The 72089-nt window shown below is 37.0% G+C and overlaps 2 protein-coding genes across 2 annotated transcripts; both read right to left on the bottom strand.

Moving 5' to 3' along the window:
• Positions 1 to 7194: 7194 nt before the first annotated feature.
• LOC149839406 (uncharacterized) lies at positions 7195 to 7686 on the bottom strand. The gene has a single exon (XM_090004856.1). The coding sequence runs from the start codon at positions 7684 to 7686 to the stop codon at positions 7195 to 7197; it is 492 nt and encodes a 163-aa protein (XP_089860982.1).
• Positions 7687 to 29289: 21603 nt separating this feature from the next.
• Positions 29290 to 54682, bottom strand: LOC149839407 (protein RETICULATA-RELATED 6, chloroplastic-like). Its single transcript, XM_090002529.1, has 8 exons — positions 54059 to 54682; positions 53129 to 53256; positions 51371 to 51500; positions 49501 to 50022; positions 34683 to 34790; positions 33794 to 34342; positions 33435 to 33551; positions 29290 to 29644 (listed from the first exon to the last, which is right to left on the bottom strand). Exons 1-8 carry the CDS (start codon positions 54629 to 54631, stop codon positions 29477 to 29479), a joined length of 2295 nt encoding a protein of 764 aa, XP_089858655.1. The 5' UTR covers positions 54632 to 54682; the 3' UTR covers positions 29290 to 29476.
• Between the last annotated feature and the right edge of the window lie 17407 nt (positions 54683 to 72089).

Genomic DNA, 72089 nt, shown 5'->3' on the forward strand with positions numbered 1-72089 from the left:
GTTTGGTTGTTGCTGGTAAACGAAGTAGAAGACAAACACACCTTCCAGTGCTTGTGCGACTATTTATGACCTAAAAGATGTACTGCTCAACCAACATGATCAATGAATACTGTACGACAACTCAAACATTTATGGGTATCCGTTGGAAAATACACATTGAGTAGCCTTTTATTTATAATATATGGATACAACTTTTCACAAGATAACAATAATGATTTCAAAAGCCAAGTGGAGATTTGCTGGAGAAGAAGTTGACTGGAGGTGTATGGTGATTTGTGGTTATCGTTGAATAGCGATATGTGGCATCGCAGCACAGTGATTGACAGTCCTACGTTGCGATGCCACACATCGCAGCACACTTGAACAATCCTTCGCATCACGCTAAGATTGACAGTCCAACAATAATCAACAATGTTCTACGCTGCGATGCCACATATCGCTATTCAACGATAACCACAAATCGCCATACAATGATGTCATCATTCGCCTTCCTGCAGAAGCAAAAACCCGCTATCTATCGATTTGAACAAATTCAACCACGAACCGCAAGTCGTCAATGACAAACGACTATAAACTCTCAAAAAATCCGGCATTGTGGAGATCAGGTCATGCAAAGAGGCATGACAACTAAGTTAATAGCCCACACGAGATTCCTGTGTCCCAAACCTATCTGTCGACTGCATCATAGCCTGTCATGAAAGAGAAAATATTAGACACTGAATTAAGTTTCACAAGAAATGCATACCTCCTCGCAACATCGATTACATACCAAAAGCCTTGTTAAACTGTAGCGATCGTTGCCGGAAATCTGGTCGGGAGGAATGTAGGTTTGAACGTTTGCCGGTACTTCTGCAGGGTATTGCTGCATGATGGACATTACACGAGTTAGCTATTTGACAAGTTTCACGCAATGGGAAGCAATATAATGTTTACATACCTGTTCATTCGAAGGGCTTTGTTGTTTTTTATTACAGGTTGGTTGTTTCTTAGTCCTTTTCTTGCCAACCAATTCTAGTGCACCCTTTGCCCTCCGACGACTGCGATCAGAGGCAGGTTTTCTTTTGATACCCTGCGCTTCATGAATATGTCCATCATAATCAACAACGTTCACTACTGACTTGTTGAAGATAATGTTTACGCTTCGGCGCAACTTCTCGGGAGTGTCAAGCGAGACATGATTTTGACCTACGTTGTTCGATCCCATTATCTTCGGCTGGTATTCATTCACTGCAACAGACTTAATGTGAATTAACTCCACGTTTTCAAGTAACTCTGTTGCAGCTTTTCTCACACATGCATAGCCTTCTTCGCTTCTCGATGCCAAATCAGCAACATGCATGAATGACCTACACAGTTGTTGGTAACGGGAGGCTATGTGGCACTTCTCGTCAACACCAGATTTACTCGCATTGTTCATAACAAGCATTTCAATCTTCGCGCGTCTCGTCCATCTTCGCATTATGTAAGACTCAGGTATTTCTTGTATCTTCTCTTGATTGAGTGCCTTTAATGCATGACAGCATAGGATACCTTTGAATTCATACATTTTGCACGAACATTCTACCCTTCCGTTGTCGACATTGTACGTGGCATGCGCTTCTTGCCTTTCCTGATGCTTTTCGCCCTGACAAAAAATATGGTATTTGTGCATATTCTCGGTTTGCACCAGTTCTTCTATTTTGCAATTCATGACATGCAACACCTCTTTCTTGATCCAATCAAATACAGTTAGTGTATACAGAGCTGCAGGTCGCATCAATATTTTCATGCCAAAAGTTAGAGGTCGTGTATTGAAGCATTTCTCGTCTTGTTCAAGCTCATTCTGTCTTAGACCGTCTACAAATAATTCATATTGTTCCATGAAATGAAACATTGTTAAACATGAATACAGGGTTTTCTTCAGCGTGGCATGCATAGATTCGGCTCTTTGTGTGCTTATCATACCTGCACAAAAGTATTGTCTTCCATATGCCAATGCCCACTTCTCTTTTTCTGCATATAAATTTTATAACCATAGACAGTCAGCAAGGTCGTATGTCTTAATCATTTTGTCCCAATCTGACTTAAAGGTGACCTCGTCTACGCTATGAAGTACACACCTTGTAAAATGTTTGTCAAACCCTGTATTCTGATTAAATATGTGTCCTATGTTCTTTGCTGCATTTTGAAAGATATGTCACAAACACAGGCGATGATGTGCATCTGGCCACACATGAAGCACTGCAGCCGCAATTGCGTGATCACCATCTGTAAGTACAGTTTCAGGATGCTTTCCGTTCATTGCCTGTGTAAATACTCTGAACAACCACTCAAAGGTTTTCCTGGTCTGGTCATACACAAAAGCACCGCCTAATATACAACTCTGTGTGTGATGGTTCACTCCCACAAACTGCGCAAATGACCACTGTTCAGTGTTAATCTTTACTGTAGTATCAAACACAAGCACATCATTGAAGCATTCATAATCTAATCTAGACCATGAATCTGACCAAAACATATTCACGGCATATCCATCTGCGTCCACTTGCATTGCACTAAAGAAACCATGTTCATTGTTTGATTTATTCTGTAAGTAACGAACCAAACAACATATTTCTCCGTTCTTCATGTTATCTGTCCTCTTCTTGCTCAAGTGGTTTCTAAGATCCAAAGGTGTGAATGACACATTTTCGCGACCACCATCTATGCGGGTAAACAAATTGTATGTCTTCCTTGGTGCAATGCCGGCGCTATCGGCTATTTCAGCCATTGCAGCATGAGCTACAGTTACTTTACGATGTGACCTTAGCATAGGAGTCATAAATGATGCAGATAAATCATGATTATGATCACTGATTAAAGTACCCACGACAAATTTCTCATTCGGATGTCTTCTCAAAACCAATCTCGCCTGACATCCACATCTTGATTCTGGCGTGCTCCTAGTTGGATTTCCCATTGATTTCTTCCAACCTTGCTTGGAACAGACATATGTCTTTCTAACCAAGACACCTTGTGCATTTTTTGACCAAGAAAACCTTCTCACACTGAAGCCAACTTTTAAGGCATAATCATTGTAAAATTTATATGCATCTTCTTCGTTATTAAAATGCATTCCTTCTACAGGAACATAGTCAAGTGCAATTCCATGTACATTCCCAGTTCCTACGGTTTTATTAAGTGTACTGACATCAAAATCAGGATCATTATTGAATTGCATTTCTTCTCCTGGAACATTGAAGTCAGGTGTACTTCCGTGTACATTCCCGGTGCATACACTTTTATTATGTGCGTTGTCATGGTAGTCTACCTCATCATTGAATTGCATTTCTTCCACTGGAACATTCAAGTCAATAGTGGGTCTAATGCCTGCACCCTTCTTTTCATGTGCATCGTTAGTGCAGATGTTCAATTCTTCAGTTGGGTCATAAGTATAGATATTCAATTCTCCGGATCTTTCTATTGATTGAGCTACATCGTCTTTATTACAACCTGATGATAAGCTCAATAATGTTTTAAGCAATATATCAATTTGTGTTTGCAGCAACATGGCAAACAAGTCGATATTATCTCACAAAAACGAGAGTTTGTTACTAATACAGCGGTTTGAGATACAATGCATATGATGAGTGAATGTAGGATACCTGATGGGGTAGAGGCCCTTCCTAACATCTGCAAACAAGCATTCCTGTCAACAGGTCCCAGCGTCTTACAAATATCAATAAGTTTTCAACCTTCGTAAGAACAAGATCTACCTGCAATAACCAAACAAAGCCTTAATGACACACAAGACGACATGCCTTCTTCATCGATAGCATGATGCTGGGAAGCTACTCACGCCGCCTTGATGGAACTGGTTGGAATGTTTGTGCATCATTGCTTTCTTCCTTAATGCCTAACAACAACGACAAATAAAAGAAGACAGTGGAATGTTTTGTAAGCAATATATCAATTTCCGTTAGCAAGCGGCATAGGTTTACTACGATTTAATCAGGATGCATATAAGAACGGATACCACTAGGGTTACGCAAGTCAAAGCAACGATTTAATGAATGAAAGTATCAAAGCAAGTGCGGTTTGATGTTTGCTTATGCTGAGCATCGACGTGTCGCTTACCATGCCAATAAAATAAACATGTCGTACATGTGTGTTGACGATAACGCTCTCATAATATCCACGAGACTCTAAAGCGAGTTCAATAAAAGTCGCTGAGAGAGCAACGATATGCATGCGAAAATCGCCCCGCCATGCGTGTCAAGATGTGTTTCTGCACCCAAACGTTTTCAAAGTTTGTGTACAAATATCTTACAAATACATATTACAAAACATATAATATCTTACAAAACGATATATATAGCGATTTGTCATATATTGAAAATCGATACGGCAGTTCAGTATTTATAACTTATAACTCGACGATACAAAAACATACTATCTAAAAGGTCGATAAATATATCGCACAATAAATTACAAATCGATAAGGAAGAACTTGAACATAATAGCAAACAAATCGATATTAACTAACAAAAATGTATCTCACAAAAACGAGAGTCTGTTACTAATACAGCGGTTTGAGATACAATGCATATGATGAGTGACTGTAGGATACCTGATGGGGTAGAGGCCCTTCCTAGCATCTGCAAACAAGCGTTCTTGTCAACAGGTCCCAGCGTCTTACAAATATCGATAAGTTTCCAACCTTCGTAATAACAAGATCTACCTGCAATAACCAAACAATGCCTTAATGGCACACAAGACGACATGCCTTCTTCATCGATAGCATGATGAGATGAAAAGCTACTCACGGTGCCTTAATGGCACTGGTTGGAATGTTTGTGAATCATTGCTTTCTTCCATGATGCCTAACGACAGCAGAAATGAAGAGAAGACACTGGAATGTTTTGTAACACAAGGCAGGCACGAGAAGGTGACAGTGTGTTGTACAACAGGATAAAAAACAAGGCGAAAAGCTCGACTGGAGACGAAGGCAAAGTTTGCGTTGATAATGGGAGCAACTGTTATAGCAGATGGCGCAGGCGAACGTCTCCACTTTAAATGGTTAACATCAAACTTTCTGGATGGAGGACTTTTTTGTCCTTTTCCCCACCCGTCGTTTCACAACTTTTGAATGGAGGATATTTTTGTCATTTTCTCGAACCGTCATTTCAGGGCAAGAAAAGCAAGTAATGGTGATTAAGTCTTTGCAACAGCACCAGAGTCCGATGCAAAGTTATGTCAACATACACGGGAATACGAGCCCCATGTTCATGAATACGTGGCGCTCATTCGATCCCCCGAACACGGACTCATGTTTCATACGTAATCTTGGCCCATTAAGAGTAGCTTTCAAGACCTTGTGGGAAAACTTGTATGCGTTAGCATCTGCACGTTCTCACATGACAGCCATCATTAATGCTAATATTATGGCTCACATGATAGCCATCCATGTGAAATAAAGCATGTTATTTTAGGCACTAGATTAGAGAGGCCCCGCTTGCCTAGAAATGCTATAGTAGTGCTTCTGTAAAGTTCACGGGTAATAGAGAAAATCAGTAGATTTTGAAGGTTGATGACAATTTTCCTAGGGTAGGATTCTTGAGATATGTCCTACCAAAAAATGTATGCTGCTGTGATTCCTGATCTACTGCATTTTGATTCTGGTCTGGATCGATACTCTTCATGATCTATGCCACAGGGACACGTCATTTTTGCAGTGTGTCTCCGGTGAGACGACCGGACATTGACACGTGCGGTCATTATTTTATATTTTTTTATAGATTTTCATATTATTTCAATATAACATTTTTATATTAAAATATTTACAAATACTTTTTTACTGACTAAAAATTTAAAATTCCATGTCCCATGTCCGAGTTTCCAAAAAAATTTAGTTCTGAATCAAATATTGAACCCATGTCATGGGTACTTGTGTCCACGTATTTTTGTGGCATTGCTCTTTTAATGAGACGCCATCTCTCTCTCTCTCTCTCTCTCTCTCTCTCTCTCTCTCTCAGGAAAGGTTCGAAATGTTATTATCAACGATTCAGTATGTGAATCGGTTTCTCAAAAAACCCTCTGAGTCGAAATCGAATAGAATCGTTTGGTGAATCAATACTTTTTCACCATAGGATGACATGTCATTAAAAAATAAAAATATTTAAAAACTCTAACCCTCTTAAAAATATTAAATAAATATTAAAAATTACTAGTTGAATCGACGTTTCGAATCTCCTTTAGGCTGATTCGATCTGAATCGGCCCATTCAAGCCAATTCAGGTCGATTCTCTCAACTTCGGTTATGACTAGTAATGTGGAGGGCAGATCAGGTGCAATGTGATTGCACACTTTTGGTGTGCTGCTGCACCTCACCCACCATCTGCAGGTGTAGCAGCACACTATTACAATCACATTGCACCTGATCCTCCCCCTAGTAATGTGCTCCACAGTGTAAATAGCAACGAAAGAGATGCAAGAGCACAGGCTTCTATATTGCACCTGATCCTCCCTCAGTAATGTGCTCCACAGTGTACATAGCAACGTAAGAGATGCAAGAGCACAGACTTCTATCTTTGAGATGGACGGCCCTCAACTTATGGCCACAGGGCCCAGTGCCTACGTGAAAGTTGGATAAATAGTGAGCTGCCTTGTTCCGACGAAAAACTCTGGTCTCTTCTTGATCACAAACTCTGGCCTAATTATTGACTATTCTTTTCTGGTTTTTGGGTTTTGATTTGGCCCTACCAATAATTGGCTTTGACTGCTTTTGTTGCTTTGTGAGGTTATCAATCACATCCTTTGGTCAATGATTTGCTCTTTAAACCTCTTTACTGCGCATCCAATCCCACAGCTCATTCCTTTTACCAATCAGTACTTTTCTAATGTGGAACTCTGTAAGTTGGTGAAAAAAAAAACTTAATCCTCTCTCTCTCTCTCTCTCTCTCTCTCTCTCTCTCTCTCTCTCTCTCTCTCTCTCTCTCTCTCTCCAATCTGTGCAAAGAACAATATAACCATCTACCAATCATACATACAAAGAAAAGAAGCTGAGAATTCGTTTGTTTCTTTCTGCAATTTTGCAGATGAAATTTAAAAAAAAAAAGTGGTTTATGTACAATCGAATGAAATTGTAAAAGAAAAGGACTGCCATTAAAAAAATTCCAAAAAGAAAAAAGACTGCTTTGTTCAAATCTATAGAGGGAGGAGAGAAGCGAGAGACGTTTAACATAACAAGTCTTCCGATATGCTTTCAAGATAAGGACGCCAGATTCCGACTCTCCCTCTTCTTCTGCTCCGTCTCAACGAACACTTCCTCTCTGTCAGGATCTCTGTGAGGTACCGATCCTGAGAAGATGACTTGAAATTATCTATGGTAGACTTAATATCCGACGATGGTTCATCGTGAAACTCTGTCTTCTTTCTCGTTCCTTTGGCGCACGATTTCTGATCAGAGGCAGAAGAAGAAGAAGAGATGGGGATTAGGAAATAGATGTGGCCGCGCTTCAGTTGAGCGTCGGGAGGCAAGATGATGATGCAGATGCCATCGGGGCAGTGCTTTCTGAGGACGTGTTTGGGGTTGGCCTTCATGACCTCCCCCGCCGAGATTGAACCGCTGACCTCCTCCACGTGCCCGTTGGAATGAACGATCCGGATCACGTCGAGGGCGCCACATGGAAGGATGCAGGAGATGCAGCACCTCAAACTGTTGCCCATCTTTCTCTGTTGTGTCTCTGTAGTCCCCTCCTCTCTCTGTATCTTCTATAATTGCTCTGCTTAGCTCCTTTCTCTTCCTCTCGGGCTGGTTATATTGAGGGGAGGAGGAGGAGGAAGGGGAGAGAAGAAGTAAAGGATGATTGTGGGGGGAGGGGGGGTTGGGTGTCTCCATTTGGAAAGGGAGACAGTCTGTACAGCCATCGGAAAACGACACAGTCTGCATTAACAAATGGCATTGGGTGATTGGTAAGCACCTGAGCTGGACTAAGCAGACAAAACGCATCTGATTTGTCCTTTTACCCTTTCTACCGTTTCCAGTGCCTTTTCTAACCTGTTCCCCATTGAAGTCTCCCTACCATTTAACAAGCCTTTTTCTCTCCGTACTTAAAGTTTTACTGCATGAGGTTTCGTCACATGTGCGTGTGTGTGTGTGTGTGTGTGAGAGAGAGAGAGAGAGAGAGAGCATGGGCTGCATAGTTGCTGCAGTTTGTCAATTTAGCCATCCAAGTCCGAATCCCAACCTGAATCCATTTATCCAGTAACCGATTAGTCATATCTGGTATTGGTCACATCTATCCCAAATCCGAACTGCTTACATCCCTACAACTCATATATATAAGAACGTGAAGCATTGAAACCACCCACCAAATTTACTTTGGACTAGGAGCGCAAATGGATAGGAGATGGCTGGATCTATGATCCAAATTGATGCAGTTATGAATCCGAAATCTGATCCAAGTCAAACAAACAAGAAGAGGACAAGGAACAGGAAGAAGGACAAATGGTTATGTGATTGGGATCTAGGATCTGATTAGATCCATATATAGTAATTATTTAGGATTTGGATTTTATTTTTTTAGTTTGCTTTCATATTTGGATTTTATCCAAGATCCATCGTAGAACTAGGGTTTTATTTCATGATATAAATACTTGCTATGAAATTTTTTAAGCAGGTTAATTTGATTGAGAATTGTTATTTTGATTTTATGCATTAGTTTTTTAGCTGGGGTTAGGCAGACCCCTACCAGTTATACAAACTATACCATTGGGTTTTGAACCTGCAACCTCCCAACACAAGGTGACGTGCACTAGCTGCTCCTACCAGACAAGCGGATCCCCCTGTTGGTAATGTTTCTATGCTTAGTGAATTTGCTAATTTTCACTATTCTTATTTTTTGGTATCGTAGATCTTAGGTGTAGCATAACTGAGTTGTTCCTCTGCCAATCGGGAAACCTATTTTCATCACAAATCCAGAACATTTTGAGAGATATAGACCTTAAAATAAAATTGAAATGCGCCTTCTCAAACTGTTCATTCTTATACGATCAGATGAGTTTCAAGTTTAGAGGCGTTCGTTTAGTTCTACATTTCACTTGTAAAGTAGATCCTTTCAACCTAGATGATCGGATCCAGTAATTACCACACAGGGTTTTGAATACGGCTTCAAATGTGTGTGGGATTCAGGTGAGGACTTACCAGGCTTTTCCATCTCCACTAGATACTACCACTCTGGATAGCGTTGTACGTGTCAAAGTAGACTACTCTAATAATGGGGAGACAGAATAAAATAAGATGGGTACATGTTGAAGGAGAAAACAGGAAGGGTAATGCCTTAATGAAAGCAGAAGCAAGGGGTGTTTACATGAGAAAGGTGCCTATGTTTATTCTCTGTTGCTTGAGGAAACAAAAAGATGGTTATATATATTTTTGTAGGTGGTGCACGCTAGGTGGAAGCTTCATCGCACGGTGGTTTGGGGGACACGTACCGACGATTCCTCAGAGAGGGATAATGGCGACGACGTGGGGATGCTGTCCTATAGGAAGGAGGGAGGAGGATGCACCAGCCACGAGGCAAGCTCACTCGTACCTCATAATTAGTATTGATAATATGAGTTGATCGTACCACCCCGTTCTTTCAGCATGAGAGGTGATTATTTTATCAGATGATGTGGGTTATGGGTCAGCAATCACGCCTAGCCCAACTGTCTTTGTTCACTAAAGAATGTGTTTCATTGGGATCTATGACTTTGTTAATTGCTCCTTATGATTTATTATCATTTATGTACCTCACTACGTGTCCCCGTTCTCTCTCTCTCTCTCTCTCATCGTACCTCTTAAGTACTGAAGTTGGGTAGGTTTGATTCCAGCTCCTTAGACGGCCCCAACCCCTAGATTAGGGTGAGCTGTCATAGGAGAGACCACCGTTATGAAAGGAAGGTGGGGCTTTGCAAAATGGTTGGTGTGTTTAATGAGGGCCAGCAATGGATCGGATCCTAATCAATCAATATACGGGTTTAGTACAGGAAGAATCATGTTTTTTATTTTGGAAAAAGACAATATTTGATTGTATGAAAGTATGTACGGAGACGTTAACTTAATTGGAGGGCGAGCAGCTCACCGTTATGCTTGTCTCAACGACTGAGAGGCTTATAGTGCAGCTTGGAAATTGAGTTTGGGGAGGTCCCCAACTTAATTTTTAATTATGCTTGATTTCCAAGGTACTAATCTATTAAACTTTTTATATTTATCGGCACTTTATATGGGGGAAATTTTGATGTATATCCAATGTCAGTGCTCGTTATATATTGTCGTGGAATCGCTCCACCAACTGGCATCATTTTTGGAATCATTAGAATGATTACAATGTTTAGCATGATAATATAACTTTAAATTAACTTTGTTAAAAATTCTCGTCTGGAAATGATTGTACTAGAACAGTTAGCTTATTAGGCAAAACTTGGACGGAAATATTATATATATATACATATATATATACATATATACATATATATATATATATATATATATATATATATATCCTCTCTACTGTGATATTTTCAAAGGCCAATATTATACCGAAAAAACAGACTGTTTCAAAATATCATCCTTTTTTTAAAAATAGCATGCTTTATCATGATAATAATCCAAAACAAAATCATTTTTTGTGTAGTTTTTATATATTTTTTTTATATTTTATTTATATATTAACATTTTCTTAATATTTTTCCAATAAAGGCTAGATTTTTAAAATATCATAAGATTTTTCTTAAATTTTTCTCTAGAATGAGAACCGTGACTATGATCAGAGCTACCTAAGACTAGTTTTAAAACCCATACTAATCAAGTGCTAACAAAAATATTTATCAAATTATATTACCATCAAAAAAGCATGCATGATCCGGGTGACAATTCCTAGTAAATCGACCATATCGAACATATCTATGGGATTAGAATTGCAAAAACACTGAAAAACTTGAAAAATGTATTTAACATGTTTCATTATATATATATATATATATATATATATATATATATATATATATATATATATATATATAGATAGATAGATAGATATATAGAGAGAGAGGGTACTAATTGAAAGTACAAAACTATTTAGTTGTGAATCATAGGTGCAAGTTGTATCGGCACAATTTGGCCATCATAGATGTGTTCAGCATGGTTTGTTAGATAATTAAAGATCAAGTCAGATTTTTTATTTTTTGATGTCAAATTATGATTTTTAAGTCATGAAATCCCACCGGGATGTACACCCAGCTTCGACCTTGCGGTATGGGATGCCACCTGTGGGTTTGGAACTTGTGACATCCCGTCAACTTGGTGACATTTTTACAACTCACCCCTACCAGATAAACGGAGCCCTTGTAGGCGAAGGACTTGCTTAGATGTCACAATCACATGATTCAAAACTCATTTCTTACTAAACAACATTGTTGATCACATTCATAAGGTTTGATTTACAAAAAGTATACATATATATGAAAATAAGGTGAATTTTACTCAAATATAGTTATCTACATTCGTTAGTACCAAATCTCTCTCTCTCTCTCTCTCTCTCTCTCTCTCTCTCTCTCTCTCTCTCTCTCTCTCTCTCTCTCAATCTCTCCGCGCGCACACACACACACATATAAGGTGTAAGTGTAACACCGTATTACATGTCAAGAAAATGTTAGTTAATTGTGAAGCATAATGCAAATTAGTGATCCCTCGATAGAATAAAATATTTCCGTTTAGTAGACCAAGGACACATCTCCCCCATTAGTGTAATGGAGGCCGTTATAGGTCCTTGATAGGGTTGCCTGCTATGCTCCGATTTTCAAGTCTAATTGTCAGTAAATTTTTAGAACTTAGGAACCGTTTGGATGACACCCAACACCCAGTTTATAACTGGTTTTAGGTGTAAACTGAGTTTTGTGCCCAAACTCCAAGTTTTGGTGTGATTGGCTGACACACCAAAACCTGGCTAAGCCACCCCACCCCTCAGGTTTGCAACTTGGTTTATCGGGAGCCCCTCCTCGAACACCCTCAACTATCATTCTCTCTCTCTCCGTGCCAAACCCCCCCCCCCCCCCCCCCCCCTCTTCCTACACACCTTGTGAATCCAACCACTTTCTGCTCATCGGCCAGAATGTGGCGGAACTGGTACTGCCTGGCGAGGACAGTACCAGCCGGCCACTTTTCAGCCAGTGATCGGCCGTAAAACACTTTTTTTTTTCATATTTTCAGTTAAGTATTGCATTATGGGGTAACATGTATATCGCCTAGAAACCCCAAAAATAAAAGAATCTTAGTTATGAAACCATGGTCATTTCTCATCATACATAGGGCTCTAGACAAAAACCAGAAGCCTTGGTTTATCCACTTCTTGTGGGCCATGTTGCCTCATTAAAAGTTGGTGTTCATTGTCCACCTTTCATTGTTTCCCAAGGTCCATGTCCCAGACGAAGGGCTTGTCCAAAAGACACGAGGGTCAGGCCCATGTGATTGCCCTATATATATATATATATATATATATATATATATATATATATATATATATATATATATATATATATATATATATATATATATATATATATATATACCCATCTGCTACATTGTGAATAATTGATCTTTTTTTGGCATTGGCCACAAACTGAATGAATTGCAAGATATTTCATGAAAGGTTGCTTGTTTGATAGCCCATCATGAACAGCTAATCTTAAGACACGACATATAACTGGTTTGGCATTAAACAAGATGTCACCGTCTAAAGCTAAACAAAATATCTGAATTCATATCTGAATCTTTGAAAAGATCATATAACTGACCTTTAACTGTCGATAGTAGAAATCCTTTTTGGTGTCTTGGATTTGAATCCCCTCCCCTTCTTCTTATGCTTGTGGGAGCTGGTCTTGTAAGGGTGCGTGTGAGGTGAGCTAGCCGGGATCAAACTAGCTAGGTTGATTGCATTCACACTAGTCATGCATGACAAAAATGCAAAGCCAACCATTTCTAGCTCAGTCTTACTAAACTGAAGATTTAGGCTTGGGTTGTCATGTCAAGATCTTGCTGGACTTGACCCAGTTAGTCCGGCTTGGATCCAGGATTGGCTCATCATGGGTTCACTAAATCGAATACTAGGAAGGTCTACCCCTGGTGGCTTCATACACTTGAGTTTCTTAACAAGGTAACGTGCCATGCATCCCTTGGCCTAAGTTAATTTCTCTTATAAGCTAAAATCATCTAAAAGAAAGTGACCACGAAGTTAAATGGAGGGTTCAGATGCCCTAGCTATCTGATCTTCCCGGTGATAGAAGAATCATTAAGAGACACGTGTCCTCCCAACTAAAGACAACCTAGCTTTTTATTTTTGAAATGTGCCACAATAGGATTGTTATGTTACTAGTTCCATCATATAGGGAAGCACATGCAGTGTTCGGGGCAGAACACTTTATAAGTGTTTTGCCCCAGACACAGAACCATGCCTCATCATATAGCCGGAGCATCTCTTATGTTCTCTTAAAAGCAAGCAAGCCCAATCTGAATCACAATAGCTAATTATTTGTAATTCACTACTTGAAGATAATAAAATACCTTGTCTGAGAGTGACTTTGAGGTATCGTGGAAGTCGTAGAGCTGCTTCCAACTGAGGCTTATGAGGTCTGCTCATAAATTGGCTCAGAATCTGTACAACATAGACTATATCTGGTATGGTAAGATATACGAGTCTTCCAATTAAGCGCCGGTACTGTCCAGGATCATGAAGTTTATCTCTATCTTCATTGGTAAGTTTTAAATTCTACTCCATGGGAAAATCGGCTGGTTTGACTCCAAGATAACCCATATCCTTTATGATATCTAAGGCATACTTTCGCTGTGAAAGAAATATCCCTTTCTTGGATCTAGCAACTTTAATGCCAAGAAAGTATTTGAGATGCCCCAAATCTTTATGACAGGATTTGTAGTTGATGTGATCTTTCAATTACTGTATTTGGTGAAGATTATCCCTGACAATGATAATGTCATCTACATAAATAAGAACAAAAATTTGTTCTTGTTTTGTTATTTTGAAAAATAAGAAATAATTTGCCTTAGATTGTACAATTCTCATGTCTTTTAGGGCAGATGATAATTTGAAAAACCATTTTCGTGATAATTGTTTAAGTCCATAGATAGACTATTCAATTGACTTACACAATTTTTCCCCTGTCGAGTGAATCCGGGAGGCAGCCACATATAATCCTCTTCTTGCATATCCCCATGTAGGAATGCATTATTGACATCGATTTGAAGCAAATGGCAATTCTTGATAGCTGCAATGGTAAGCAAGTAACAAACGGTAACTAGCTTGGCAACAAGAGCAAATATTTCATTGTAGTCCATGCCTTCAAGTTAGGTAAATTTGTGGGTGACCAAACATGCTTTATATCTTTTGATGGTTTCGTTAGATCTGAATTTTGTTTTGTAGATCCACTTGCAATTGATAGGGTGCTTTCTTGGAGGTAGGCTAGTCAACGTCCAGGTATTGTTTGCTTCAAGGGTTGTGACTTCGGCAGCCATAATGTCCTGCCAATGTTGGTGATTTATAGCTTGGGCAAAGGTTCTAGGGTCTTGGTGTTATGTTATGGCTGCCACAAAAGTTTTGTTAGAAGTACAAAAATGGTCATAATTAAGATATTGAGAAACATGATAGTTGGTACCTGAAAGATTCTTGCTTGCAAAGTCTGATTGAAGAACGAGAGCATTAGTATAGCATTTATGATCTTTGAGATGTCTAGGTGGAGATTGATGCCTTGTAGAGCGCCAGATTGGAGCATCAGTTTGGTTGTGGGTCATGGGATTTGAGTTTTGGGTATTAGTTGGAGCTAGATGTTGTCCGTCATTTGTTGGCTGAGAATGTGGGTTTGGGTTTGGGTTTCTAGTTTGGTCATGAGAATGGGGCTCACCAACATCAGAAATAGGCAAAGGCAACACCATATCAGAGTCTTTGTCTGACTTGCTCAAGTTTTGAAATGAAAACTCATTTTTATAAAATTTTATATCTCGAGTGGTGAAAACATTTTGACTCTCAAGCTCATAAACTTTGTATCTAATTTGTCCATAAGGATATCCAATAAACACACATCTTTTAGCTCTGAAGTCAAATTTATGACTGATATATGTTGTAGGCATAGCATAAACACCAAAAAATTCTCAAATGATCATAGCGAGGGTTTTTATTAAAAGTAAATTCACATGGGGTTTTATCAAGTAATGAATGTGAGGGAAGCATGTTGATCAAGTAGGCGACAGTAAGGATACATTCCTCTCTGAATTTCAAAGGTAAGTGGGATTGAAATTGAAGTGCTCATGCTATGTTAAGAAGATATCGATGTTTGCTCTCAACCACTTCATTTTGTTGGGGTGTCAAGACACAACTATGTTGGTGATCGATTCCTTTTTCCTTTAAATATGCTTGCATATCATTGGAAAAGAATTCGGTCACATTATCATTACGTATGCCTTTGATTCTTCTATTGAATTGATTTTTAATAGTAGATACAAAGTTTCAAAAAAGACAATAAGTTTTTTATTTGTATTACATCAAATAAATCCATGTACTTCTACTAAAATCATCAACGATGGTAAAAAAAATAATGAGCACCAAACAATAACAAAGTTTGGTATCCTCTCCATATGTCAATATGAATTAATTGAAATATGTCATTAGAAGATATGAAACTTGTGGGAAATGACAGTCTAGTTTGTTTGGCAATATGATCAATAGAATGATAATCATCAATCTTATTGAATTTAATTAAAGTTCTTAATATGTTATTAGACAAATGTTCAAGATGATTATGCCAAAGTTCAGAAGAAGATAAAGAATCACTCAAAGCAAGATCACCACTATGCATCTCCAAGATATAAAGTCTGTCCTGAAGCCTACCCGCTCCAATCGTTTGTATCGAGATAGAGCCCTAAAATAAACAAGTCATCTTTGAATATGACATGACATTTTAAATCTTGAATAATTTTTCTCACAAATATAAGATTAAATCAAAAGTTGGGAACACATAAAATATCTTTCAAGGTTAAAGGTGGTGATAAAATAATGTTTCCAATATGGGAGAGGGTGTTGGTCGTTCCATCAGGGAGGTCGACCAGACCACATAAGGCCTTTTCAGGTGAGGATATGCATGAGAGATAATGGGTCATGTGATCAATAGCTTCTGTGTCTATGATTCATGATTGAGCTACAGAAAGGAAAGGAAAATGATTGGGTATACTACCTGCAAGATTAGCTTGAGGACCTTGGTTACCTGAATTAACAATATTCATGATCCTTTGATATTGATATATAGAAATATGAGGAGATGGTGGTTTGAATTTGGTTATTTTGTACTTTGGACAGCATTGACACTTGCATTGGCTTTGACATCATTTGAGCTTGTAGAATAATGTGTTAGACGTGCCAAAAAACTGTGACGATGAAAGCACTTGGCCTTGAGGTCGCCAAGCTTGTCGTAGTGATCACACTTAAGTCGAGGATGACCTTGGCAGAATTTGGGTGCAACCACAATGCTGGCTATTGCGGCTATGGGAGTTTCAGTTGCTGGTACAACGTGTATTTCACGTTGTCTTTCTTCTTGAACAATCAATGCATAAGCTTTAAAAACGAAAGGGGTAGGATCCATAAGAAGTAGCTGACTCTTAATGGAACTGCAGCTATCATTGAATCCCATAAGCAATTGCATTAACCTTTCCCATTGCTGATTCTCCTGAATTACTTTTATCACCCCATAAGAACAAGACGGGATGGTAACATATGATGATAGCTCATCCCCTAGACCTTTCAGTTTGGTAAAATAAACCGCAATCGAAGACTGTAACTATTTATGATTTATTAATTCATGGTGAATTTGATATATCATCGAGGCATTAGATTGAGAGAATCTATCACTCAATTTTGTTCAAACTTTAGATGCCTATGTGAGAGGTCCTTATGGAGAGAGTTGAGAACCCAAGAAAGAACCATGTTATTGCACTCAATGCCACCAATGATAGAGGTCTATTAGGTTTTAAAATAGACCCATCAACGAACCTAGTTTGTTTTTTGCACTCAATGCCATGCTCATGGCATGTTTCCACACATGATAATTGTCTTCCATGAGAGGTTGTGAGATAAAGGAAACATCAAGATTATTTGAATGATGCAGATAATACGGGTCTACCATGGACTCACATGTTGAACTTGGGCGTAATAAAGATGTGTTGCAGTAGGAATGGCGTTCCAACCAGAGGATCAACCACCATCATAATCAGTTGGGCATTCACTGGGTATAGAACTGCTTGTGAATGATAGAATAATGTTCGACGTGCATGCAAGAATCACAGATGCTCTGATACCATGTTAATGTCAAATATGGAAGATGACATTGAAAAGTGAATGATTAGTTGATCCATTCACGTTGAAAACTAAAACACCTTATAATGATGATACATATAACAAGTTATCTATCCACCTATTGTGGAACAACCTTGACTTGGCATACCAACTTTGAGGATACACGATAACCTCATTTGGGTGCGGTTAAACTCAGTGGCGGAGCCAGAAGTTTTTCATTGGGTGGGCAAACTTCGGGTCTCGGGGACAATGCCATGGTCTTGAAGGACGATCCTACTGGGAAGGGATCAATAAGGAACTATTTGAACGTGTTCAATTTTTCAATTCAAATTTAGTAACATTTCCCATTAACTAGATTTATTAGCTATGTAACTGAAATACAAGAACAAAGGATACTGAGTCATGTGGTAATACGATAAACAACAATCTAACCCCTAATAACCAAAATGTTTAAAACTAACCTTTACTCGTTTACACCCACTAAAAGTGAACCTCTTCAATTATGTGTTTTCTCTCACAGACAAAGATAAAGAAACCACAATCCATATACCAGTCTTGTTCACTTATCAAAGCCCAAACATGATATAGAATTGGATTTTTAATATCCAAAAACAAAAAACTATTCTCATATATGTCACAACAATATTCACATTGAAATCTCTGAAATTGTTACCCCAAAATGAACTATAGAGACAAATGGATTGAAAAAAAGTGAGGGGTTTACCTTGAACTCCCGGAGGCAGTTTCACCATCGAAACAGCAGTCAAATTGCCGGTGTTGGGAAAACCAGCGACCGACAGGGAGACAGAATGCTGCACAAAATCATCCATCTTTCCATCCCCGCCGACGCCTGCGGACACCGTTTTAGCTACCCAATGAGGCGAGGGCTCCTCCGAGAACTCAATCGACGGAACACTCTCGGTCCTGCTCGAAGGCGAAGCCAGCGACGACGTGCTCAATAGATAGTCTGACACTTTGTAGCTCCTGAGAGGTAGGTTGTTGCTCGACCTCCGGCGAGGCAACGATGGCACCAGGACAGAGACCCCCCACGTCGCCGCCTCCACGAAATGCTGGGGAGGCGGGATCATCATCGGGGAGAACGTGTTCCCGTCGGAGACATAACAGAGATCGACGGCATGACTTCCTCCGCCGCGATGGCATCAGGGGCTGAGCGTACATGGTCGGAGGCCGTCATGAAGCCAACTTTTTGCACCTTTGGGTCGATGACCACGCGCCCACCCTTCCTGACGTCCATAGAGGTCGCTCTCTTTCCACTCTTTAATCCTTTCTCAGAACCAATCAGAATCCTTCCAAACCATCCCTACAAATCCAGCAAACAGCAAAACCCTAAAACTAAAACTCCAAAACTAGGGTTCTGCAGACAGAAAACACCAACAGCACCGAGTCGAGTTGACTCGTTGAGCCCCGAGTCAACTCAGTTTCTAATTCTGGGGTGGGAAACTGCCCACCTCTGGCTCTGCCGCTGGTTAAACTATATTACAACAATCATTTTACCTCTTACATGATTCTATAACTGATTTACCCAATCGTTACCACAGTAACTCTAAAAAAATTTGTTATGCCTCACCTAAGTAATGTTTCTTTCACCTATCACAGGAACAACCTGCTTTCATATAAATCAGCCTTTTCCCTGTGATTTCATGTGAATCATTATGCACCATAAGGGCTTGTTTGTTTCATGCAACAACACATGGAACAAACTAGTCCTTTAAAACTAAATCTCTAAGGAGAGAGCAGCAACCTTCATAAAAAAAAATTGCATTTAGTTTGAAAAGGGCTGGTCCTATATGGGCCCCACCCAAAACGTGTATGATTCACTCAACATGAGAAAACGACCTCATTTTCATACTTTGGTGAAACACACTTTAAGTGAGCAAATAAATAAATGTTGAATATCGATTGTTACTGCATATTTTTTATATAGGGGTATATATTTAAAACAGTCGATTGTACCTACAACAAGTTTTTGCGATAAAAAAACATTTCTTTGAGTCCAGAACATTCGATGAATTTACAATCGTCAATTTTTGCATGGTAAGAAAAAACTTTTGCACTGGTTAAATTTTCACAATTCAAAAGTTATTCCTACTAAAAACATGTATATTACATGGTCAAATTTGATGAAAAAATTAAGGAGAGGGAGAGTGTAAGTGGTAGCTGCATAACACCTTTTGAACCTACCACCAGCTTAACGGGCTTTTGAAGGATTTTTTATAGTTTTTCTTTAATTTGATCATACAAATGTGATCTACATGCTTGATTTTGTAGGAATTAACTCTTGGATCATCCAATTCCAACTTGCAATTAGGTTTTTATAGGATCTAAAATTCAACGGTCTGCAATTTTGAAAAATATTTAATGCTTAAAAATCATCTTTTTCATAAAAAAAAACATGATCAAAGTGTCATTTCCTATCAAATAGGCTTAAAAAGTGTTAGGCAGTTTGTGATCCACTGGTGGTAGGCAGACAGTAGGCTTAAAAAGTGTTAGGCAGCTGTCACTTTTCATTAGGGGTGGCAATTTCTGACACGACCCGCCAACCCGCTTCTTAGCCGGGTTCAGGTTTGGCTTAAACGGGTTCGTGTCGTAAATGGGTTGACCCGCCTAACCCGTTTATTAAACGGGTCGGGTTCGTGTTAGGGGTATGCCAACCCGCCAACCCGTTTAACCCGTATATTATGTATTCGCTTCCCTCTCCCTCCCTCTTCTTCCTTCCTCTTCATCTCGGCCATCCATCGATGGCCTCTGCCTCGTCCTTTCCTGATCTCTCCTCCCTCCTCGACTCCGTCTCCAGAAACCCTAAGTCGTTGTCGCCCAGGTCGTGCTCCGCATCGCTCCCAGCCGAAAAGTGCCTCGGGCCCTTAGGCCCTCGTCGGGCCTCTGTCGGATGGCGAGGGCGTGGGATCGGCCCCGCCTGTGCAATAGATGTGTCTGTCTCCGAGCAGCAGGGCGACGAGCCATCGTCTGTCATCGGTGACGGCCAGAAGTGGATTCTGGTGGTTCCGCTTGCTGCGCTGCCCAAGGGGGAGAGGAGGGTCATCATCCAGAATGGAGAGACAATCTTGTTCGTGTGGTACAAGGATGAGATCTTCATGATTGAAAACCGGTCGCCAGCCTAGGGCACCTACAGCGAGCGAGGGCCTCCTCAATGCGAAGCTCACGTAGGTTTTTTACCCGTTTACCCGACCCGACCCGTTTATTAATCGGGTTAACTGTGTCTTGTCGGGTTACCCATTTAATAAATGGGTCAGGTTCGTGTTTGCCACAGCTGACCCGTTTAATAAACGGGTCGGGTTCGTGTTGAGATATGTTGACCTGCCAACTCGCCGACACGACTCGCCAACCCGACCCGATTGTCACCCCTACTTTTCATATATATATATATATATATATATATATATATATAGAGAGAGAGAGAGAGAGAGAGAGAGAGAGAGAGAGTAGGTGCTTGTGATACGTGCTTGATGGGTTTTCTGCTTTTCCATTTTTTTTTTTGCAGTTTCGATTTCATAAATGTGTTGGGCATGGTCGATTTACGAGGAATCTACACCTAGATCATGTGTTTTTGATGAAAAAAATGATGTTTGGAGTCTCAAAAATTTACAAAGATTGTGGACCCTTAATTTTTTGAACCTCATAAAAACCCACCCATGTGTCAGAATCGAACACTCCAAGAGTTGATCCCTCTAAAATCAAGTACATAGATCACATATGTACAGTCAGAATTTAAAAATAGAACGAAAAAAACCTGGAAAACCATCAAGCACGTATCGCAAGCTCCTAATGTTCAAGCATCTATGCTCTACTATATATATATATATATATATATATTAGCTACTAATGAAGGTACGTAACTAATGAGTAGAAATCACTTTTTTCTTTAAAAATGTCTAAATGTATGATCTTCTGTAGATCAAATATTACGGATATGATATACATGGCCTGTTTAGTAGAAAACTTGTTTTGAATCTTATGATTATGACAAGTAATTAGGATTTTAAAGGAGTCCAAAAATCAAGGACCCGCATTATGAAAATATTTCATATCTCAAAAGACACATTTTTAAATCAAAAAAACTTGGTCTAAGACTTATCCTTACCAAACAAACCATGTTTAATACATCTATGTGATTAGATTGAGTCGATATAACTTGCACCTATGATTTATAGCTCATTAGTTTTATACCTTCATTAGTAACCAATATATATATATATATATATAGAGAGAGAGAGAGTAATGGGTAGGTGCTAAATAAAATATGTTAAATGATAAGTGCTAAATGTGTTTTTCAAGGTTCTTTCATTTTATTTTAAAATTCTGACCTGACAGATGTGATCTATCTACTTGATTTTATAGAAATCAGCTTTCATTCAGACACATGGGTGTATTTTTATAAGGTTCAAAAAATCAACTGTCCAAAATCTTTGTAAACTTTTGAGGTTCCAAATGTCGTTTTTTTTCATGGAAAACACATATCCTGGTGTGGATTCCTCATAAATCTATCATGCCCAACATATTTATGGGGTCAGAACTGCAAAAAAATACACCCAAAGAGTAGAAAAAACCATTTAACACGTATCATTTACTATATTTCATTTAGCACCTACCCATCTCTCTCTCTCTCTCTCTCTCTCTCTCTATATATATATATATATATATATATATATATATATATATATATATATATATATATATATATATATATAGCAACATTGAAGGGAGGAAGTTTTCATTGGCTCTTCCTTCCAAGTGCAGGTTAATTAGACGAACTTGATCACGTCGAGAAAGTTCTATAATAATGGGATATTGGGTAGGAACAAGTCTCAACACCTTTCTCCCTCATTCCCACTGTCTATCTTTCATATCCAATCCTCTAAAAACCCAGCCAGCATACCAAAAGAACCGATGTAATCACGTACTGAAAACCCAACTCTCCATCCACTATAAGTAGGGATGGCAGTGGACCGAGGGACAACGGGGCTCCGCCCCGCCTCGCCCTGTTTAGACTGGGGATGAAGGGTATGAAATCTATCCCCATACGGGGATGGACTTATGCTTTTCCCCGCCCCGGCCCATCCCGTCCCCAATCCTTTAAGGGATGACTATAGACCAAGGGGAAACGGGCCCCGCCCCGCCTTGCCCCCGTTTGGACAGGGGATGGAGGACATGAAACGGGGATGGAGGCGGGAATGGAGGTTAAAATCCATCCTCGTGCTGAGATGGAGGTTCAGATTTTGAAACGGGGCGGGGGTGGAGACCTTGTTTCCCACCCCCGCCCGGTCCACTGCCATCCCTAACTATAAGGGCTTGCTTGTTTCACGCAACAGCACATGGAACAAGCTAGTCCTATGAAACTGAATCCCTAAGGAGAGTGCAGCAACCTTCATAAAAAAAAAATTTGCATTTAGTTTGAAAAAGGCTGGTGCCACGGGGGCCCCACCCAAAACACGTATGTTTCACTCAACATGAGAAAACGGCCTCATTTTCATACTTTGGTGAAACACACTTTAAGTGAGCAAATAAATAAATGCTGAATATCGATTGTTACTGCAGATTTTTTATATAGGGGTATAATACGCCGATTGTACCTGCAATCTAATTGGAATCTCAAGATGCATGTTGTTTTGACTCAATCTAACCTCATTGTATTCAGCATGGGAGACTTGGTGGAAACAGACTCCTGGATCATGTTTTTTTGATAAAAAAAAAGTTTTTTTGAGTCAAGAACAATCGATGCATGGTAAGAAAACACTTGTACACAGGTTAGATTTTCACAATTCAAAAGTTATTCCTACTAAAAATGTAGATTACATGGTCAGATTTAATGAAAAAATTAGAGAGAAAGTGGTAGCTGCCTAACACTTTTTGAGCCTACTGCCAGCCTACCAGGCTTTGGAAGGATTTTTTATATTTTTCTATAATCTGATCATGCAAATATGATCTAGATTTTATAGGAATTAAGTCTTGGATCATCCAATTCCAACACTCAATTAAGTTTTTATAAAATTTAAAATTCAATGGTCTACAATTTTAAAAAATATTCAATGCTTAAAAATCATCTTTTTCATCAAAAAAAAACATGATGCAAGTGTCATTTCCTATCAAATCGACCATGTTGAACACAACTGCAGGGTCAGATTTGTGAGAAAACAACTCCAAAACCCTTATTCACTGGTGGTAGGCAGGCAGTAGGCTTAAAAGGTGTTAGGCAGCTTCCACTTTATATATATATATAACGGAGGTGCTTGATGGGTTTTTCTGCTCTTTAGGTATTTTTTTCACAGTTCTGACTCTATAAATGTGTTGGGCATGGTTGATTTACTAGGAATCCACACCTGGATCATGTGTTTTTAATGAAAAAAATGATATTTGGAGCCTTAAAAAATTTACAAAGATTTTGGACCGTTGATTTTTTGAACCTTATAAAAAACCCACCTGTGTCGGAATCTAACACTTCAAGAGCCGATCCCTATAAAAGCAAGTACATATATAGTTCACATCTGTACGATCAGAATTTAAAAATAAAATGAAAAAAATCTGAAAAGCCCATCAAGTAGGTATCCCAAGCACCTAACCCTGCATATTGGCAGGCCTCTGACTGGTGAAATCCTTAAGGTCCCCTTTTTACCATAGAGAGTGTACCCATCTTAGATATTGTTGTGGTAAATGACACTTTTCCTAGGTTTTGAATCATATGGTTGTTCTACCATGGTTTCCCTTAGCCAAGAAGGCAGAACTCTTGCTGGGCAATCGAGGACATGTTTTTTAGCTTTCTAAAATCTGAACTTTGAATATAAGATGAAGATAAGCTTCTAAACAAGGCCTCAGGCAAAGCTTTTTTTTAGTTTTTTTTATATAATCTAAGAAAAAAACTCATTAATCACCGACTGCACATTGGCTGACCTTCATTTGTTTAAACCCTTGAGGCCCCCCTTACTCACCGGGGAGTTCACCCAGCTTCAACCTTATGGCAAAGGACACCACCCGTGGGTTTCAAACTTGTGACGTCCTGTCAACTTGGTGACATTTCCAAGTCGCCCCTCAAACATGAATGGATCCTTTTGGGCAGTTTTTTTTCTAGTTCTAATCGTAACGAGTAATATGGCCAAACCTAACCTGTCCTTGCCTAGAAAAAATATCTTCAATCAGGAATAAGTCAAGATCCAATATGGCCAAATGCATAATTGATACCTATCTCCAAACAGTGATCATCACCACAAAAAAAAAAAAGAGAGAGGATGACAATCTAAATTCAAGCATGAAAATTTTGAAAAAGTCCACAGGAGGACAAAACCAAAAATATTGCTAGTCAATTTTTCATGGAATCTGAATGAGACAACTCAGAAAAAGGCAAAAAATTGAATTTTCGTACACAGACAACTTGGAGGCTTCGAGAAGGAAAACAGCAATTGAAGTCCCCACGATGAAAATCACCTCAAACCTTGACGGACTGGTTCACACAAGTCACACCATTAATCCATGAGCTATGCCTAACTAAGGCTTAGTTTAGAAGCTGTATTTGAGAGGAAGATGAGGGCTGAGATGGGGATTCAATCAAGTGCTCACATTATATGCAATGATGCAGTGCCGACACCTTGGCATTTCTTGAGATAGGGTGTGGTCTTCGACTTGGGAAATGTTGAGATGGGTGGCTGTCAGCGGTGGTGCATCTGGCTGCATAAAAAATAGCCTCTTCACTAAATTCCTTATAGCACCTGATTTTTTTGGGTCTCCGGTACGAGAGATGAGAGGGAAGATGGGATGTAATTTAGCCTTGATCTCTCAATTTCAACTGCACCCTTGCAAAGATGTAGTTGACAAATCCGCTCTTATAACCTTCAGGTGCCATCACACGGCACAAATTTTTGTACCTTACTCACCTGATTACCTTTCATCTTGGGGATAGGATATGTCAAGTGTGGGGCTCATGACTTGATGGAGGGCGATCAAGTGTCTAAGGCACAAAAAATGTGTCATGTGATGGTATTTGATAAATAAGTATGAGCCAAATAAGTAGAGAAAGAATGTTTTCACCTTCTTATCCACCCTATTACCTTTCTTTTCTTAAACACGCGGTAGTTTTTTTTTTCATCTTTTCACCCTACTGTGGTGGCTCCTAAATCATGAAAACTTGATCATTTGGCTTCCGAATGCATCATTCTTTCTCTATCAAATATATATTACATAAATGTTTAAAATCTCCTTACCGTTGTCTACTCATTGGCTTCTCATGGCACTTTAGTATAGTGATTCATGTCACGTCCTTCAACGTGATGGTCATCTAAAGATCTCCGAACTGAAATGTGTTGGTTGTCGGATTCTAAAATTATACAAGTGCCTCTAAGAAGAGGTGACTAATGTTCCATGGTATGATCTCCAAGAATTTGCGAAAATGCTTATGATCCAACAACCCCTTTGCTTCCTCCATTAGTGTTATGAGCCAATTGTGTGCTTGGTTTTAGTAGAATCGGTGCATACGGGATGTTGACTCTTTTGAATCAATTGACTGCAGATTCTGTAATTAAAATTATTATTTTTGGAATCAATGAATTGCACACATACAAATATATATTTTTATATGTTTCATATATACATGACAAATTAATCAATGATTGAATATATATATTTGACAATTTAATCAATGATTGAATGTAAAATTGATAGTTATTATAAAATAACAAATGAACAAAATACATGTCCACAAGCATCGGACCATATTTTCTACTGAGACCTCATCTTCAGAGCTTGCACTTTCTCCTCTGCAACATCAACCTCGAACTCCTAAAGAGGGTCCACATTAACCTCAATCTTAGTGCTCGCATCCAATCCAACCACATGACCCCTACTCATATCTACTTTCCGAGGAGGATCCACATTAACCTCAGCCTCTTGGTGAGGTACTTCATCTGTCCTCTCCATCTTCATCTCGCCACTGCGACTGCAGGTGACTACATCTTCAGCTTCATCTATCTGAGCATTAAGGTTAGTAATGACCTCAGTGCAAGCCAATGGGTCACTCTCCCCTCATATGCTTCTGAGATGGGAGATAAGAATGTGCCCACAGATCGACAAATCTTTTTTTGCACATGTTCCCTTAGATATAAACTATTTTGAAATTTGTAGTTGTTTTTGCTCCTTGTTGTTTGAACGCAACTTTCTATGTTTATCGATGGTGCATTTTTTGTGAAAACATCGAACACCCATATTTTTTGCTTTGGATGTAGCTCCATCTCTATCCACTTGTAAACAGTAAGTCGTGTTTGTAAATGATCAAGATGGCCCAATTCGTAATTCTTTGTTGGATTTTATTGTTGTGCTCCAACACTAGAAGATGATGTGGGTGTCGATCCCTTCTACACAGTCTTCTCACTGGCCATATTGTATTAAAAAAAATCAAAAATTTCTACAATAATAAGACAAGGAATATTGAAAAGCATTACAAAAAATAAACAAACTAATTATGAGGATGAGTAAATCCTCTAATAAAACAATGTTCTAACGCATGCTTATAATACAAGTTATGTAATGTATAAACAAAAAAAGAATGTAACCAGATTGGGGACCATTGATCAAGGACCACTGGTCAGGGAACACCGTTAAAGATGTGTTTCCTAAAAAAAAAATCATTGATGGTTCAATCATGATGAAGTGCCACCTATGAATAGTTACCAAAAATAATCGCTTAAGAAAAGCAGGTTGGGAACCACAAAAAATCCTAGTTTAAGCAAAAATAGCCTTGGGGTGCGGACAATGAGTTTATATATGATTTGCAAACTCTGCAAAAAAATAAGAAATATTACATATATATCATAAATTCATAAATATTTAAGTAAGATATTTGTGATGTTGTGACGTTCAATTTAAATTTAAGTGGAGCTTCGCACATGTTTATGCGAATTTATGAAGTATATAAGAATAAGTAGGATATTTGCAATGATAGGTTTAATTTTCACAACAATATTTATGTGAATTCGTGAAGTATATGCAAATAAGTAGAATATTTGCGATTTTAGTGGTTTCAGTCTAACCGGATGTGCACAAATATATTTATGTAAATTCATGAAGTATATGCAAATACATAGGATATTTGTGATTTTAGTTGTTTTGGTTTCACTGAATGTTCGCAAATAAATATATGCGAGTTCATGAGATCCGCATAAGAAAATGTGCAATTCGAGATTTAAGTGGGAGTTTGCACTAGTTGACAAGCGGTACAATTTTATTGCAATAACCCATCAATTCGTAATTGTGAACGGTAAAAAAGTCCTAACGAGTTTGGGTATTTGCGATTTTGAACATCGAGAGAGTAGCAAAAATTGTAGGTTTTTAAATATACGTGTCAAATTAATTATACGATATGATCATTTTTTCAAAAAAGATTTGTAAAAATGATTAATATTTGCGAGGATGAGGAAGTCCCCAAATCTTTTGTGAACTACCTTATCCTCGCAAATATTGGTCCTACTGTTTGCAAATTATTTTTTGTCCACTTCCTCATCCTCGCAAATATTTGTTATTTTTCACAAATATTTTTTCATAAACTTTCTCATCCTCACAAATCTTGATTGTTTTTTGCATTTTTTTTATAAACTTCTCCATCCTCGCAAATTGACAATTTTACCTACTAAATTTAAATTTATAGCATTTATATAATTCACTTATTATATTTAAAATTCATCTGCTCAATTCAAATTTATAACATTTCACACAATTCATTTGTTTCATTCAAGTTCACTTCCTCAATTATAATTAAACATGAAATGAAGTTAAACATACAAACATGTTTAAAGAACATCCAAAACATAACGTACAGAACATCAAACCCGAGTCTGGTATGAAATTTTATAAATCATACTCGGCTCCATATATTAATCGAACCCTTCAAGTCTGACCCAGATTATAATCGAGCCTTATTTATCACCAAACCCTGACCCTATAAGGTTTGGTACAAGTCAGGTCCGGGTCAAACCCGACCCATTGACAACCCTACGTACTATAGAGGGTAGCCAGTACTCTCTCTCCCTCCACACACACACACACACACACACACACACACACACACACAGATATATATATATATATATATATATATATATATATATATATATATATATATATATATATATATATATATATATATATATATTGCATTTAGATGCATATTTAAAGCCATAAAAAATTGACAGCTCATATTGCACCAAAACCTGGTGAACTAGTAACCACGGTTTCTCATCAAATCGATTCTATCCAAAGCTTGGCTTTAGTAAATAAGCCATGATGAACACAGCTACAGGTTAGGCTTAAGCAAAAAACATATGAAACTATGCTTTTTAGAAGCATTTAGGATGGTTTAGAACATACTCATCAACACACACACGTACTATCTTTTGAAAATTTTCTGTCTGCAGGTGTGAAGAGAGTAATTATCAGAAGTTGAGACACTTTGAGGTTGAGATGGACAAAATTCCATCAATGACTCCTTTCAGATTGGCCTGTAAGACCTAGCTAAGGAATTACATGTCCTCCAACTCATCTTGGTTCAATAATCTGTGTGGTCCAAGCAGTAGACGGAACTATTATGGTTCGAGGTACAAGGTACATATGAGTTGGTTCTGTCGTACTGGACGAAGCTGCCTTATGAACTTCCAAAATGGTCTAAACATGAACAAGTATACACGGTTCTCAACTCTAGGCTTACCATTTTAAAGGTATATTTTTCTACATTAGAAGCATGAGAATCAAATGGTATTTCTGCATTATAATTTCCCGGGAAAAGTCATCAGAATAGCTTGTTCAATTCTAAAATGTACCAAACTAGCAAGGAAACTCATGCTACCCACTAGCCTTCTACAGTCCAAGATGCTACAAAGGCTTTTTTAATCTAAAATAAAAGAGATGAGATTGCATTCCCAAGTAGCATCCAATTTTCAGTCTTCCGCCTTTAGATTCAATAAATATTTTATCATCCACATGGCTACTTGGCAAAAACAATAATAAATAAAAAATGAAAATGAATATAATAGACTGGGAATAATGGGGGGCCGTTGCCATGCAGTTTTCTCATTTCCACTAGTTTACAATGCTCTAATGTCCAATGTACATTACAATGTGGAGCCATCACTGGATTGATTGTTGGAATTGTCCACACTACCTTCCATAGTGGCCTCGCTGTCGATTGTTGAATGCATAGGAATTTGTGGAGACAAGCTTGAAGGAGCTTCGCTTGCGCGGCCCTGCAATCCTGTGAATCTTGCAAGGTCGATCCATTGCTGTCAAAATTAAGAACTTGGTAAGTCAGTCAGAAAACAGAAGCATGAAGTAGACAGTGCAACTATTTGTGCTAAAGCATATGTAGCAACATTATTCTGCATTCCAAGTGCAAATTTCTTAACAACAGTGTCTGATCAATGTAAAAAAAGCATACATCATAACGTGCTTCCAAACTAAACATTTAGACCAACTGAAACCATGGCCTTGCTCAGAAATCGTTTCTAGCAATTTATATAGCTCAGTCTGAATTTTTATGGAATTGGTGAATTTCATAGGTTATCTTTACCCATTCGTGCATCAGGCATAGCAAAATAGTTGATTAAGATTTGTTTAAAGTCAATTTTATCTTTTGTTAACAACATCAACCGTCCAAATCCAGGCCCTTTTTGTATGTAGGATGGGCTTCACATTGTATTTGAGCTGTAAGTTTCTTGATCTATGTCCAAATGTATTCTCATTAGATCAGATATGATCTTTGGTTGATACTTGAACAAAATAACAAGCTGCTTGAATTCATTGTTAGGTCCATATCATCTCTAAGCAGTTGAATCTAGGCCAGAACCTGTAGGATTGAACCAAGGTTACCAGACTAGGAAGCGGAAGTGGGAAACGATACAGGAAGCGGAAGCGGGAAGCGATGCATTTTAAAACATATAGGAAGCGGGAAGCGAGGAATGAAAAAATAAATAAATATAAGAATTAAATGGAAATCAAAATGAAACCCAAAAAAAAACTAAAATAAAAGTGAAAATATTAAATTTCATGTTTTTTAGTGTAAAAATTAAATTTTTAACAAAATCTAAAAATAATGACTACCAATTTAGAGAAAACACATAAAAAACAAGAAAAGTTAAGAGAACATATAAGAAGAATAGATGAAGCGTGTGGAAAGCATATGAGAAGTGGGAGAATCGAGGTTCTCATCAAGTTTCGGAAGCGAGGAGTATTGCGCTTCCCAAGCGAGCTTCCCTCCTATCTAAAAAGCTTCCGGTAACTCTGGATTGAACCTGGATGCAACTACAGGGTCATTATTATTTGATCAATCAACAGGTACTACACCAAACCAGGTTCATTTTAAGCTTTAACCCAATGATTATTTAAGCACAGGATTCAGCCAACTATGTTGGAGAAACCAAAGGCAAGCTTGCAGATCACCCCATTCAGAATCAAACCTGATACCCTTGGTTTATCATAGTGTGACCCAATATACCACCAGTTTAATCAATCCTACACACACACATTATATATAGATATATATATATATAGAGAGAGAGAGAGAAGGGGGTGAGGGGGAGGTCGTCTTGGATAGAGGTTTACTAAGTTACTACATTATAAAATAAGATATTTTAAAGAATGGGAGGCAAACTGATGTACATTAACAACAATCCAATATTGTAGCAAAATGACTTAGCAATGAGGAGTAACTGCATCCTGGCTTTGAAAATTTCATGCTTTCCACCAAAATAATGAAGACAAGAGTCCCTTTCAAATAGAACATATCAAGAAGAAAAAACACCCAATGAAACTGCTGAAATGAAACCGTGATAGATTGAAGAAGATACACGCTACCCTCATTTATGGACAGCAACTAGAAGAATGAAAACTTGTAACAAGCCTGTGGTGTACATAGATATTGCAGTCTTGCAGAACTAGGTGTTATTGTGGAATGGTGGACAATGGTTTTATTGCTGTACGTGGAGAGGTGGTTTAAGATGATAGTGGAAATTTATGGCTTAGTGCAAAAAAAGTGAAGAGGTCAGTTATACCTTCAAAAGGAGAACCGGAGGTCAAGCTATCCTTTGAAAAGGAGAACCAAAGGTCAGCACCAATATTTCTGTCTGGAAGAAGCTACTCTCAAGCCCTCTTGCTTGAAAGTCAGAGGAAGGTCAAGCTGATCAAAATCATATACCAGCAGATAATCCTAGAGATGGGGTTTAACCTGTTTGTGGAATGTTTGGGAGCCCAAATGGTGTATGCTTATATTTAAGCCCTTGCATTTAACCCTAATTCGGCATATTTGGCATGTTAAAACAAGGACATTCAAATGGACATGGGGGTCTAAATGTCCAGTTGTAAAATCTTACCATCAGGACCATGTTATGTGACATGGCATAGAAGTCCTTATGTTATTTGTAAATATGTCATAATTATAGGAACTTTTGTCATTTTTTTTTTTACTCAGCCCAACTCAAGCTGCTTGCGTAATGGTGCATTGGCCCCATAGACCAAGCTATACGGCCTTTCTCCGGTGGCATAGGACTCGTTCGAGTTTGAAACTGGATTCTTTTTTTATGACCAAAAAGACCTGGAAATTTGATGCTACCGTGAGAGCTCACAGTTCATGGTGTCTCCCCAACTTTTCTCACGTGGCTTCATTTGAGATGGCATTAGAACCGTGGAGGAGATAGGGAAGAGTTGGATTTGAGCTAGAAGGGACTAAACTTTATGTCGGAAGGCCATTGCATCAACTATATATATAGTTAGAATATTATAAAGATGTTGGGTTAGTAAAGTCTTTGTCCTTTTGTTGTTTTTCGTCTTTTGTATGACCTTTCCTTTAATAGGTTTTTTGTCTTTTATCCTTGTCTTTTGTATATTTGTATCTTTTGTTTTTTCTTTATTTTTTTCCTACCCATTAGAGGAGCTTTTGTGCTAGCCGTTACCTAATGGCTAGCTATACTAGCCATTAGGAAGCTCTAACGGCTAGTCTTCTTCCCTCTTGAATTTGTATGGAACTTGGTCCCCCTGGTAAATTATGCATGTTTTGTGCATTCTTGTGACTAATAAAATATTTATTTTTAACATTGTGAGTGTGTGCTCTTATTGTCTATATGCCTTTGTGAGTACCCCTTTGTGGGTTGTGAGTGTGTTCTTGCCCTAGTAGGCATTGCTTCTTGACTTATTGAGGTATCATTACAATGCCCAGGGCAGCTTCTATCGCACTAAGACGAGCATCATAAGGTGCAACTATTGTAAGGAATTGGGATGCGTAACTATTCTAGTTTGAAGAGAAAACTTGAAACGTCTACATACTCCACTGATGAACTTTCATTAAATTGCAAAGGTTAGAGACATTAAAAGATGCATAATAGAAGGCGTGAAGCAGCAGTAATGTGAAAAGGTCAACAAATTATACATTTGGCATGAGTTCATCTAAGCAAAAAAATGGAGCCTAGCTAAGGAATTGGACACATGAACTATCCTAGATTCAAGAAGAAACTTGAAACTTCTACATCCTCCACTGCTGAACTTCATCAAAATGCAAAGGTTACAGACATCAAAGATTCACATTAAGAGGCATGAAGTAGCAGTAATATGAAAAAGTCAACAAATTACATATTTGGCATGGGTTCAACTAAGCAAAAAAATGGAACTTAGCTGCAGACTGGTGAACATAATGTTCACACTTTCCTAACAAATCTTGTTTTTGTTTGCCTATAATGCAGTTGATAAGACACCTTTTCCCTCATCTGCCAGACTTTTAGTAGAATGATATACTTTCAAGTTCTAATGCATTTTTGTTTTTAATAATAATGAATATATCCACCATCCTAAACCAAATGTTTCTCTATTTTCATTATATAAAAGCAATGTTCAGTCAATCCTCAAAATTATGTATAAACACAATTTACAAATGAAGTGCAAAAGGAAAAAGTGGCCTTCTTTATACTTCTTGATCATTGTCTTACTGTCTTCAAATGTCCAAGATATTGGCAACATGTAACTTAAAAAGGAAAAATCTCAAGTATTAAACAGAGATCCAACTAAAAGGATTCAAACAAATCTAACCTGGGTTCCCCAATATGAATTGACTGTGCGAGCAACGAAAGATAACGCATTCACAAGAAATGGATCCGAAGATAAAAACTGGTTAGAAATGCGGTGCTCCACTACTCCAGCAATAATCTGTGCCAGAATTCACTAAAGAATGTTAAAATGAAGATCTACATAAGCATGTAAAGAGTAAACATGCATTAAAAAATTCATCATTTCCATTAAAACCTTTGCAAATAAACTCTCAAGCACCTGCACATCATCTGACATCAATTCATAGGACGATGAAGTACAAAAGATTACTAAATTCCAGTTACAATAAAGATGAAGTCAGGATTGAAACATGAATAGTCTCAATATTAAGAGAGACGGACCTGATATCGAAGATTTGCTGAGGTCCCCAGAAAACATGCATAAACAAGTGCTGTCTTCAATATTGGAGATCTTTTCTGTCTTACATTTCCTATTAGAGCAGGATTAAGGTACTTTCTTAAAGTGTATAGCGTGTTTGATGAAGCTACAGCCCCGATGCTGGATATAAATCCAACTCCAAAGAGTTTTGCACCTCCAATAAGCACAGATGCAACCCTATGATTCAGGTTCCAATCTTTTCCAGGAATATTTGTCTGAAAAGCATTATCAGGGATTGATCCTAGAAAGCCTTTTAACATATCTATGTTCCCTGAGCCAACAATGCTATCCTCATATGACAGAAATGAGAGGGTTGGAGCAGGAAGCCACACGGTAAAGAAATCGACAACCGAGCCCCTGACTGTATCAGTCACAACGTAGTCAATCTCCTCAAAGAAACGCTCCTTACGTCTTTCATATTGTGCTAAGAGAGTGGTAGTTATAGAAATTGCCTCTTCTATTGCCAGTCTATGTAAGAATTTGGGGTCGGCCAATAATCTTTCGCGAAAACCCTGCAATAGGAAGAAAATCAAATTTGCATTCAAAGGAGTGACCTTGCATCACATAAGTTCTCAAGAGTCAACTCTCCATTTTCAATGGTATGAAAAAATAACTGATTTCAATCAAGAAATCAGAAACCATTTAGTAATTAATGAACCAAATTGAAAATCCATGAAAAAAATTAGCACCTGTCTGTATAATGTATCTTTTAATTGATAAAAAGAAAAATATCACACACATTAACACCTGAATAACGAAAAAAAAAGCAAGATGAGAAGTAACACACGAATGCATTTACAACACCGTATAAATTGAAAAGAAAAAAAGTTGTAAGTTATACAAATGAGTTACCTGAAATTGTTTTGTGAGTTCTGCAATAAATGGATACTGCTCCAGATCAAAGAAGTTCTGCAATACTTCTGGAGACACCACACCAAGATCAAGTCCTCTTTGGAGATCCTGCAGAAAATGGTTTCAAAATGTGCATTATGCATGTGTATACCCATGGTAGACTTGAATCCTTAACTTCAAAATTTTAAATGAGAGGAACGTTCAGTAGAATAATTTCAAGAATTCAGGATTAGGATTCAGATTTCAAGATAATAGAACAAACCCATTATATAAAAGATCCAAAATGTGTTAAAATAGTCATGTATTATAGTGTTGCAATGTTAGAGTCAAAGCAGTCGTATTAGTGATGGACTAATTAGTCCAGATTTGTAAGTTTAAGTCTAAGTTGTAACTATTTAAGTTGTCAAGGGTATTTTAGGTATGCAAAAATTGTAATAAGGGGTGTCAACCGCTATATGTTGTGTTAAAATCTGTATCTATATAGTTATATATATGTATATAACTATATTTCTGTTATGTAATTTGTATTGCCCATCAGGGCATTTTGGTCTTTTTACTCTTGTAATAGGTATTGTCCATTAAGGATGGTTTCATCTTTTGCATTTACTTTTTTCTTATTTCTATTTTATGTCTTTTAGTTATTGTGTAAGGGCTCTACCATAGAGTCGTTGGGAGCTCCCAATGATTCTATTGGGAGCTCCCCAAGGTCCTCTACTTGTATATAAAGGGGTTGTTTGCCCCATATTGTTATCCATGCTTTTGCTAAGCATGTTGGTGATCAATGCAATACTTTTTTTTATCTCTTTGTGTTCTTGTTAAGCTCTTTAAAGCTTTTGTATGCACTTTGTGCTTGTGTAGTGCCTTAGTGCCTTTGTATTGTCCCTTAGTGGACTAGTGTATGTGCTTGTTTCATTACATGTTGAACCCCTCATTTTTCAATTGAATCGAACGTAGCTTCTTCTCCATTGTGCCTCTCTTTTCTTCTCACCATTGTTGAACATAGTATCAGAGCCATGTTGGTGTGATAAGTGAGGATTTTAGCAGCTTTGGAAGGAGGAGGAAGAGCCAGCCTGTTGAACCAGGGTTGAAGGACGTGACTGCCTGTTGACGTCACCCTAGGAGCTCACGCCCAACCTGGTCTGGTCTGTTTTGAGTTGTGCGAGTTAGAGCTTCACTAGATGATGATTTTAAAAGGCAAACAAAACAAATTTTGTGTCATTTGGTGAAGTATTGGATTTTATACAGAATTTCTAATATTTCCTGTTTTGAGACCGCGACTTGATTCAGATTTGAGTATTCTTGATTATCTGAGCACTCGGTTGAGGTTTACTGCTTCCAATTGGTTCCATCTGGGTTGTTTTTCTTATTGGGAAATATTGGAAGTGATTTTGGCTCATTTGGTGTGGCATTTTTGAGTTTATGATGTGTTTCTCATAGTGGAATGTGGGGCGGTAACCCTAGTTACGAGTTATCTCTCTTGGTCATTGGGTTGTTTTGAATATTGGCTGATTTTATATGAAAGAAGTTTGAGAACCATATTTTGTGAAGTTAGGTGTTGATTGAAATGAAATGGGGATCTTCGAAACACGAGCTTTGATTAACAAGAGCAAGTGTCAAGAATGACACTAAAGCATAACCCTTAAAAAGGGTATAACTGGAAACAAAATAAAAATAAAAATGTATTCTTTATTGATATGAAAAACCAATTGCTTAAGAAGCATTGGAGTGAAATACAAGAGGGGCTGCACCCCTTTATATACACAGCTGAAAGAGGACTCAATAGAGCTGTTGGGCACAGTCCAACAGCTCTATTTAGAGCTGTTGGAATGTGTCAGTCCAACAGCTCTATTAAGAGCTGTTGGACTGTGTCAGTCCAACAGCTCTATTGCTAGTCAAGTCTGGACAGGACTTGACTAGCAACAGTCATTCTAGTTCAAACTGAACTAGATGACATAAAGACAAAAAATAAAAATAAAGGAAAAAAAATACAGAAAAGAAAGAAATTAAAAATGTATTTATATATATATATATATAATAATATAATATTATTATATATACATATATGTACAGTTTTACATTTTAACACTCCCCCTCAAACTTACGGTACAATGAGCGAAAGTTTGTCTAAGAGAAAGTGAAATCGGGGAGCAGCGAGAGGCTTTGTAAAGAGGTCTGCTAACTGATATTCTGAAGTGACATATGGCAGATCAATTATCCCGTGTAGATATTCCTCTCTGACGTAGTGACAATCCATTTCGATGTGTTTGGTGCGTTCGTGAAATGTTCTGTTACTGGCAATGTAGATCACACTTTTGTTGTCACAACACATTTGTGAAGCCTTTGTTGCTTCAACTCCCATGTCAGCAAGCAGTCGTCGGAGCCAAACTACTTCCATGGTCGTGGTTGCCATGGCTCTGTATTCAGCTTCGGTGGATGAGAGAGATACCTTCTGCTGCTTTTTACACCTCCACGAGATTAATGATTCCCTTAAAAAGACACAAAAGCCAGTGGTTGAGTGTCTGTTATTGGGATCACCTCCCCAATCAGCATCAGTACATGCAATTAAATCAAGAGAAGAGGAGGAAGATAAGAAAAGTCCTCGTGAAAGAGAGGACTTGATGTATCTGATAATACGCATGACTGCTCCCATATGAACAGAAGTAGGAGCATGTTGAAATTGACTTGCTGTATGAACAACATGTGCTATATCTGGTCTGGTAATGGATAGATAGGAAAGTGCCCCGACAAGCTGTCTGTAAGGAGTAGGGTCTGCAAGAAGTTCTCCATCATCAATCTTCATTTTAACATTAACAACTTCTGGAGTGTCAACTTTCTTATCATCAATAATACCAGACCTGAAAACAATATCAAAAGCAAATTTAGTCTGAGATAATAAATATCCTCTAGGAGAATAAGCAACTTCAATGCCTAAAAAATATCTCAACAAGCCCAAATCAGTCATTTCAAAATGAGATTTAAGAAGTGTTTTGATTGTTTCAACTCCCTGTTTATCGCTTCCGGTGATGATCATATCATCCACATAGAGAAGAAGCACAATGATCCCTGCATCAGAATTCTTAATAAACAAAGCAGTGTCAGTTAAACAGAATTGAAAACCAATATCAATCATAACACGATTAAACCTATCATACCAAGCTTTTGGTGCTTGTTTAAGCCCATAAAGAGCTTTTTCTAAGCGAAGGACTTTACCCTTAGGAATACTTAGACCAGGAGGGGGTTCCATATATACTTCTTCAACTAGCTTTCCATTTAAAAAAGCATTTTTGACATCCATTTGAAAAATAGACCATTTTTTGATAGAAGCTAAGGCAATTAAGGTTCGGACAGTAGTCATACGAGCCACCGGAGCAAAGGTTTCTTCATAATCAATCCCATATTCTTGGGCATAACCTTTGGCTACTAAACGGGCTTTATATCTTTCAAGAGTACCATCACTCTTGGTTTTAATTTTATAAACCCATCGACATCCTATAGTTTTCTTCCCTGGAGGAAGATCTTGAATATTCCATGTAGAAGCCTTTTCAAGTGCATTTAATTCAACTTTCATGGCTTCTATCCATTTGATATCATTTTTTGCTTGAAAATATGTGGATGGTTCTTCATATGAGTGAATTAATGCAATAACTGCCCTATATGTGGGTGAGAAAGACTCGTATGATACAAACTTTTCTGGAGGCCTCGAGATCCGGGATGATTGTCTAGTTGGAATGTTAGAATATTTCTCAAGTGCACATGGAGTATTAGACTCTTGTCGCCTGGAATATTGAATACTAGTATCTCTATGAACTTCTTCATTTTCAACATTAAGATCAATAATTCTTGGATCATCATCAAAGTTACAATCAAGGTCATATTCATCAGATGTTGATGTTAGATCTAGCAAAAAGGAGTACTCAGTGACGTCTTTTAATTTTCTAAAATCAAAGAAGCTCTCCTTTTCAAGAAAGGAAACATTTCTAGACACATATAGTTTATTATTTTTGAAGTCAAAACATCTATAACCTTTCTGGTTTTCAGCATATCCTAAAAAGGCACAGGGAATCGCACGAGGGGAAATTTTATCATTTTTGTCAGTAAATATGAAACATTTGCACCCAAATATTCTTAATCTAGAGTAGTCTGGAGAAATGTTCATAAGTTTTTCAATGGGAGTGATATTTTGTAACGAAGAAGATGGCATCCTATTAATGAGATAGGTGGCAGTTAAGGCAGCTTCTGCCCAAAAGTCTTTACGGACTTGATTTGCTATTAATAAAGTTCTAGTGGTTTCTATAATATGGCGATGTTTTCGTTCTGCCAGTCCATTTTGTTGAGGTGTATAAGGACAAGATCTTTGATGTGTGATGCCATGCAATTTAAGATAATTTTGAAAATCTGTGGATAAAAACTCTCCCCCTGAATCTGTGCGAAAAATAGTAATATCATTTTGAAATTTGTTTTTAACCATATTATGAAAAGTTTGAAAGTATGAAAATACTTCAGACTTATGTTTGAGAAAATACATCCACGTATGTCGGGAGAAATCATCGACAAAAATAACATAGTAAACAAATCCTCCTTTAGAAATTACTGGTGCAGGACCCCAAACATCCGAGTGTATTAATTCAAGTGGTCTTGAAGAGAAAAAGGTTCTGTTCTGAAATGATAATCTTTTCATTTTGCCGAGAATACAATCTTTACAATCAAATGATTCAGAGTTACAAAATTTCCCTAGATTTGGAAAATGTTGGATTTTGGCTATATGTGGGTGACCAAGTCTCTTATGCCACAGTTCCAACTCTATTTTTTGAATATTATAACAAAAAGCTTTCTTCGGTATTTCCAAAAAATCCATGTAATAGAGTCCTCCTTCTCTATGGCCTTCCCCAATCAGCTTGCCTGACTGGCGATCCTGTACCCAACAACCATGAGAAGAAAAAGAAATATTACACCCATAATCAGAAATTTGAGATACAGATAAAAGATTTAAATTTAATTTGGGAACATGTCTAATTTCTGGAATAAAAAAGTTTTTTGTTTTATAAATTTTTTCAAAATCTCCTATTCCTTCTATTTCAAGAGAAGTCCCATCAGCAGTAAAGACCTTTGACACACTTGTTTTATTTTTAACACATTTGGATAGACTTTGATTATTTGGGGTCATATGAAAAGATGCACCAGAGTCAAGAAGCCAAGAAATTTTACCTAAATCAGAAAAAGATGAGGCTGCTGCGCCGATTGAAGCTTCAGATGAGGAAGAGGCACCTTTGATGAGAGGCTGAAGGATCTTCATTAGTTGGGCCAGAGAAACTGGTGCATCCTGATCTTTAGGCTCCGATCCAGCAATTGCAGCTCTTTTTTCTCTCAGCTCCTTAAGTTTGGGACATTGTGGCCTGTAGTGTCCCGGTTCATGACGGTGATGACAAATAACTTTCTTCTTATCATAGTCACCATTTTGTCGATTAAAGTGAGGAGGCCTATATGATCGAACATGATTCCCTGGTCTAGACACGGCTAAAACGGAATCATCTTCAATTTTTAAAGAACCTTTCCGGAGACGATTTTCTTCCATTGTTAACTCTTCAATAGTTTCAACAATAGAAGGAATTTTTCCCCGGTGAAGTAGGGCCGATTTAGTGGTTTCAAATTCCGGCCTTAATCCAGTGATAAACTGGTAAAAATGTTCAACATCGAGTTGTTTCTGACGAAGCTCGATGTCTTCGGCACAATGCCACTTTGGTTCTAAAAGAGAAAGTTCTTCCCAAAGTTCGGACAACCCATTGTAATATTCACGAATAGTTTTGTCTCCTTGTGTCATCATTCGAACTTTTTCTTGGAGGTTGCACACGTGTGCAATATCTTTAAGGGAATACATATTCTTAAGGTATTCCCATGCCTTATTGGCATGATCAAATTTGGCAAGACTTGAGCATTTTTTAATGTCAACGCTATTGATAAGCCATGACATTATCTTCGCATGAGATATTCTCCATTCTTTCCATTTCTTCTCGTATGAGGCAATAGCCTTGATTTTCTCTTCTTCCGATAGAGGGACGTCTTTATCTCCCTCCTTTTTAGTAAGAGATAGCTTAGGTTCCGAATCGGAACCATCCACAATCCCCCATAAGCCTTTTCCCCATATATGGTGCTTCATGATTGAAGCCCATGTTACATAGTTCGTATCACTTAGTTTCATAGGCATGATGGTGACTTTATCATTGTCATCCATCGATTACAAGGAGAGAAAGAATAGGGATAGAAGAGAAACAAGAAGGAAAATGAGAAAGAAAGAAAAAAAAAACAATACAACAAGATGTGAAATCTTCTCCAATGAAGTGATAAAACACTTCTCTTCAAGTGGCGAACACTTTTGCAAACGGGCACGGAAACCGAGGTAGCTTTTCCTCAAGATTTAGTACTTCCGCGGCTCTGATACCATGAAATGAAATGGGGATCTTCGAAACACGAGCTTTGATTAACAAGAGCAAGTGTCAAGAATGACACTAAAGCATAACACTTAAAAAGGGTATAACTGGAAACAAAATAAAAATAAAAATGTATTATTTATTGATATGAAAAACCAATTGCTTAAGAAGCATTGGAGTGAAATACAAGAGGGGTTGCACCCCTTTATATACACAGCTGAAGGAGGACTCAATAGAGCTGTTGGGCACAGTCCAACAGCTCTATTAAGAGCTGTTGGACTGTGTCAGTCCAACAGCTCTATTGCTAGTCAAGTCTGGACAGGACTTGACTAGCAACAGTCATTCTAGTTCAAACTGAACTAGATGACATAAAGACAAAAAATAAAAATAAAGGAAAAAAAATACAGAAAAGAAAGAAATTAAAAATGTATTTATATATATATATAATAATATAATATTATTATATATACATATATGTACAGTTTTACATTTTAACATTGATTGCTTGTGTGTGGTGCTGCCCCTGTTTGGGTTATATTCTGTTGGTATTGTTGTGTGTTTTGCTGTGGTCATTGGCTTGTGTGACAAGTTGATATCATATTTGGGGTTGCTGAAGGAATGGAGAAGGGTGAACTCATTCAGCTGATTCCTGTAAAACTAGATGGAAGCAAGTATGTTTATTGGGCCGTGTTCATGATGGCAGTGTTAGAGGGACGTGGTCTTAGTGGGTACCTATATGGTACTAGTGAAAAACCTAAGCAATGAGTGTTAGTATGATAAGTTGATGAAGGGATAGAGGATGAACAGCGCAAAAGTGAAGTCACGGATACTTGGCTTAGTGGAGCAATTCATTGCTATGAATCTTGCCAAATTCTAAGAAGCAAAAGATTCAGGAGCCTTCTTGGAACAATATACAAACAGGAGAATTGGATAAGAGAATATCAGCTAATGCAAGAGCTTAGAGTTCTTAGACAGGAAAACAAGTCTATTGAAAAATTCTTCTCAAAAATTCAATAATTGTGGGGCTCTCTTGCATTGATTGGGTCTAATGACAGGTGTACTAAATGCAAAGATTGCAAGAAATGCATGGAGTTAAGGAGCAAGACTAAAGAAAGGACACGTTATTGAATTGTTGATGGCCCTGCGACCTTAGTATGACAATGTGATAAGTGTCATTCTACATAGTCTCTTTACCTAATCTCACTCAGACCCTCGCTGAGCTCATAACTAAAGAGACCAAGATGAAGTCTCTTGGCACTCGTCCATCTGAGTCAGTATTGGTTGCTACTAAGCAGAGTGTAGTTCGAGGGGGAGTACGTACAGGTTCAGCTGCAGCATTCAGATGAGACTAGAGTGGTGTGAGATGCCACTATTGCAAAGAGTTGGAGCATATGAAGAATATATGCTCAGCTCTCAAGAAAAAGTTTGTGGCAGCTGCTGGTATTTTTGTTGCTTCTCGTAGTTTAGGAAGTGAGAGAGCTCCAGCAGGAGAGGAGAGGGTTTTCTCAGTTGCAGCTACTCCTGGTCCACAACAAATTATTCACTCCCAATTGTTGGAGATGCAGCAGATTTGTCAGCTCTTAGCTCAGCCATCCATTTCAGCTGCTTCTCCCTTTTTTGCTCAGTCTTCCCATGCTTCCTCTACTTCTGGTGATGTTTTTGCAAGTAGTTATAACATACATTCAGATTGGTTCATAGACTCAGGGGCGGCATGCCACATAACTGCCAACGAGTCCTTATTCACCAATTGTAGACCATATGGTGGAGCATTTCACACTGCCAATGGGTCTATAATGAAGGTATCAAAGATTGGCTCTATCATTTCTTCTATTGATTCCAAAAATAAATTGAAAGTTTCTGGAGTTTATCTTATTCCTTCTCTTGCCATGAATTTAATCTCTACTGATCAAATTACCCAGCAAAATTGTGATGGTATCTTCATTCTTGTTGATTGTTATGTGCAAGATCAGTCCACAAGGAGGAAGATTGGGACTGGGAGTAGAAGGGGACACCTCTACTATGTGGATCACCTTGATATGAGGCCACAAAAGATGGTGGAGTCGAGTCTTGGTGCAGAAGTTTTGCATCCTATAGTTTTGTGGAATTGTCGGTTAGGACATGTTTCTTGTTCTAGGCTATAGTATGTTATGTCTCATGGCATTCAGGGGGAGTTTGAACATTTAGAGTTAGGGGTGCACAATGAATCGAGCTAGCTCGAGCTCGGCTTGATTAAGCCCAACTTAGACTCATCCGGGTAAGTAAATGAGCCAAGCTTGAACCAAAACTTAGGTTCGCTAAACATAAACGAGCCGAGCTTGATCAGATTTTAAAAATCGATTAAGCTCATTAAGCATGATTAATGCAGTAGTATCATGACAAGTTTTACCATATATTTTGTTGCATAATAAGCTCAAAAGTTGACTTCACCCAAGTGGTTAGGGCGTTGGGTGTGTGAGTAGCGGAGTTTGAATCTCGCCCTTTACACACCCGTTACAAATACTTTGTTAAAACAAATCAACTCAGCTCAAGCCGAGCCGAGCCAAGTTTGTACACAAGGTGTTTAAGCTCGGTTCGAGCTCGAACTAAGCTTGAACATACATTTTTTTAATGGGCCAAGTTTTTTGAGCCTAAGCTCGGCTCGAACCTGGCTCGTGTGCACCCCTATTTAGAGCATGATCAGGTTAAGTGTTATGAGAGTTGTAAGATGGCTAAGAGTCATACTCTTCCTTTTGTATCTAGTGAGATTGAGTCTAGTAGTCCCTTAGATCTTGTACACTCTTGATGTCTACGAGCTCTCTTTTATGGATTCTAAAGGGGGTTCTACCTATTTTGTTACTTTCATAGATGATTATACGAGATTTGCTTGGATATATTTTATGAAACACATAAGTGAATTACCTGAAATATTTACAAAATTTTGTATTCTTGTTGAAACTCAATTCTCTACTAGGATCAAAAACCTATGTTCAGATTCCAGGGGAGAATACATTAGTCATACTTTCTAAAACCTTTTGTGTGAAATGGAAATTGTGCATCAAAAATCATGCCCATACACTCCTGAGCATAATGGTGTTGCAGAAAGGAAAAACAGATAGATACTTGAGACTACTCGAGCTCTTTTGTTTGCTAGTTGTGTACCTTGTTAAAATGTAGTGATTCATATATGAGTGTGTGTGTGTATATATATATATATAGACACACACATACACACTCCTGAGTATAATGGTGTTGCAGAAAGAAAAAACAGACAAATACTTGAGACTACTCGAGCTCTTTTGTTTGCTAGTTGTGTACCTTGTCAAAATGTAGTGATTCATATATGAGTGTGTATATATATATATATATAATTTCAAACTGTTTTTTTATTGTAATAGGTTTTTGCCCTTGTAGGGGCATTTGTCTTTTTACACCTATGTAATAGGTACTGCCCATTAGGGGCAGTTTTGTCTTTGTATACATTTTATATTTTTTGTCTTTTCTCTTTTGTATGAGGGTATATTGGGCAGTCCAATACAATCGTTGGGATCTCCCCAACGGCTATATTTAGAGTTGTTGGGAGCATCCCAATGACTATATGGCTTCTTGTAATACCTATATAAAGGGGTTAAAAAAACCCTATTGTTTCTTAATGCTTTTCTAAGCATTCTCTCATAATAAAGATCATATTTTTTAAGTGTTTTGTGTTCTTTTGTATGTCCATTAGTGGCTGTTGTAATCTTTTGTATTAGCCATTGTTTGGCTTGTGTATTGTCCCTTTGTGGACTTATGTTCGAGCACTCTCTTGTTGTTTATTGTATGCCCTTGGTGGCTCTTTTTGTATTCCTCTTGTTTTCATTACATGGTATCAGAGTCAAGATATCCATCTTGGCATTTGGTTTCTTGTGATGGATTCGGGATTCGTTGAATAAGGGAATCTTAATCCAGTAAGTATTTTAAAATCTTTGTTTGTTCTTGCTTTTATTGCCTATCTCATGCATTTTGTATGAGAAAGCATTTGTTTATGGCTTTTAAAAGGAAAATTATAAAAAATTTGTTTGTTTGTTGTTTCTTTGAAACATTTTTGAAATATTTTTTGTTTTTTGTTGATTATAAGCACATGATTAAGCGCTTTGGAATTTCTTTATATATGTTTTCTTGTTTTCTCAAAGGTTATTGTGTTTTTATCCTTATCTTGGACTTAGTTGAACTCACATTGGTGGTCTTTTTTCAATCTTGTTAAATATTTTAAAATGATTTGAAATATTTATTTTAATCTTGTATAATGGTTTTGTGTGTTATTAACAGGCACACGTATGATCTTATGAGATTTTGCTTAACTTGTGTTTGATTTTTCTTTGATGTACTCTTATGTGAAACCTAGAATACTTTATGTATCTGAAAAGTATTAAGATTGTATGTGGTTGGGTCTTAGTGATCATGAATATCTTTTTTTTTAATTTGAATGCATAATTTTTTTTCCTATTAATATATGAGATGCAGAGAGAGGGAAAGACGAGATACAAAGAGAGGGAAAGAGAGAGAGTTGAAATGCAGAGAGAGGGGAGGCGAGAGAGAAGAGGGAGGGGCGAGAGGAAAGATGCAAAAAGAGGGAGAGGCAAGAGGCGAGAGGGCCCCAAAATCTTGGTCAAATGGGGGATTTGACCCCCATTTGATTTGAGTTAGCTGAGGCGCATGTCTCACCCTGAGGCGTGCGCCTTAGGGCCTTTACACTTTTTACCTGCGTCTTAAGGCACAAAGGGCCTCGCCTTGAGGTGAGGCGCGTTTTTTTCACCTTGAAGCGCGTTTTTAACAACATTGTCCATGATTGAAACTCAATTCTCAACTAAGATTAAGACCCTTTGAACTGACTCTGGTGGTGAATATGTCAGTTTTGTGTTTGAGAAGTTCTTGCAAAAAAAAAAAAGAATAGATCATCAAAAATTTTATCTTTATATTATTGAGCAGAACAGAGTGGATGAAAGGAAGAACAAACATATTTTGGAGATAATGAGAGTTCTTCTCTTTGGAGGTTATGTGTCGAAAGCTTATTGGATTAAGGCAGTCCAGTCAGCAATCTATCAGATAAACTGTATGCCATGAAGTATTTTTAAGGGTACACCACCTTTTCAAAAGTTACATGGATGGTTCCAAATTATAGAATGATGAAGGTATTTAGGTGTATCTATTTTGTACTTTTACCTAATAGATATAGACAAACTATATCCCAAAACTGTTAAATGTCATTTTCTTGGTTTTTCAAATGGTCAAAAAGGATATAAGTGTTATGATCCGATTGGAAGAAAAGTTTGGGTACCTAGAAACGTTCTTTCACAAGGATACACCTTATTTTAGTCAAATTATGGATAATGTGTGAGATGAATCTGATTTGTCCTTTTTAGTGCATTTTCCTGAAAAAGAAAGAATGAATGAACATGTGGAGGTTCAGGGAGAGCAAGTCTATTTGAGAAACAATAGGTTTGGACAAACCTATTTTAGAAGACATGAAAATAATGTTGAGATTCTATTCTTGGATCAAGTGGGAACGGAGTAAGTAGAAAATATAGAGGCCAATCATGATCCAATTCTTTCTTCAGTTGAACCTAATCACACAAGCTTAGATTCACCTTTCACTTTGTTCTCTCCTCCTTTGTCTCCTCCTCAAGTACGTCAAAGTTCTAGAATATTTATTCCTCATTCTTGCTTTGTGTCTTATGAGTCTTTCTCTCCTAGACATCATGCATTTTTTGCATTGATTCATTCCTATGTTGAGCTTGAGTCATATTCAGAGGATGCTTCAAAAGAAGAGTGGCAATAAGCAATGGCGAAGGAGATGAATGCACTGGAGAGGATGCATGCATAGGAGTTGGAAAAGCATTTGGTAAAGCATCCACCTGGAAAGAATATTTTTAAGAGCAAGTGGGTTTATAAGATCAAGACAAAGGTTGATGGATCAGTTGAGAGATACAAGACAAGATTAGTAGCAAAGGGCTACATTCAACAGTACGAAATTGATTTTACATGAACTTTTGCACCAATGGCTCATATGACCACTATAATGACTTTGTTAGCAGTAGTTGTAGTGAGACAATGGAACTTGTAGCAACTAGATGTGAAGAATGCCTTCTTGAATGGTGATCTAGATGAGGAGGTTTATATGGAGTTGTCACAAGGGTACTCAGATCATGAGGGTAGAGTTTGCAAGTTGAAAAGGACTTTGTACGGACTCAAATAGGCACTTCGGGCTTTGTTTGAAAAATTCAGTTTTGTTATCAAATCTCCTGGTTTTGAGCAGAGTTATCATGGACCTTGTTTGTATCATCCTCCATAAAAGAGAAATGCAAATTACTCTTATATGTTGATGATATGATTATTACAAGAGACGATTTGCAAAAGGTAAATGATACCAAGAAGAAACTGGCTAGTATTTTTTAATTGAAGGATCTAGAAAATCTAAAGTATTTCCTTGATTTAGAGATTGCATACTCGAAAAGAAGTTCCTTAATCTCTTGAAAAAGTAAGAAACAACAAAGAGTTGTGTTATCTACAATTGAAGCCTATGACTCAGGTTACAATTGAGATTGTATGGATATGGTGGCTATTGAGAGAGTTAAGTGTTCTTGTTGATGGTCGAACTTACATTGTGACAATATAAGCGACATTCATATTGCAAAGAACCCATTGTTTTATAAAAGAACTAAGTGCATTGAAATAGATTGTCACTTTATAGGGAGGGCCTGTGAAGATGGAGTTGACACATTAAGATAGATTGTCACTTTATAAGGAGGGCCTATAAAGATGAAATTATCTCACTTGAGTGTGGGCTCTAAGGATCAGATTGCAGATGTAAGAGTCTTGCTTCTTTACATTTTAGTTCATTCCTTTCCAGAGTTACCGAAAGCTTCTTAGGTAGGTGAGAAACGTGCTTCCCAGAAACTCACTTTGGAAGCGCGATACTCTTCGCTTTCGAAACTTCATGAGATCTCGATTCCCCCACGCTTCTATGTTTCTCACACATTGTTTATGCTTCCTATATGCTTTTCTCATGTTTTTTTTCATGTTTTTCATGTGTTTCCACTCACGTTTTCACTCACTTTTCATGTGCTTTCTCTAAATTGGTAACCATTGTTAGATTTTAACAAAAATTAAATTCTTTTATTGAAAAATCATAAAATATAAGAATAATCAATTTTATTTATTATTATTTGCTTCTTGTTTGATTCCTATTTAGTTCTCATATTGCTTCCTCTTTTATTCCTATTTTACTTTGAAATTGATACTTCGCTATGCCTCACTTCTCACTTTCTCTTCCAGTATTGTTTCCCGCTTCCGCTTCCTAGTCTGGTAACCTTGTTCCTTTCCAAGCCTGGGATGATTCTAGTTGCATCATCTCAAGCTTAAGGGGGAGTGTTAGACTTATGTATTATATATATTACCGTTCTTGTGTGCTACCCCCTTTTTGTATTTATATGTACATAGCATTCCTTTTAGGGGTATTTTTGTATTTTCTCCGGTAGTGCAAAGTCAACAGTTTTTGTCCTGTAGTGGGGTAGGGAGATGTCCCCTTATATGAATGTATTCTTCTCATTTCAAGGTCAATGAAGTTTTTTTTCTCGTCTTCTTTGATATCTCTCTCATGGTTGGAACTCTATTGCTTTGATATATAACATATTTTTAAAATGAAAGTTAATGAATAAAAATATTCAATAACAATCATCCTAATAGTGATGAGACTACATGAAAGGTTCTTTGAACAACATGACACCTCATTCAAGTTTCAGAAGGATGTGCATTACAATAAGAAATCAAGGAAACAACAAGATTTATGAAAAGAGCATAATCATCCAGAGAAATACATGATATCAGATACCAAATGTCGCAGCATAGGTTCCAATTAAATGGTAGAAACTGTTAGAAACTACACTAGTTCAGAATAAGGAGAAGTGTTTAGAACTGATTTTAGCTATTTCATGTGATTAAATACTGGGAAAAAAATCTTTTGGGTATTCACAATGAACCCTAATGGTTGTTTTCCACTTGATGAAAATCTGGGTTAAAAAAAAAAAGGTAAAGAACACTGATACTGGGTGTCATATACTCATATGTATAAATGTAATCTTGCATGAGATAAGGTTTCACAGTATATTTAGTTCCCACGACATCTAAAATACAACTTACATATAACAATCACCTTTATTTTTAGATTACAAGAGAACTGCAGAGGGAACCTTCTGCGGATAGCATTGCAGCAGAAAACTCAACAGTAAAGACTGCTCAAATTTAGATCAAAGCAATAGATATACACCAAGTGAATCAAATAGGATTCATCATAACGAAGTGACAGCAACAATAGAGAAAACAAGGATGACACAAATAACATGTATATCCCTGAAGGATTATAAAAAAAAAAAACTAACCTGGGGTAGAGCATCTCGCCTTCTGCTGGCTGCATTCATTACCCGTGCAATTTCGGCACGGTCAAAACAATTCCTAGTGCAAGGTCTAGCAGCAGAGTACCACAAGAAATCAGCAATAGGAACCTCTCCTTCTTTGCGTATATCTTGCCTTTCTGGATTAAGTAATATAACAACTTGATTTTTCTTTTGAAACTTCTTTGAAATTCTTGCAGGCAACCCAATACCTCTTGACCCATGCACAACATGGCTGGCACCTGTTACAACTACTAGCATGCCAACAGAACCTCCATCATTCAATGCTTGCATGACAATCTGTGACATTGTGTAGTCTTCAACAACTCTTGATTGAGCAGATAAATAAGAACTTGGACCAAAGGGAATGGATGGATTTGAGGAACTAATATCTGTTGATGACCTACGGGAGAACCCGCTAACAAACCCTCCACCCGCTGGAGGAGTGTAAGTTCTACGCTCTGCAGCAGTAAGGCCTCTAATACCTTCAGCTTGAACAGTCCTCAAGACCTATATCAATTCGAGTGCAAGTTAGAAAGAGCAGTTGTTAACAGATATCCTGACAGCAGATAAAGCCTCATATATAAGATACAATTGGATCCTAAAAAGGCTCAAAAAGAATTTTCGCTACCCAGAATCCTCACAGTATGAGACTGGCCAACGAAATAAAACAACATCCAATTTGCTGCAGCAGTGTTAGGAAACATGAAGAAATGTTCAACTTCTATTTTATGTCAAGTCATTTCTAAACCGACATGTCACCTTCATGAAGATTAGCAGTTTAGGACATCATTGAACCAGAAAACATGACATGGGAAGTATGGTTCTTGAATAAAAAAAATACATAATATCAAAAATGGAAAGATTCATCTTTAACAGTGAATAGTAACAAAAGGTCAAGCTAAAAGCACACTCAAGGAGGAAGCCCTCAGTCCTCCCTCTCAAATAACAAACTTATTTGATTTGTTTATTTTTAATTGAAATTTGTAAATGGACTGAAAAGAAAAGGAAATAGCATTTCCCAGGAGAAATAAAAGAAGTGTGACGGCAGTTTATGTTTCAGACTGCTTTCAACATTTTTTTCTTTTAGTACTGGTTGAGGCCACACATAGCAAAAGCAGCATATGTTTACACCATATGTATTGCCAGTGCTAAGAAACTTGTACATTTTCAGTATTAAAAAATTTAGACTTTGCCACTATTGGTGGGGTGAGGATGGGGTAGGTTTATGTATGCATGTGTGTTTCTTTAGGCCAATTATGCCACTTTATTCAAATAAAACCCAAAACATATTAGCTCATATGATATGAGGAAAAGACCAAATTTGGGTAACAAAGCAACATATTTGTTGAAGAAACGTAATGACCAAGTTTAATTTCTTTTCCAAATGACATGGATGGATTCTTGGCACCATAAATGCACATAACTAAAATCGCAGCAACAAAATTACAAACTTATGAAAGATATCATGTTTCACATTGATTGCATGTCTGCAAGGGCCTCCAAGAGTCAGCATGTTTATCCTTTATAGAACACGAGTATACAAAATTTGCTGTAGTGTATTGCACCCAATTCATGTGATAGAATGCACCACTCAGAAAGAGATTATTTTCAAATGCTAACCTGGTTGGGGCTTGGGAGTTGGGAGGGCTGTCTGATAAAAGCTTAAAAAATGTTGAAGCATTAGATTTCTTCCCCAGAGTTTATGTGCATATGCAGATGGTTAACATGAACAAATAATATGTGGTCTTTCCCTTAGTACATGCAAGAACACAATCAGATAGCCAAACATTCAGTGATAAGCATTTCTACATGAATGAATATGAGCATGAATATCATCACTGATAACAGGACGTACCTCGAGAGGTGTACCACAAGCTATAAGGCGCACTCCGTTGTCACGACAATAATTCAGGAGAGGTTCATATTCCGACCAACGTTCAGGTGGCCAGTGTGACACATAAGATCTTAAGCTTTCCCCGTCAATCCTGTTGATCAATATTCCCTTTATCTTTAGAGGTCACATATTACAGAATTTTTTAAATCTGCAACAAATTTTTATAAAGATTCCCTAGGTTACCAAGAACGTGAGCAATATTAGGTATACTACAAGAGTCTACCTAGATTCTTTCCAAAAAAAGGTAAATGTAATAATATCGAAGAAAATTAACCACAAACATATGTGATTGACTAGAATTCCCAAATATTAACTCTATGAGTGTGTCCTGTAAGAGGAATGTAGAACTGAACTATCTCTTTTAGAAAGCCAAAGTTCAGGCAAATCCTATATGAGGTTTAAAATCTATTCTCACATTCAACTACACCAGGAAGATGCAGAACATCCCCACGATGCTTAGTTCACATAGTATCCAGTGTTAGAATTTGCCAACAATATGATGATGCACTGTTTCTTATATTTTTTATACATATCTAAAAGATGTTATGGAACTCTTCAATTAAAAACAGAAGATACGTAACTCAAACACTGAAGGAAATATGTAGGATAAGGAACACTTTGATAAAAACCAGCCACAGCATGTCAGATTGGATCAGGAACTAATCAAATTAAAAAATGTGCATGCTAAAGCAGATCCATACAGTAAAACAGTGTTCAGAACCACATCAAGTTTGATTTCAGAATGATTTTCAAAATCCTGATATGCATGATTTAATCTATATAGTTCTAGTGTTTAAAAAGGATGTGTTTAACCCTCTTTAATATTTGACAAAAACCTAAATTCTACACCTACTATGTGGTGCATGGCATCATTCACTTGAGTGGAGAAGCAGGCTCCAGGTGCAAAGTGTAGTGGCAGAAGTGTGTGACATGTCAGGCTGGTACAAAGTATGTGAAACTGACATGCAGTGGCATGCAGTTAGCAAACAGTACACAACTGTGATATGTAGCACTACAGGGTATTTGGCATATAGCAGCATTCAAGAGGCATGCTGGCTGGTATGGAAGGGATGCACATCATTTTCCATGCAGTAACATAAAATGGACGCAACAAGATGTCAGTTTGCTGTGCACTTGGGGCATGCAGATGAGCATCCAGGGAGAGGACAAGTTCCTCGAAGGTTATTCAACTTTCTTCTGGCTGCAGAGGTTGCCACCTAGAGCACCTACATAATCAGGTTCCCCAATTTTGTCTGTACTTCAAAATGTGGTTTTGGTGACCAAAACAATTTTTGGGAATCATCCAAACACCGGCAAGCCATCCCAAACCTACCATTTCCTTTCTTTCCCATCTGTTTTAAGGAAAATTTTGTGTACTAGAGCCTTATATACTCATACAGTATATTTGTGAAGAATACAACTATGAAATATGTCCTACCCAAGCACATGCATAGGATCCTCACAATATGCACCCCCATCAACCTACCACAACCTAAGCAAATATGCAATCTAGCAAGGCTTCCTCTGTACATTGCTCAGAAGCTACCTTCTAGCTAACATCAGTGCATTACTTGTGATTTGCATCAAGGTCGTGCATGCTGGCATTTGGCACTAGAACAAGGCATCAAACATGACATAGTACTATTATCCAAAAAAGAGAATTGTATTTAATATGGGCATTCAAGAATCAAGCAATTAAATCACTAACTAAAACCTCACCTTTTACTCATATAATGGTTTAGCTGTTCTTGCAAATTGCAAGGAAACGCTTCAAGAGCTAGAGAAATAGAGCGCTGCTGGTCAAAGCACTTATTTCTTAGATTTCTCACTATCTCAAGCTCAAGATCCTGCATGAACCGGAAACATTACATTAGAAACTTCCAATCAAATCATAAACTGCTAAGATCACCATTACTCAAACTAGCATAAAAGAATAATGCATGGTTGCTTTTAACACAAAAAAGACATAATTAAAAGATTTAAAAAAAGAGACCGTTTGGATACTTCTAACATATAAAAGACATATTTGAAAGTATATCTTCAAGAATATACAGAAATTGTTTCACAAATATAATAGATTTTTTTTCGGATTAGCCAAATATAATAGAATTATAAAAGGCAAATTTCAATATATTCCAAATGGACCAGTTTAATTTTAATTCAGTTACAATAGAAGATGCAGGGTAATCGCTAGCTCGCATGAAACCTTAGGTCAATTTAGGTCCTTCCTTTATCATCTATTTTAGTACTAGCTAATAAATTTGAATGCTTTGCGCCAGCTTATCATGATCTAATTTAACACCATACACGCTTCAAACTATCTTAGTTGAACAAGAAGATCCGTTTTGTCAATTTGGTTATCCCGCACATCGTGAACCGTCAGTATTCTCTTTGTTCGTATTTGCAGATGCAGAGGCCTTTAACTGACCATCAATTTCCAAGATTCATTCCCGCGAATTCACGGTTTCAAACTCAATTTCCACAGATACTGAACAAAAAACGTGTTCGATTCCTCAATCCATTGGTTCCGCATTTCCGCAGCCAAGTAACCAAGCCAAGCCATCCAAAGAATCAATTGAACAGGCACATCGAAAAGAAACGCTAGAAAAAAAAAAAAACGACAACATAGAAAGGGGAAGGAAAACCGACCTTATCGTCACGGACGGGAACGTGCTCCGCCTCGCCCAAATAAACGACCCTGGCATTCAACAGCTTGTCCCAAACCCGGCTCTTATCCTTCCCGACAGCCAGAGGCTCCGCGATCACCGTCGCATCGTAAACCCTAGAAACTATAACGTCCTCCTTAGCCGGAGCAGCGGCAGTAGCCGGAGCAGCAGCGGTAGCCGGACTCGAGCTCGAACTCGCCGGTGTCGAGGTGCCGGTGGCAGCGGCGGCGGCGGCAGCGGCGGCAGCGGCGGCAGGGCGCAAAGCGAACCAGGCTCCTCCGACTGCCAGAAGGGGCTTCAACAAGAACTCCCTCCTGTTCCCCGTCATCAGCGAAGACTCCTCGCTGTCTCCCACCGGACCGACTTCCTGGCTCTGAGCAGCGAGCCGGGAGCCCGCCGGGCGTTCGGGTTTGGTGGCGAGGGAGAAACCGATCCGGAAGGGTCGGGGGCATCTCTCCGGCGAGAAAATGCCCGGAGAATGATTCCTTGACGGTTTACGGCGGCTGGGGTGGGAGTAGGTGAGTGGCGGAAGTGGGCCGTTAGCGGCCACGGCCATCGTGTCTGACGTGGGAGACCGAACACGGAGGGAAAGGGTGGGTGGGCGCTTAAACGTTGTTCTTGAATGTCTTTCTTGGTTTATTTGAGTTTGTGGTATTTTCATGGATGAGTACACGTGTCAAGATATGGATGGGAGACTTTTTTTTCCCCAGCGGCTCGGTCCATGAAACGAGAGGCTACAGTTTGGCGGTAGTGCGGGAGTCGACGTAGTCGGGTACACAACAAAACAAGAGGCTTGTAGTAGTTCTTATCCACTCGTAATTAACTCTTGATAAACACTTGGTATTCTGAGTATTTGGGCCAGTCCTTTTTTTTTTCTTTTTATTATTTCGTTAAAAAGTGATTAACAAGTTTTTTTTGTATTTAAACCTGTTTTTTGGGTCATTTTTTCAGCTATTGGGTGACTGTATGTGTAAGCTTGTTGAATAGTAATAAAATATTTTATATATATAATATATATATATGTGTGTGTGTTCATGTGTGTTATTTTAGAGTAGTGTTTGGCTTGCAAGCAATAAGTTCAAGTCTTGTTGCTTAAGGCTTTGGGATCTATGTATTTATAACAAGCTTAGCTCAGTAGGTTTTGAGTTTCAAAACTCAAATCATGTTCAGCTTTAAAATACTGTATTTTTGTTGTAAAAAGACAGCTGGTGCTTGGTTAATTTAAATCAGACTCACCATGAGCTCGAGGTCAGCTCGGCTTGTGAAATGAGTCGAGTTTGAGCACCTTTTGCTTGATTTGTTTGACTCATTTACCAGTAGTAAGTGATAAAAATGATATGTTTTTTTATGACAAAAAAAAGTTGAAAAGTTTTCGGTCATCCAAACAAGGAGAAAACCAAGTATTGGGCAAATTGAATTTGTCAAAAAATCTAATTGTCCTTATTTGGGTATTCTAAAGGGACTTGGTCTGATGTTCACCTATTGCCTTAGTCTGATGTTCACCATTGTCATATCCACGTTTGACACCTAGTCACCAAGATTGGGCACCATATTAAACAATGGGAGATTCTCAAGAAAATGATTTTTCTTGGCCAAGACACCCACGGATTGATGTTTTTATGTGGGCTTACTCTTTGCCCCAGGGAGTAGCCACACTTGGGCTTGCACAAGGAGTGACGCTCATGAGATTTGAACCTAGACCGCCTGCCTAGCTGCCTAGGCCCCAATCCCACTACGCCAAAACCCGTTGGGGCATTCAAAGTTGACGTTAGAAAGTTTTTTTCACACGAGGTCATGCAATCATGGCCACCAATGTTTACATTCACTAGTTGAACATTATTTAATTATTATTGTCTCTTTCACTGAGAAGCTTATGGTTGACTATTTTCTCAATCAACACCGCAGATCTTGTTTTTTGAGAAATGTTGGTGAGGAAAAAGCTCACTTTATTTTGAAAAATCCAGTTTTCCTTGAAAATTTTCAAGAAAACCTCAATATATATATATCAAATATCAACAAATTTATAAATAATATAAAAGCATCATTCAAAAAATTGCTTTTATTGCATTCTTATTGTGATAAACACTGTTTTTAAAAGAAAAAAATTCTAAAAGTATCACATTTGCCCAGTATATTAAGTTGGCATCTAAAAATATCACAATAAAATCATGGTATAAATTCTCAAAATATGAGCAATAGTTGTGACAACACCCTTAGCTCGATCTAACGAGTAAGAGAGATCTGATCATCAATAAAACACCTTACTATTTTATGGAAGAGACCAGTCATATGGTTTGTGTTCACAATTTGTTTTTGAGAAAAATGTCACAAATTTGATGATGTTTTTTATTATATGGTATTTAGCAAGTACAATAAACATTAAAAAAGAAATAAACAAATTGAAAAACAAATACTTTGAAAATACTAGTGAAACGGCCCATCCAAGAGGGCAGGCACTAACAAAGAGAAGTACATAAAGATGTATTTAATATTAAAATTTAACACTAAAAGGTAAGAGGAAAAATTAAAAATAAATAAAAAAAAGAATATCTTATACAATTAACATTGATGTTTAAATTAAAAGAGTATCACCATGATTATCCAACGAGAGGGCTCGATTTACGAGAAAATTACTTTGATATCAAATTGATGTAAATCGAGATGGCTCAATTTATGAGAAAATCACTTTGATACTAAATTGATTTAAATTGAGATGGCTCAATTTACGAGAAAATCACTTTGATACCAAATTGATGTAAATCAAGAGGGCTCGATTTATGAGAAAATCACTTTGATACCAAATTGATGTAAATCAAGAGGGCTCGATTTATGAGAAAGTTACTCTTATACCAATTGATGTAAACCGAGAGTGTCCTTCTAACGGCTCCAAAATCATCCTGAATATCTTTAAATTTTTTTAAAGAAGCTTATATATAAAAACGAAAATACATCCCAAGAATCTGGGGCACATCACATATTCGGAACCCACATTCCACCATCAAACCAACCATCTATTCTAAACCATTGTTGATACAAAATAGTTTAAATTCTTAATAAAAATTGAATAAATTTCAAATTTAGTTCACAAATTTTTCATTCAACCTATCCGCTTGAACACCCTATAATTCATACATTTGTCCTCTCCAACGTTAGTTCTGTCATCACGTGACTCAGCTATGTTTGAATCTTAAAACCTGAAAATTATGAAACAACGAGTGAGAACCACGATTCTTGTATGAAATTTTACATAATCTAACAGTATAGCATAAAACATAAATCTAACAAACATAACCTTAGAAAGCGTTAAGGTACATAAATAATTCAATTTTGTTTGCAATCACATGAGATATATAAACCAATGCATGATGTAGTGTTTATCATTCTTATTGACACTTTTGAATGCACAAGCATGATACTTGCAATCAATTTAAGTTTTCTCCAGACCCTACTGTGGGTATTGTTCATATGCAAAAATTGAAGTACAAAGCAATCTCAAGATTATATTTTTCATGCATAATTATATTTTATTAACCTATTATGCACCTGTCTATCGGGGCGACATAGGGATACAACACCCTAGGCAGCCACTTCTTAGTATACGAATATTGCTTAACAGTTGAAGCTCAAAACCACACCATTCTCGGATCTCAATTATGAAAAATATCCCCTACTACCATGGTCGAGGACAATAAGCCCCAATATCGTGCTTTTGAAAAAAGTTCTACGAAGCTCAATACCACCATATCCCCCAAGATAGTCATCTAAGGATCTTACCTTCTTAGAGAGCAACCAAGGAACAAAATTAGCACATTGTTTGGGTATCTTTTACATCTTAAATTTTCATACATTCTTTCCACAATGAACGATTTTGGATCCACAATATCCATATCATGTACTAATGATGCATGAGGTTCATCCAGCTCAAACATGCATATCATCTCATGCATCATTCAATTGGGTGATCTTTCCACTCGGATACAATAGTGTAACCATCATGTGCCAATATGTGCTAATATATGCAAATATGTGTCATTTATCATATGCATCATGATAGAATTTAAACTTTTCATTCAATATAATTTTCACAAATGATTGCACCAGCACACTGCCTCAATAAATTCATATATTTCTCAGCAACACGCCACAAAGTCCATCTGGTTTACTTCTGAAACTGTCACATGTATTCAAACAAAAAACAATTCACTCATAGGACTGTTAATGTAGAAATGTATCTAACGTTAGAAAATTTGTCATAAATTGTATAGAATGATTTAAGCTCAGAGATTTTAACTGAAGGCATTTAGATATGTAAAATTCATACCCTCAAAATCACAGACTTTAAATTATTACAAATCAGGAAATAATTTTTTTGAAACACAGACTGTTTTCTTATCACATAACAGACTTGTCCAATTATGTCGCTTAAAAGAAAATCAATTATAAATTGTTCAAGAAGAATTAGATGTTGGGATTTTTTTGGGTTATAAATCTTCAAAGAAAAGTAGTTATAATTCAAGAAGAAATCTCATTAATTAATTTTTTATGTTTTAGAAAATACTTAGTGTTATAGGATTGATTTACGAGAAAACTACCCACACTACCAGTTATTTAGAAAAGACAGAAAATAGATCTAGAAATACGAGAAACTCAATAAAACTATCGAAAATTACAAAAAATAAATAGAAAATTAAAATAACTGAAAACTAAAAAACATACTAAAATTTATCTCATCTTTAAACACTCAACTCTCAACTCTCTTCTCTACATAGGGCTCTCATCCTTTTATAAATGAGGTCTCTCAAATCTCAATCCAAGTAAACTACTTAATTTGATAAACTCCTAAAAATATAAAACTTATCTTAATTAAGATATAGATCAAGCATAAGGATTCAATATCCATTATAAAATGACCCAAATACGAAAAACGATCAAATTGATAAAAATATTTAAAAACATCAAAATGGATCCAAACGGATCTTTATGGACCTGGTTCTTCTGCTCCGCTCCTGCATCATTCTCTCCAGGTTGAAGAAGACTTACCCTCAAGTCTTGATCACGCTTACGCTTCTTCCAATTCTGCTCCACCTTATGGGTTATGGGCCCATAATATGAATTTTGATACTGATGTCAATCCACAAACTGAGTAGTCCAAATTGTTCTAATACATGCCTGAAAGCCTAAAATATTCTTTCTAAATCATCCATAGTCATATGGGTCCCAATACTAATTCATGTCAAATTGATTGAATGGTTCTAAAGCTAGTTTGATCTAATCTAAAGAAGTCAACAAACAAGCGATGGGGATCTCTTACTCCAACTAATCTTATCGAAGTGTTTCAAACATGTTTGGGTTCTAGGACAAGCTTGTTTTAGGTGGAGTGGGTACATATGAAGTTTGGATCTAGATAGAAGGTAAGGCATGAGGTGGTTCTTGTGAAATTAAATGGGTCGGTTCAAGATGATGGGATTGGTGAAGATCCAGTTAGATCACGATCGGATCGGGGATATAGTGGTTCGTCAGACCCAGAATGAAATGGGTTAGATACTAGATCAAAGTTTGATAGGGGTATGCATGTTTTAACTCTAATTTAGATCCAAAATATGTATGAGTTTGGTCTTGACCTAGTTTGGTTTGGAACTGGAGCTTCATTTAGGTATGATTGACTTTAGTTTGGGTTTCGGTCTAATTATTTAGACCAAAATCAAGGGATTGGGCCCAATCTAGAGGTGAGACTCCTTGGATCAGACAAACAATACCAAAAACTAGAGCGTTATGGGTCAAAATAAGTAGAAATCGGCCCGAATTTGGACCCAAACCTTTGAAACTGGGTTCTACACTTGAAAAACGGGTTTGGAACCCGTTTCTGAGCCGAACTAGTTATGTGAACCGGTTGTTGTCTCACAAGATTCCCTACCCATTTTAGAAAACCACAGAAGGGCTTCCTGAAATGGGCCGAGTAGGTGGTGGCTCCTGTCCACTATCGCCAGTACCAAGGTTGTTTCGGGAAGGGGCAGTGTCACCGACCTGCCTCATCCGACAGGAACCCGTCGGATGGCGGTTGGCCATCAGTGGGGACTCTCATGAACGTATGAGGATGGGTGTATACAATGGTTCTCGTCCATTGTCGTCCACCTGCCCCCTGTCAGCCTACCTTGTTCGACAAAAACCCATCGGATGGTCTCTAGTTGCCCTTGGGTGCACCCACAAAGGTGTCTTTGACTTGACTAAGAATGAGTGAGGCAATAGGCTGATGGTCATCACCGACTGGCCTCGACAGCAAGGCTGGTCCCTGTCAACCCATGCCCACGACAACATTATGTTGGGTGCGTCAAAGGTTGCAAGAACATGAGGGAGGGTAGGTAGACATGGATGGACGAACAATGGAGGTGAAAAGGGAAGGGAGGGTGGAAACCCTTCCTCGATGTTTTGTTTATCTTGCGATGACTCGATCAGCGATGACACACCGTTGTTTGGTGGAGCCTTCTCCTTGCTGCATACCGACTGATTTACTACGACCATTGGTTCGTTGCCACTGGCTTCTTGATGGGGGTTTTCCTTGGGTACATTCTCTTCGATGGGCTGCTCAAACCCCTCAAATTGTCGGTCTATCGCCTCAAGTCGATGATTTATCATCCTCTAGTCACCTTCTATATCGTCTAACTTTCTCTTTATGGACACAATATCATTGTGTAGGCAACGGACCATCTTTGTCAATGAAACCATGTTCGTTAAAAGTGTTATCGATGCATCTTTGCATTCACTTCCTAACATCATAAATACAATCAAGATTTTAGCTCTAATATCAATTGATGTAAATTGAGAAGGCTTAATTTATAAGAAAGTTGCTCTAATACCAAATTGATATAGATTGAGAGGGCTCAATTTACGAGAAAGATGCTCTAATGCCAATTGATGTAAATTGAGAGTGACCCAATTTACGAGAAAATTTCCCACACTACAAATTATCTAAAAAGATAGGAAATAGATATGGAAATACAATAAACTCAAGAAAATTGCAGAAAATAAATAGAAAATTGAAATAACTGAAAATTAAAAAGAAATACTAGTATTTATCTCATCTTCAAACTCTCAACTCTCTTCTCTACGTAGGGCTTTCATCCTTTTATAAATGAGGTCTCCCAAATTTCAATCCAAGTAAACTACCCATTGTGATAAACTACTAAAAAAATAAAATTTATTTTAATTAAGATATATATCAAGCATAAGGATCCAATATCCATTACAAATGATCTAAATACGAAAAAAGATCCAAATGATAAAAATATTCAGAAACATCAAAATGAATCCAAACGGATACTTATGGGTCTGGGTCTTCCTGCATCATTATCTCACACAAAAATGTTCATCTTTTATATTAATATCATTTATCAACGGAAGTTGTATCTTCCAAATTGATACTTTCATTTTTCAAGCACATTTTTATACCCTAGTTACAATATACCTTGTATAATGAATTTGATATGTCTTTTTTTTCACGATACAAGAAACTGACATACCTTTGTTTGATTTGATAGCTCATGTTGTACAAATATCAAAGTTTTGTCATACAATATTATTATAAAATATTATATATTTGTGTATTACAAAGAGAACATATGTTAAAATATGCATATCTAAACATGTTTGAGATGAGATTATCATGATATATATGAATCTGAAATACAAGCATGTTTATCATATAAATATGAAATAGTAATCATGTTGATCTGTGACAAATACTGTTTCAAACTGTTAAGGACAGGTTGAATATGTAGAAATTAATGAACATAAATCAGAAAACCATAATAGGGCATATGAAAGTGTGCTGCATACAAGTTGAATATGTTCAAAAAACTAAATCAAGCAATTTCAAATGTGAGATAGCATAGCGTTGTTATATATTGCACATAGCATCCATATCCAGTGTTGATTACTAATCTACAAATATGTACACGTGTATCTTTTCATAACATTCTAAAAAATTATAGCTATAAACTTGCTGCTAAGTAAAACATTCAATTGGACACCAATATAAATAAAAAATAGTTTATTAGTTACAATCAAAGTCAATACGTGATTAGATATCAATAGATAAAGGAAAACATACCCACAAGCTTGGATATCCAAACCAAATACAAAACTTGATATAAGGAAGATTTTACCTTTCATATGCTTTTGAATCAGATCTATGGTTGGAAGTTTATCTTCTGCTCATTGCCCACTTTTGTTATGTAGTAGAAAGCCTGAAATTGATAACCCCTACTTTAATTGAAAATACAAAACCCTGAATTTAAGATTTTCAAAATTCTCTTGAGTGAATCCTAGTGGTTGACTAAAAGAAGGGGCTTTCACTTTTTAGATGATATTAGGATTGGTCTTACTTGAGACCTTCTTCCTGCTTTTTAACCTTAAGAAACTTAAGGCTTAGAGAAGCCTTAATGACCCCTTTTAAAACTAGCAGTAGTCTTTAAACAACTGGTCTTGAGCTAGAGGACCTCTCTCTTGCAAAAGTATTTGTGGCTGCTCAGATATAGAGGACTGTCGTGTTTTTTTTAATCATTTTTTCTTGATTAATTTCTTATTGTCTGCATTGCTTGACACATTCTTTCCTCTTCCCTACAACCTCCTGTAGGGATCAATCCAAGGTGTCATAAAATACTTGGTTTTGGTCCAAACCAACTTGGTGTTGTCTACAATAATCACAAAACTAATCCAAAAATAAACCCATACATTTGATAAAAAAAATCATAATTGTACCCAAAATCATGCTATATTTGCTATTTTTTGTTAGGAAATTAGCCTAGGAGAAACGGCTATACTTGGTATTGTAATTGGATCTTGGTGTGGACTTTAGATTGATGGAAAAAGTTTTGAATTGATTATCAAATGATTGGCCAAGATGGCAAAAAAATGATTTAAATGATGGATTTAGACTCAAATTATTAAATTGATTTTGTTGATAGTGGATAGTGTAAAACTTATAGAGAACAATTTGCATCTTTTTCTGTTGATAGTGGGTAAGTATTAGTTTGTATCTTTTTTTCTTTGTTTCTATGTGGATCAACTTATAGCAAACAATTTTTTTTCCTAGTTTTTTTCCTTGGTTCTTTGTGGAGAAAGAATAGTTTTCTCCGAGTTTTCATGAGAAGTCTTTTAATGATGCTTATGTTACTTATTTATGATTTCAAAATATTCAGAGCTACGCACTCTATACTTAAATGATGTGATCTGATTTAGTTTTTGCACACTAAGATTGGTTATCTTGTGCTTGAAACCATTCAAATTCTCTGTGATCTTAATATATTATATTTCAATTCGGTACTTAGTTTTGCATATTTATCCAAACTAACTTATCAAGGCATGAATGTTGATAATGTTGAGACGTAGATGTGTAAAAATATGCAAAAAGTAGATCATACTAGATTCTTGTGATTTTTATTTTCTAATAACATATTATGACTTTATCTTTATGTTTTACAAATTTACAGATGTCTCACTTAAATTTCGTCAGACAAATAGTTCATAACATTATCATAGTCATGGCAATGGTTGTGTATAATATCATGGATTGCTTCCTGCATGAAATAGGGATATATACAGACAATACTACACTAATGAAATAATTGGTGTAGGTGATGTGGCGTGTATTAACCAACTCAGAATGACCACAGATGCCTTTTGTCGCTTATGCTATCTATTACTTGAGAAGAGATTATTATTTGATTCAAGAGATGTAATGTTGGAAGAGCAAGTAGTGATGTTCTTACACACTCTCGATCATAATGTTCGGAATGTTATAAGAGGATGATTTTTCAGATATGGGAAACAATTAGTCATCATTTTCATAGAGTTTTAAATGAAGTACTATAATTATATCCTGATTTTGTAAAAGAAGCAACTTCAAAAATTCAGAGACAATGGCCAACAATGTTAAATTCACTCTATAAAAAAATGTGACAAAGAAATTGTAACTTAAATCTTTAAAAGGAGTTGTTTTATGGTGCTATAAAGTTTCTTATTGAAAATAAGCACTTGGCGAATATATTCCTATCTTTGCCTACAGATATAAAACGTGAATAAATACTTGGAGAGATAAGACTAAATGAAGACTAAATTAGATATTTTTTAATGATAGATTTTGTGAATAAAGTGATTACACCTCATTGTAATGAACTTTTATTTTTATGTTCATGCTTTTGGACTTATTTTAGAATACTTAAGAACGTAGTGAGTTTAATTAACATTTATGTTTAATTTAAATATTAATTGTTTGTTAAAATAATTAAATGTCAATAATATAATTAAATATGATATAACTTTTCTATACATTCTTTGCTACTCAAATACCATGCTACTGGCTTGAATCTTTGAAGGAGTTATTTATGCTTCCAAACAAAGAGTCCACAACTCCTCCCAAATCCAAATGGACGAGGGAGGCCTCCTAGTTTTGGAGATTAGCCATCCATTAAAAGCTCCATGAAGTTTTTATTTTGATTTCATGAAGGCAACCCATGGCATGGTTGATTGCCGATAATGATTTTCCACTACCATTTGCATAAAGATCTATATTCGTGAGGTGCCCAATCCATCACTATGATTGGGAAGAGTCATGACCCACTCCAAAGAAAGTGTCAAATGATCTTTTTTTATTTGTTGTTCAACTTTCTTAGGTAAGATGAAAATTGGCATATAGTAACTTGGAATTGAACAAAGGGTATGCTTGATCAATGTTACCTAGCCATCAAAGGAGAGATAGCACGCCCTCCAAGACTGAAGCTTTGATGAAGCCCAATCAATTACCGGTTGGCAAAGCTAAGAGGTGATCCTGGTCTTGTTGAGAGGTAGGCCTGAATACATCATTAGAAGGGAGCCCCAAGAGCATTCAAAAATATAGAAGCTGCTAAGTTTGTGGGTTGTCTGAATTAAAGGTAGTGATAGAGCATTTTGACCCATTGATATTCGGTCCCAAACACCATCTCAAAACTCTTCATAATGAGAGCCACCTTCATTATTTGTGAAATTGATGCTTCCTTGAATATCAACAGATTGTTGGCAAATTGGAGAATATTGGAGTTTTGGCCATGAAAGGAGATTGGGTTGATGAACCCTTTATGAATCGCACTCATAAAAATTGTGGCCAAACCTTTGACCGCCATGTTAAAGAGCAATGGGGACAATGGGCATCCTTGACAAAGGCCTCGATCCATCTTGAAGAGCCAACTTCTTGACCCATTCACCTGAACCACAAGCATGGCATTGAAAATGAGCTCTACTATCCATTTCAGCCATCTGTCATTGAAGCCCATACTCTTTACAGTGTCAAGGACAAATACCAGGGAAATGGAATTAATTAGGCCCTGTTTGGAAACTAGTAGCTAGGATGAGAAGTGACATTTCAGGATTTGGCAACTGCCAAATCCTAGAGGTGGTAGCTGCCATGCTTTAGTGTGAAAACAATGTCACTTTCCATCCCAAATGCATTAACTCCCATCTCAGCTACCAGTTTTCAAACAGCCACCAGGTGGTAGTTTGATTAACTTTTTGCCAAATGCATTAACTCCTATCCTAGTTCCTAGATTCCAAACATGACTTAAAAGGCTTTAGAATAATCGACCTTGAGCATAAAATATGGTTTCGGGAGCAGACATGTTGTGGACGATCTTATTAGCCAACATCGTGCACTTTGAATTCTTCTACCAAAAATAAAGGCCTTTTGAGTGTCACCCACTAACTTGTCTGGAGGTGCTGGTTGTGTTGGTACAAATGGTGTCCAAAACAAGAATTTGAAGAATCAAGATCTCAAGCCTAGAGGCACATTCTTAAGATGGCTATCTTTAGAACTTCAATCGCCCCACTTTAAAAATTTTGAAGATGCAAAAAAAGTTTGTTCATGATTGAGTTCCCAAGATACAACTAGGCTTGGACCTCAAGAGCGTCACTGCTTCGCAAGATTAAGTGACCACTCCCACACTTGAACTTGGCAAGCCAAATAAAGAACAAAAAAAATAGGAGAGAAAGTTTGAGAAATAGAAAATCTAATGATCTTAAAGACGAAAATGAAGAAATTTATAGACTTTTGGAAGGCTAAGGCATTTTTTTGATAAATAAAATTAAAGGTCATAAATCCAACAGTTTGAAAATTGGATAAAATTGACCTTAAACGGTCACTCGCCTTTGACTAACGATCAAGCACCTCCAAAATCGTCCAACAGTCACAAAGCCCCACAAACTCTATATAAATGCATTTTTAAAGTCTTTCAAACGGCTAAACCATTCAAGAAAATGCAAAGTCAAAGACGACTTGGTCAAAGCAAACCTCGGCACCTCACACATGCCTCGCACTATTGTGAGCATGCAAAATGCAAAGTGCGCCATCAAAATGTCATATTGTGCCTCAAGCACCCTTGCATACACATGTGTGTGTGTGTGTGTGTGTGTGCGTATGACACATTGTTCATGAGCAAAGTGTAACAATGTCTACAAGTCACCCTAACATACAAGGTTTACCAAAATAAAGAATAGAGAATAAACACTCTATTTAAACCACCAGAAAAATTTCTCCCTCTTAGATATTGGACTAAACATTTTCAAAGCACTTTTGGTAGAAACAATAAAGCACCAAAACTTTACAAAATGTGCTATATTTTGAAACTTTTTTCAACAATCCCCCACTAGTTTCAAAATATATTTGGCATGTATAGAAAACTTATGCATTAGTGAAGGTGTTTACAAGACTTGAACCCCCACTTAGTGAAAGAAAACCTAAATTAACCAAGGTTATAAGTGAACTTACCTTGAACTTAGCTCCATATATTGCTAACCGGGTTTTCAATCATACATAGGTTTTCAAAAGTTCAATTGTGTGGATTTCAAGTTGGCACATTTAGAGCCTTGTGCTTGCCTGGATTCATAAGTAACCTAGAAAATTGTCAATTCTCATAAGAAGTGTCTCACACTTCTATACTCACATAGATGAGTTTGTTTAGGTGTTCTGTAATACACACCTTAGCCTTAAGACCTATAAACTCATTAAGAGCTATTAACTCAACCCTCACATTAGTTACAACTCATAAGCACACATCAGGAATGAGCTCACATAAATATGCTCAATACTTGTCATTCATCAATTTGTTTCCTATTGAACCAAGGCATGTGGGATCTCCAACACTCTAGGTTGGGTATCCTTAGATGATGACTTAATTGACTTAATTATCATTCTTCTCGATGTTTTAATGATGACATCTCTTCAAAGGCCTTTCGTAAATGGGTTTGCCAAGTTTTGTCATGACTTCACATATTTCAAAGATATAATATTGTTATCAATCATTTATCTTATAAAACTATTTATTAAACTAATATGTCTAGACTTCTCATTGTATTTTATATTACCTGCTTTACATATAGCTGATTGGTTATTACAAAATATTGAAATAGCAAGTATGAGTTTCTCACATAGTGGAATATATAGTAACATGTTCTTAATCCACTCAACTTCTCTAAAAGCATATGCCAAAGCAAAAAACTCATATTTCATTATAGAATGAGTTATATAGGTTTGTTTCTTAGACCCTCATGCAATTACTCCTCCATCACGGGTAAAAACCCAACCACTTATAGATTTGGAATCTTCAAATTCAGTGTTCTAACTTGCATCACTATACCCTTCAATAATAGAAAGAAACTCGGTATAGTGGATTCTGTATTTTAAAGTATGCTTAAGATATTTAAAAATCATGTTCACAATATTCTATTGTTGATGTTTAGGATTATTAATATATCTACACACCTTGCTCATTGCATAGGTTACATCAGGCCTTGTGAAATTCATTGTATACATAAGACTACCTACAACATTGACATATTTTAATTGTTGAACACTTACACCATCATTAGGAGTCAATTTCACGTTTGGATCATATGAAGTTCATGCAGGTAAACAATCAATATATCCACACTTTATAAGAATTTTCTCAATGTAATATGATTGACATAATGCAATGCTATTATTATTTCTCATAATTTTGATTCCTAAAATAACATCTACAACACCCAAATCTTTCATACAAAACATAAAAGATAAATTTTTTTTTATTTATGCGCTCACTATTAGAACCTAAAATAAGCATGTCATCAACATATAAACAAATAATAATAATAGAATTATAATCAACTTTACTATAGACACACTTATCAACATCATGTATTTTGAAACCATTATTTACTAGAGAACTATCAAAATTTTCATGCCATTGCTTAGGGGCATGCTTTAATCCATATAAGGATTTCTCAAGTTTGTAAACTTTGTGTTCTTGCCCTAGCACTACAAAACCTTTAGGTTGCTTTATATATATCTCTTCATATAATTCTTCATTCAAAAAAGTTGTTTTTACGTCTATTTGATGGATTTTGAAGCTTATATGTGACAACCATGACAATCAAAATTCTAATAATAACTATTCTAGTTAAAAGAGTAAAAGTATTAAAATAATCAACACCATCTTTTTGTTTAAATCCTTTTGTAATCAAAGAAGCTTTAAATTTGTCAATTGTACCATCGACTTTTAACTTCTTTTTGAAAATCTATTTGCAGCCGAAAGGCAAGAACCATAACAACCAGATTATAGGTCAAAGTAAAGAGTGAAATTGGCCAGATGTTGGAAACCTCAATGGCACCAGATCCCTTGGGGATCAAGATGAGTAAGGTTTTGTTAAAAAACTTGAGAAGCATACCGTTGAGGAAGAAATCTCTGAAGATATTTATTAGATCATGGTGAGTGGTTTCCTAAAAAACTTAGAAGAAGTCAGTGGGAGGACTATCATGACCAAGGGGCCTTCATGTGAGAGAAAGGTTCCAAACTGCTTCCATGATATCATATAAGAAGAAAGGTACTTTCAGAGAGAACCTATTCTGCCGATAGAGTTTATTGAATAAACCATCACGAAGAGAGGAACTATGATGTTTGGACGGGGCAAACCAGTATTGAAAGTGCTATGTGATGCCTAAAATTGCTTCATCACCATAAAAAAACTTTGTCACCAATCTTTACCACATGAATATGATTTGATCCGATGACGCTCAGAAGTTGCTTGGTTGGTCACCCCACCCAAGCCAAGTGACTCAAGTTGGTTATTAACTTTCATAGTTTGATCAGATGAATCTATAATTATAAGAGTGAGCATGAACATATATAGCATTTTAATAATAAACATCAATAATACATGTTAATAATGTCACATAAATTAAAAATACAATATATTTTACTTACTGTTTCATTACATCATTTTTTTACTTGCACTTTATAGAGCACAAAAATAATGCATTGGGGCACCTAACTAATCAAGACGTTCTAGCAGACCCCACAAAGCAGGACATGACCTAATCATAAAAGGAGAGCACCATCTATATTAGACAGGTATTGCAACAATATATTTTCTATGCAATATGATCACACCTGGCAGCATGTATAGGCTATCAATAGATGGGTATGATGAAGGAGAGGAGTAGAAGACCAATAAGGATTCATTTGGATTCAATTTATATTTTTTGCATGATAACTTCTTTGTGCGAAATAAGAAGTGATGTGCGCAGTGTGATTCAGAAGCTTGATTTGACAATGAAGGCAATCAAAAGAATGATTCGAAGATCTGCTTTGTTAGAAAAAAGGTTCATGGAGTTTATACAATGTTCAAATGAAAAAAATAAAAAGCAAAATCATCCTCCGGTGATACGTGAGGAGCGTTTAAACCAAGAGGGTGGGTCTATAGCGTCGGTGTTCGTCGATATGCAACCACCACTATCTAGCATCGGATTTTCAACTCCCAATCTTGTTTCAACGATGACACATGAACATGAGGCCCACCCAAAGCAACCATTGTGGATGAAAAACACTTAATACAAACAGATTATGTTTCGAACTGGTTCGGTTCCTGTAGACCCCCAAAAAAACTAATTCAAGTTCCTTCTTTTGAAATAAAATCTGGTTCTCTTTGCAAAACCCGGTTTTCTTATCTTCCTCATTCAACCCACCTTATTTTGAACCCAAATCTAGCCCCAAATCCACCTAAACCTATCCATTCAAGTCTGAATACTATTTTAATGCTGCTTGGGTCAATCCAAGCCATGTTAATCTTACATCCCACCTTATTTTGAACCCAAATCTAGCCCAAAATCCACCTAAACCTATCCATTCAAGTCTGAATACTATTTTAATGCTGCTTGGGTCAATCCAAGCCATGTTAATCTTACATCCCACCCATATCCTTAATATATCCTACCCATTTGACCCTGGACCAAACATCATCTATTTAGATCTTATTAAGGTTGACTTGGATCTGATTGGTTCTAATTGAATCCAAGTGACTCATGTTCTATATGAAGATCCATTTGGTTATATGTGACACTAGCTGTTAGATAATTGGCATGCACTTCTTGAACATTCTTGTGCTAGCAGATCTATGCCTTTCAAAAGTTTTGACGGTTTATTATTTCTTGCGATTAGTTTGCAATTGAAAGAAGCATAAGCAGGATCTAGACTTGAAGGCAAGTCTTCTCCAACCCAAAGAGAATGATGCAGGAGCGGAACAGAATATCCGAGTTCATAAGGATCTATTTGAATCCAAATTATATTTTAGATTTTTTATCATTTGGATCTTTTGTATTTGTATCATTTTAGTGTTTGGTTCAATTGTAATAAAATATTGGATTATGCATTGAATCTGATATTTATATTTTATTAGATTAGGAAAAGTTTTATTTATGAAGTCCACTTGAATTAGAATTAGAAAATCTCATCTATTTAAAGATTAGTAAGCTCTATAGATGGATAGTTGAAGTTTGATGATTGATTTATTGTTATTTTCTTAAATTTTCTGCAATAATTGTGCCTTATCTGCCGCATAAATATGTAGGAGCAACTGATAACATAGAGTTTTCTTCGCTAATCGTGGATTCTATTTGCATCAAATTATCAAGGACATATCAAGTGCAATGTAATTGTACAAAAAAAAGAAGAAAAGAAAAATGTACTCTTTGCTGATTCAGCTATAGATCACAAAAAGTTTGACCAGTTATTCGATTGCATCAAATGGGTTTCATACAAATAGATAGGGTAGTACATTGTTTTGTGCGTTTACATTGGATTTGAACCATGAACTAGGTTATTTAAATAAGAAAATACTCTATGCAAATAACTGCTTTGACCAATGGTAGACTACTAATATAATTTGAAACGACAAAAGAAAGATATAACCATAGTCAATACACTAATAAGTATGATTTATCTTTAGTAACTGCAGATATTTATATGTTAAAACTACAAATTATGTAAAAATAAATACAGTCGATTTTAGTAGTATCTTAAAACAATATAGAGGGTATGGCTATATTTTTTGCTTTGTTAAGTATCTTTTCTTTGAATTGATAGTATAGTAATTTGGGACTTCTTAGATGATTCCACAAATTGATGATATTATTCTACTCATGAATTTTGTATTCATATTTCTTAAATTATCAAAACAAGCATATATGGTAATTCACACTTTTGAAATTCAACTATACATGCACAAGATGTAACTTTATCAACGAAGTGTCTTTTGAATAATAATTATTTCATTTTTTCAAGTTTTCTGTAAGGCTCTATTTGAAAACTGGTAGTCTGATGGTGATCATGCATTTGAAAAAGTGGCAGCTGCCAAATCTTGGATTTAACAGCTACTGAGGTGGTACAAAGGAGAGAGGACTTCACTTCCCATCCCAAATGCATAAACACCCATCCCAGCTATAAGTTTCCAAAGGTCTACCCCCAAGGTAGTTTGACCAAGTTTTTCCCAATTACATTAACTCTCATCACAGCTACTAGTTTCGCTCCAAAGGGGGTTGGTGTAGTGGGGCTTTGGCTGCTAGACAGGTAGTCAATGTTCGATTCCCATGGGCATCACCCCTTTGCGCAAGCTAACATGTAGCATAGACCTCGGGGTTAAGGTTCCTAGCCTCAAAATTTTACGCTGCCGGCATG

The sequence above is a fragment of the Nuphar pumila genome, chromosome 4 (assembly GCF_984573655.1).
Source record: "Nuphar pumila chromosome 4, dmNupPumi1.hap1.1, whole genome shotgun sequence".
NCBI classification, from domain to species: domain Eukaryota; kingdom Viridiplantae; phylum Streptophyta; class Magnoliopsida; order Nymphaeales; family Nymphaeaceae; genus Nuphar; species Nuphar pumila.

Coding starts and splice junctions, on each gene's coding strand:
- LOC149839406 (XM_090004856.1), bottom strand. CDS start 7,686: ATGGGCAACAGTTTGAGGTGCTGCATCTCCTGCATCCTTCCATGTGGC.
- LOC149839407 (XM_090002529.1), bottom strand. CDS start 54,631: ATGGCCGTGGCCGCTAACGGCCCACTTCCGCCACTCACCTACTCCCAC. Junction 33,552..33,793: donor CAGCAAATCTTCGATATCAG/GTCCGTCTCTCT, acceptor ATTCTGGCACAG/ATTATTGCTGGAGTAGTGGA. Junction 29,645..33,434: donor ATTCATATTGGGGAACCCAG/GTTAGATTTGTT, acceptor TAATTTTGACAG/CAATGGATCGACCTTGCAAG.